Source organism: Nannobrachium achirus (genome assembly GCF_963921795.1).
Source record: "Nannobrachium achirus genome assembly, chromosome: 1".
NCBI lineage: Eukaryota > Metazoa > Chordata > Actinopteri > Myctophiformes > Myctophidae > Nannobrachium > Nannobrachium achirus.
Window position 1 is genome coordinate 10,374,485 of NC_137810.1, and position 72,089 is coordinate 10,446,573.

The following is a 72,089-nucleotide window of genomic DNA, read 5'->3' on the forward strand; positions in this document are numbered from 1 at the left end:
ATTGCATATTGCTACGTCCTATACTTTGTCATTCTAGTATCTCATACAAAAGAAGCAAAAATAGCAGATCTACAAGCTCAAAACGCATCGCGCTGCAGATCGGCTATTTTGGCTTCTTTTGAATTGAAATTCTGATTTCTTTTTTTGTTCTTTTTTAATTGGAATCCTGAAATGTAACATTTTGATTGAATTTCAAACACATTTAGTTACATACTCATGTTAACTTTATGAACCTAAATACAAAAACATTGGACATAAACAAAATTACATTTTAATACTACTATACTAGTCATTAAGCTACTAATATAGACTGACGGAATTAAAGCGCGTCATGTTGGGAATTATAACAGCTGAAATCAATAATGCGGGCCGCATTAAGTGAAGGTGGGGGCCGCATGTGGCCCCCGAGCCGCCAGTTGCCCATGTATGCTGTAGGACGATAAAGATTATTTACCAAGAAGTAGTTTGTGTCATTTGCCTTCTATTGATTTGATCATTATTCATGTTACATCATTACAAGCAGACTTTTGAAATGATCTCAATTGTATATTGCATTTCTGGACTCTGGAATTGCTTGTTACAATGACATTATGTGACTTTTGTATTTAATGAGTGAGTGAATAAACCTGCCTCAGTTACATTCTTGACTGAGTTCCAGCTAGAGCTGATGTTTCCCTGTGAATACTTTATTCTGTTATTCCTCTGTCAGTTTTATATTATTTCACTTTAGTATTTCTAGTCTATGCATGTTAGACAATAGTAGGCCTACTCTACATGTGCCATATAATATTCATGCCTTACAGATTTTTTTTTACAATATATTGTTGTATGTAAATTATAAAAGGTTAAAACCAGTATGTATTACATTGCTCTATATTTCATTATTGCTATAGAATTTTGCTCAGTAGGGTATGCTTGTCTCCAGCTCTTTAGTAAACAGAAAATGCATTTTCAGGTCTTGAGATCAATTTCATCCAATCAGGACAGAGAACTCATAAAGGATAAACTAGTGAACATGGAAGTGATGAAATAAATGAGCAGACAAATTGGAACAGTGTAATTTACATGTCATGTATTAAAGGAGTAGTGCATCCCCAAAATGACCTCTATCGATTACTCGCCCCATGGAGACTTGTCACTTGAGTTCAATAATATAGACCTATATATTTTTTGTTGCATTCTTAAGGCAATAATTTGAGCAGACTATTTGTAGGCCCACTGATTCCGGATAGAGATCCGGACTCAATAGGGGTACATTTATTATAATCAATTGATTGGCTTAGCCTAGGAATGCAACAAAAACAAAATGATTGAACCCAAGTCAAGTCCCCATGTGGTGACGACGAGTAAATGATAGAAAAAAGTCATTTTAGGGGTGAACTAATTGTATGGCACAGCAGTTGCTTCATTTTGCCAGGAGATGGCGCAAATCACCATCACGTCACCGAGGGGCGCACATCATCTTGTCAAATTGGACCTGGAGGTATATTCATCACAGATTCTTATGGTTTTCACATATTTCCTAAGTAACCTCGAGCTTATTTATTTTATTATATTTTCTTTGTATTTCTTAATTTTATTGTAATGTGACTGCTTTTTGTCCTGTTGTATGTATGTATTGTAATATTTTGTCAAAAAAAAAAAAAAAAAAAATTTGGACCTGGAGGTTTGATTCTTGTTTACTTAACCTAGACTTTCCACTGTTGCTGAGTTGACTAGAAGAGCAGCAGACTGACTTTTTTCCACCATTGGGTGGGGGCGGGGCCGTCGTTCTTGAATCTTGTCACATGACATGTCCAGCTGAGCTGTCGGCAAACAGGAAGTCGGGATCCAGTCATTTGTCAACATTTGGAAGCATTAAGGTAATGATAAACAATGTCTGTGTTGGTGCCTTTTCTTTTCTAGTAAGAGAGGAATGACAGACATATAGGACATTTGGTTTTCGTATAGTAGCATCATCAAGTAGGCCTACGTAACTATTTGTGTTTCGTTGACAGTCGCAATCCATGCTAAAGCTAAATAAACTTAACAGCTGAACCAAACCAACGTTAGCCATCTAGCTAGTAGCAGCTAACGCCACAGGGACATCAGTCAGTAGTATTCATTATTGTGGTTGGCTATGGGGCCTATTGTTCTTTTGCAGATTTCTAGAGTAACACTTTATAGATAGCATTGGTTCTCAAAGTGGGGTCCTGTGACCCCCAGAGGTCCTTGAGGGAGTTCCAGGGGGTCCCCAGCTAAATGATCATTTGGAACCAAATGGACCTTTATGGGCATCTAACTCAGAGAGGGTACATTTTGTACATTACATTATATAAAAAGGGGTTCTCCGACACAGAAATGCCATTGCATGCCATTACAAATCAGCTCGTATGGGGGTCCCTGGCATATCTTTTCAAATCGGGGTCCGCAGGTTAATAAAGTGTCAATTTGGGGGTCCTTAACACGAACAAGTTTGAGAACCACTGTTATAGAGTAAACCACAAAACGCAAAGTCCACTGAGTTCAATGGAGGAGCAAGCTTCACATGACATTATGGTTATCCAGACTATAAATAGGCAACTTTCTATGTTTGTTTTGATTGATTGACTGAAGATTGTATTAGAAGGTTGCATAGGAAAAAGTACTTTCAAGTACTTACAGTACAGTTCACTGGTACACGGTCAACAAGCTTTACGATTTATTTAAACAGTAACACATTGTCTTTCAACACATTGTAAGACAGACAGATACATTACTATGCATAGGATATCAATAACAAAAAAAACAAAGAAGCAGTTATGAAGAAGAGAAAAAAGGATAGAAAGATAACACAATATTTATTTACTGTGGAAAAGGGGAGATAAGGATAAGGATGGGCTTTGTCAATTATAGGTTTCGAGTAGCAGCCGTCTGTAGGTGACTTTTCGGGCCGATTTTGAAGGAAGCTCGGGATTTGTACTCCTTTAGGGCCTGCGGTTGGGCGTTCCGCATGTTAGTGGTATAGCAGGAGAATGAATTTGAGCCTTTTTTTTAGAGTCAAATCTGGGTTAATTGTGGACATCCTTGACTTTTAGGAAGTATTTTGTCAGATACATGGGTGTCTTGGTGGTGTAAGTGTATCTTGTACTGTACACCAGGCCCATTGCAAGATGCTGTACTCTGTCAGCTACCGTGAGCCACCACATGCCTATATAGTGATAAGCGGTAAGGTGGGCCCGAGAAGGAAGGCCAAGCAGGACCCTAATCAGTTTGTTTTGGGCTGTTTGGAGCTCTGACTTTGAGGCAATTGGGGCATCACGAATCACGATACCATTATGAGGACTCCATAGTCAAGGAGGGGCAGAAAAAAGTGCTCCTCCGAGAGTCTTCCATGTTTTGCTATTGATTGAGCGACGCTCTGCAAGAAACACATTCATTGGTTGAACTTGACACCTTGACTGTCTGTTATCATGCTAGGAAAAAACACCTAGTCTAGGTCACTGTTAGTTTCTCAAACACACACATTTGTACGTAGCTGTGTGTGTGTGTGTGTGTGTGTGTGTGTGTGTGTGTGTGTGTGTGTGTGTGTGTGTGTGTGTGTGTGTGTGTGTGTGTGTGTGTGTGTGTGTGTGTGTGTGTGTGCGTGCGCGTGCAGGAATTCATTGTCATATAAAGACTAAAAAATCTGTGTTCTAATTGTCAGACGGTGTGTCTGGGCCTCCTCCTGTCACAGCATCCACCATGACAGCCATCAAGCATGCCCTCCAGAGGGACATCTTCACCCCCAACGATGAGCGCCTTCTCAGCATCGTTAACGTCTGCAAGGCAGGCAAGAAGAAGAAGAACTGCTTCTTGTGCGCTACAGGTAAGTGTCTGATACACAGCATTCTCTCGAGACAGAGTCTGTAGCTGGCTACTGAGAGGGACAACCCCAGTGGTCGTTCCCTCTTCTTTGACGATGACTAGCCAGATTGAATATACAGTGGTTCTCAACCAGTGGTCCTTGAGGGGGGTTCCAGGTGGTCCCCAGCTAACTGATGGAGAGCTGGTAACCAAATAATGAACCCTTAATCTTTAACTCTTGACTTGAGAGTGTAAAATGAAACCAAATGGATTTGGTTTTGGATTTGGTTTCATTTTACGCTCTCAAGAATTATTGTAGTCCACACAATTAGAGAACGTGGAAGAATCTTTATTTTGATCAACGTTTGCCTGTCATCTCTCTTATGGTACCAAATGAATACAGCATGGATGGAATTGTGGACAATATATTATCCAAAGACAACAAAATATTCAAAGTTTTGGGTCTGAGAGGCTAAATCTCACTAAATGGTGGTCCGTGGCTCAAATGCCAAATAAATAATGGACCTTGATTTGAAAAAAAGGTTGAAAACCACTGGTCTAATAAACAGAAAGGCTCTCATGTGTCAGACCTTCTGGTTATGAACAAGGATGAGGATCAAGCCACAGGAGAATGACTCCTATTGCTTAGTGCTTAGTCAGAACTGTGGGAAACCATTTAGATATTTGGCTTCTTAAAACCTTATTAAAAAAAAAAAAAAAGTAAAACATAGTTTGTTGAAAAATAACAAATCTGCATGCTTTTTTTATTTCAAGTTACAACAGAGAGGCCTGTACAGGCCAAGGTGGTTAAGGTGAAGAAATCGGACAAAGGGGATTTCTACAAGCGACAGATGGCCTGGGAGCTTCGAGACCTGACAGAAGTGGATGCCAAAGATGCGAGCAAGGTCAGAGCCATGTCTCGCTCACTCTTCTAAACCACAGGGTTCCCACGGTCATGAAATTCCTGGAAATATTTTGAAATTAGAAAAATATTTTTCCAGTACTGGAAAAAGTTTTGGAATTGATCAAGGGTCCTGGAAGGTCCTGGAAAAAATAGCTATGCATTGTCTTTGGTTATTGATTTTGTTAATACCTCTGAAATGACAAATTAAACATTGGCCAAATTGTCAAATATTAGAGGCAGAAATTGTGAAAATAGCAGATCTACATGCTCACAACGCCTCGCGTTGCGAGGCGTTGTGAGCATGTAGATCATACATGGGCAACTGGCGGCCCGGGGGCCACATGCGGACCGACCTTCGCTTAATGCGGCCCGCAGGTTGATACCGGATTACTATTATTGATTTCAGCTGTGTCAATTCCAAACATGACCTGCTTTAATTCCTTCAGTAGTAGCTTAATGACTAGTATAGTAGTATGAAAATGTCTTTTTTTTATGTCCAATGTATTTGTATTTAGGTACATACAGTTAACATGACTATATAACTAAATGCGTTTGAAATTAAATAAAAATGTTACATTTCAGGATTCCAATAAAAAAAATAACAAAAGAATTATTCAGGATTCCAATTCAAAAGAAGCAAAAATAGCAGATCTACAAGCTCAAAACGCATCGCGCTGCGATGCGTTTTGAGCTTGTAGATCTGCTATTTTTGCTTCTAGCAGATCTACAAGCAGATCTACAAGCAGATCTACAAGCTGCTTCTAGCAAGCTGCTTCTAGCTTCTAGCAGATCTACAAGCAGATCTACAAGCAGATCTACAAGCTCCGCGATGCGTTTTGAGCTTGTAGATCTGCTATTTTTGCTTCTTTTGTATGAGATACTAGAATGACAAAGTAGGACGTAGCAATATGCAATGTGGCCCTCTGGAGAGAAGGTGGAAATATAGTGGCCCTTGCCATCATCAAAGTTGCCCACCCCTGATGTAGATATTCTGTGCTTGTTCTTTTTCCCCCCATGGTGCAGGAGAACCCAGATTTCGACCTCCATTTTGAGAAGGTCTACCGCTGGGTGGCCAGCAGCACAGCTGAGAAGAACGCCTTCATCTCCTGCATCTGGAAGCTCAACCAGCGCTACCTGAGGAAGAAGGTGGAGTTTGTGAACGTCAGTTCTCAGCTGCTGGAAGGTAAGAGTCCTTTGCCAACCCATCGGGTGGAACCAACCAGAAAAGCTCAGGATTTCATTAGGCCAGGGTTCTTCAACAGGGTGTCCGGGACCCCTATGGGGTCCTCAGAGTTAAATCTCCTTTTTAGATTCTGAGAACTTTAGCCAAAAATAGCAGATCTACAAGCTCACAACGCCTCGCGCTGCGAGGCGTTGTGAGCTTGTAGATTGGCTATTTTTGGAGAAGTATTGACGGTTCAAGTGGTTAAATATCTGAAAACACAAATTGACATGAATCCACAATGATGATTGTGCTGTCAAGCAATATGGAATCTATGACAAGGTTTTGGGGGTCCATGCTTCATCTCTCTCTCAACTAAGGGGTCCTTGGCCTGAAAACATTGAAGACCCCTGCATTAGTCAGTATGTTTCTACAGCTGAAGCTATCAGTTATTTTATTAGCGATTATTCCATTGATTACCTTTTTAAGTAATCGAGAAGCGTGTTTTGAAATTAAATTTGATTTATCAACAAATCGATTAACCACTTGAGCTTAATGTTATACATCGCCAACAGTAGTGAAAATAGAACATCTACAAGCTGTGAGCCTGTAGATTTGTATTACATCTTTTGGCTATAATGACCTTCCCAAAATTGGGATCGTCGATTATTCTCCTGAACCTAGGGCTGTCACGATCATGACATTTTACATGACGATTATTTGTCACTCAAATAATTGCGATTAACGATTTAATTGTGTCTTTGTCGTTGACAATGACATTTATGTTTGGCTTTTAGGCTTTGAAGTTGCACATGGTAGATATGACACATAACCTAAATATACAAAGAAATTACTGACATATTTGACAACTTTAGACTTGAAAAAGAACATTGATAGTATAGTGGAAATAGCCGATCATCAAGCTCACAACGCGTCGCGATGCAAGCTTGTAGATCGGCTATTTCCACTATTTTTTACATTCAAAAAATATATATGAACATTTTTCAACATGGAAACGGTTATGACGATTATGAAATAATTGTGACAGCCCTACCTGAACAACAATTTAGACGACCGGCATTGTTCTCGCAGGTGAAGGATTGATTAAAACTTAAAATATTGATGCCAAAAGACAAACTAGTAAAGAGCATAACAGTACTGTCTGTTATTTACCACCAACTGTGAGCCTCTTTTTCTCTTGGTTTTTCTTTTAAATGGCATGTTCAGGGATAATTGTGCCGTGTCTTCTCCTGCCCTGATTGTGTGCTGCTGTGTTGGTTTTTTCTCGTGGCTTAACTCTTTCTTTATTCTCACTCTTCTCTCTTTAAAACTTTCTCCGGCCAGAACTTCCTAAAGCGGAAGGTTGGTAGGACTTGACTTTCTCTGCTCATTTCACCACATTTCGTTGCTGTCGGCCAGAAACCTTGAATCTCCACATTACAACTTAGTCGTAGGAGAGTCACACACATTTTGGGGAAAAATAGCCGATCTACAAGCTCACAACCCGTTGCGAGATCGTCTATTTTTGAATCCCTTTGAAAGTGGTTAAGTGTGTCAGTTTATAAATATTTACACAGGTTTACAGGTGTAAATCATTAGTTTTTGTGTAAGCTCCATCATGTTGGGGCAGAGAGAGGGAGAGCACGGAGAAAAACAGAAAAAGAAATGTGTAAAATAAACACAAGCTAATTAAATCACGTAACTAGTGAACAGTATCAACAAGAGCTTGTGATTAATAACTAGGGATGTCACCGAATAATCGATTTTCGAATATTCGTTCCATTAATCAATATTCGATTTTAATATTTCATAATCGAAAATCGAAAAAATATTAATATTTTTTTTTTTTTCGTTTTTTTTTTTTTTTTTTTTTTTTTTAATACTATTTTTTGGCTTAGTTAGTTTAAACCAAAATATAGAATATAGGCTAACAATAGTATTAATGATAATAGTAAATGGCCATTGATTTATTATTCACACCAGCACCAACTGTAAACTGTGTAGAGTGAAGGAGCACAGCAGAGTGGCAGCTGCCTGCTACACACTCTCCTCCCCCCTGTCTCAGACACAGGTGTGATTGATTCAGGCTTGATTGTTTGGTACTTGGTGGCCATCATCAAAGAAAAGGGAAAACAGCGCCCTCTGTATTGTAAAGCATCACAAAATCTGTTCTTGAGAGATTAGGTGAACAGTACACTGGCACACTAAAAAGAAAGATGAAGAGTAGTAGTTAGGCTACCAATTACCTGAAGAGCCATGTTGTACATATGTAAATGTGCATTGAAATCCAGTAAAAAAAAAAAACGAAAAACAGAAGAAAAAAAGTTTTTTTTTTTTTTTTTTTTTTTTTTAATAAAAAAATAATAATAATAATTAATTATCGATTTTCGAATAATATTCGAATATTGCTATAGAATAATCGATTTTGATAAAGGTCCATTTTTGACATCCCTATTAATAACTACATTCATTCCATTAAACACAGGCAATTCTTTCCCATATCCTTAAAATCAGACATTTTTGTCATGCAACGTTTCCAAACGACTGCAACGATATGCATTCTCACAGCATCAACCTCCCATCCCCATGATAGACTGACCATCCCTAAAGTCCTGTCGCTCTTTGGAGTTTGGCTCCAGAGTGCGTGGATGAGTGTTTGTCATTAGAGCAGGGATGTCTAGAGGGACATTGTGTTAGTAGTCTGGGAACAGATTGGTAACCAGGTTGATACCTGAACACATTATGACGCAATATTTTATGCTTTAAATAAAAAAAAATAGCAGATATAAGCTCACAGCGCGGCACCGAGTGCCGTGCTGCGAGCTTGTAGATCTGCTATTTTTGAAAAAGTCGTGAAAATGTGTGCAAATCTTTGAATATAATGTATTTTCAAAGCGAACGTTTGTAACTAAAATTTTGCTTCTGGGTGGTCCCTGGAACTAGATATTTTGAAATGGGGGTCTGTGGCCAAATAAATATAATTTTGGGGGTCCTTCACATGAAAAGGTTCTGACATAGTAGTGTCTCAAGAACAGACTAACTGAGCTCCAGTCAAGTGAAAAGGACCTTTTCTTTGACGATGGCTGGCCAGATTGCTGACATAGAAACATAGGTTTTTTTCCAAAAATCTTAGAATGATTCAAAAGACACTTATATAATCGGGTAAAAATTCAAATTTTCACGATTTTTTAAAAATAGCAGATCTACAAGCTCGCAGCGCGGCACTCGGTGCCGCGCTGTGAGCTTGTATATCTGCTATTTTTTTATATTTAAAGCATAAAATATTGCGTCATAATGTGTTCAGGCCTAAATGGGTTAAAGTCATTCAAATGATCAGTCTGTGAAAATGATTGGCATTGCACATCCCTGACTGTTCATTGGTGGGAACGTGTTAGCTACTGTACATACAGTATGAGCTACTGTACATACAGTATGAGCTACTGTACATACAGTATGAGCTACTGTACATACAGTATGAGCTACTGTACATACAGTATGAGCTACCGTACATACAGTATGAGCTACCGTACATACAGTATGAGCTACTGTACATACAGTATGAGCTACTGTACATACAGTATGAGCTACTGTACATACAGTGTTAGCTACTGTACATACAGTATGAGCTACCGTACATACAGTATGAGCTACTGTACATACAGTATGAGCTACTGTACATACAGTATGAGCTACTGTACATACAGTATGAGCGAAAGGAGCAATGAGAGAGTGTACTGTACACTGTGGCCATGTAGGGCTGAAACTATCCATTATTATTTGAATGATTTTCGAATTATTGAAAAGCCTGTTGTTATAACTTTATACGTTGTCACACATGTTGTCTCCAAAAATTGTGAAAAAGCTGAAAATTTAGATAAGCTATTTTCACTATTATTATTATTGTTATATTTTTAAACGTTTCACATTTGCCAAATTAGGGTTTTTAATCGATTATTCCATCAAATCAACTCTTTTCCGACTAGCAGATTAAATTGATTCGTTCAATTAACTCTTGCACCCCTACTCCGTTCCCTGTCCTCCCCGGCCCCGGGATAGAATCTGTGCCGAGTGGCGAGAGCCAGAGCGTTGCCGGGGGCGACGAGGATGCCCTGGACGACTATCAGGAGCTGAACGCACGCGAGGAGCAGGACATCGAGGGCATGATGGAGGTGTGTGAGTGTGCCATCTCCAACGCTGAGGCCTTCGCCGAGAAGCTCACCAGCGAGCTGCAGGTGCTAGATGGGGTAAGTGGAATGATCCTTAAGATTTCTTTATGTTTTTAATAGAGCTGGGATGCGATTAAAAATGTAATCTAATTAATTACAGGCTCTGTGATTAATTAATCGCAATTAATCACATTTTAATCGCTATTTGACCTGAGAAGCATTTTCTTTTTTAAAGTAAAACACATTTTGTTGTACGAGTGAATCAACGAGTGAGTTTTTTTAATCTAAATTTCGCATCCACTGGGCCAAGCAAAGCGCTCTGATCGGCTACTTCTCCCTTTGCGTTTGTTGTCTCTTCTTGGTTGGTGCATCGCTATGATCCGTATGCCCGAAACTGAAGGTTCTGTGGTGCAAAAACTAAGTGCGATTAAAATGCGTTAATTTTTTTAATCGCATTAATTTTCTGTAATTAATTAATCGCAATTAATCAGTTAAAGTCCCAGCCCTAGTTTTTAACCCATTTTGTAGACCGGGTACGCATATCTGTGTCACCACTTCAACCATTATTTCATGCTTTAAGAGCTTGTAGATCTGCTATTTTTCAAAAATCTTGAAAATTAGTGTGCAAATCTTTGGGTGTATATATTTTTTTAAAGCAGACATTTGTAACGCAAATCCTTCTTTCTCTTGGTCCCTGGAACTAAATGCTTTCAGATGGGGTCCGTGGTCAAATACATAAAGTATACCTCTAGGGGGTCCTTGACATGAAAAAGTTTGAGAACCACAAACATAGATTTTGCAGGATTACTTTTTTCAGGTCTAAATGGGTTAAAAGAGTACTAGTAAATACCTACCAATTTAACTCATTTACTGCTATTAAAAAACATTGACTTTCGGGGTTGACTGCCACGCTATCCTTACCTTTTAACGTGGGCGCGTGTGTGCACATCGTGCACGATCTGTGCACGGATCATGCACCAGGCGTGTGTACACCGATCACAGCTTTCACACCGATCACAACAAAAAAAGACGCTTCCATCGCGGAGCTCCGTCTAGCGCGGTTTACATGATAGCTAGCGTTAGCTGCGCTCTGGTCCCGCCCCCGACTGGATGCGAGTTTCTCAATTCTAGGAGAGCTAAGGCAAAACCACGCCCCGGACTCATTTTTGAAGCTTGTGATTGGCTGAACCGGAGATAAGGAGCGCTCCATTGTAGTCACTTGGACTGCGGCAGAGGTGCACCAAAACCTGAACCTATCCTTAAAGCTGTACTGTGGAAGCTGCTCAACTAGTGGTCAGTAGCGGTATTGCTTTTTTCGGACGTTTTTCGCCGCGGACCACCGGAACGGCGCTGTGATTGGCCGGTAGTGTATCATGTGGGAGATGACATCATTTTGCCGGGAAATTCTCCCCCCCTCACAACTCATAGAAAACATATAAAGAGAAGGCTTCAGAAGCTGAAAATAACAGAGTGGGGGTTCTAAAACTTTAACGATTTAACAGTTAGGACAATTTTAAGATTTGTTTTATAAATAAAGTTACATAGTATAACTTTAACCATTCCTAACCCTAACACCAACTCTAACCCTAACTCTAACCCTAACCCTAACCGTAACCGTAGCCTTAACCTCAGTAAAACTGACGCTGGTGAATTCTAACCTGGTGAAATGCCTAACCTGCCGACGCTGGTGAGTAGCTAACCTGCTAACCTCCTTGCCTTAGCCATCCTAGAATTTAGAAACTCGCCGACTGGATACGGAAACCTGATCAGACCGGAAGCCGGAAATCAGACCGAAAGCACTTTTTCGCGGGTGATTAGAGACCGCTTGGCGATAAACAGCAATAGTAATTTTAAATGTTTTATAGCGATTAAAGCAAATTACATTCTCTGGTTTATCGGGCCTGACGGAGAGAAACACAGGCTTTTTCTCTGGATTATCGGGATGAGGCAGTAAATGAGTTAACGGAGTCAACAACAAAATAAACATGCCTCTCTCTCTCTCCTCCCTCCCTCCAGGCCAACATCCAGTCCATCATGGCGTCAGAGAAGCAGGTGAACATCCTGATGCAGCTCCTGGATGAGGCGCTGGCCGAGGTGGACACCATCGAGGGCAAGCTGAGCAGCTACGAGGAGATGCTGCAGAGCGTCAAGGAGCAGGTAAACTGTACCTCCATGTACTGTACTTAGAGCACCTACGAGGAGATGCTGCAGAGCGTCAAGGAGCAGGTACTGTACCTCCATGTACTGTACTTAGAGCACCTACGAGGAGATGCTGCAGAGCGTCAAGGAGCAGGTAAACTGTACCTCCATGTACTGTACTTAGAGCACCTACGAGGAGATGCTGCAGAGCGTCAAGGAGCAGGTACTGTACCTCCATGTACTGTACTTAGAGCACCTACGAGGAGATGCTGCAGAGCGTCAAGGAGCAGGTACTGTACCTCCATGTACTGTACTTAGAGCAGCTACGAGGAGATGCTGCAGAGCGTCAAGGAGCAGGTACTGTACCTCCATGTACTGTACTTAGAGCAGCTACGAGGAGATGCTGCAGAGCGTCAAGGAGCAGGTACTGTACCTCCATGTACTGTACTTAGAGCAGCTACGAGGAGATGCTGCAGAGCGTCAAGGAGCAGGTACTGTACCTCCATGTACTGTACTTAGAGCAGCTACGAGGAGATGCTGCAGAGCGTCAAGGAGCAGGTACTGTACCTCCATGTACTGTACTTAGAGCAGCTACGAGGAGATGCTGCAGAGCGTCAAGGAGCAGGTACTGTACCTCCATGTACTGTACTTAGAGCAGCTACGAGGAGATGCTGCAGAGCGTCAAGGAGCAGGTACTGTACCTCCATGTACTGTACTTAGAGCAGCTACGAGGAGATGCTGCAGAGCGTCAAGGAGCAGGTACTGTACCTCCATGTACTGTACTTAGAGCAGCTACGAGGAGATGCTGCAGAGTGTCAAGGAGCAGGTACTGTACCTCCATGTACTGTACTTAGAGCAGCTACGAGGAGATGCTGCAGAGCGTCAAGGAGCAGGTACTGTACCTCCATGTACTGTACTTAGAGCAGCTACGAGGAGATGCTGCAGAGCGTCAAGGAGCAGGTACTGTACCTCCATGTACTGTACTTAGAGCAGCTACGAGGAGATGCTGCAGAGTGTCAAGGAGCAGGTACTGTACCTCCATGTACTGTACTTAGAGCAGCTACGAGGAGATGCTGCAGAGCGTCAAGGAGCAGGTACTGTACCTCCATGTACTGTACTTAGAGCAGCTACGAGGAGATGCTGCAGAGCGTCAAGGAGCAGGTACTGTACCTCCATGTACTGTACTTAGAGCAGCTACGAGGAGATGCTGCAGAGCGTCAAGGAGCAGGTACTGTACCTCCATGTACTGTACTTAGAGCAGCTACGAGGAGATGCTGCAGAGCGTCAAGGAGCAGGTACTGTACCTCCATGTACTGTACTTAGAGCAGCTACGAGGAGATGCTGCAGAGCGTCAAGGAGCAGGTACTGTACCTCCATGTACTGTACTTAGAGCAGCTACGAGGAGATGCTGCAGAGCGTCAAGGAGCAGGTACTGTACCTCCATGTACTGTACTTAGAGCAGCTACGAGGAGATGCTGCAGAGCGTCAAGGAGCAGGTACTGTACCTCCATGTACTGTACTTAGAGCAGCTACGAGGAGATGCTGCAGAGCGTCAAGGAGCAGGTACTGTACCTCCATGTACTGTACTTAGAGCAGCTACGAGGAGATGCTGCAGAGCGTCAAGGAGCAGGTACTGTACCTCCATGTACTGTACTTAGAGCAGCTACGAGGAGATGCTGCAGAGCGTCAAGGAGCAGGTACTGTACCTCCATGTACTGTACTTAGAGCAGCTACGAGGAGATGCTGCAGAGCGTCAAGGAGCAGGTACTGTACCTCCATGTACTGTACTTAGAGCAGCTACGAGGAGATGCTGCAGAGCGTCAAGGAGCAGGTACTGTACCTCCATGTACTGTACTTAGAGCAGCTACGAGGAGATGCTGCAGAGCGTCAAGGAGCAGGTACTGTACCTCCATGTACTGTACTTAGAGCAGCTACGAGGAGATGCTGCAGAGCGTCAAGGAGCAGGTACTGTACCTCCATGTACTGTACTTAGAGCAGCTACGAGGAGATGCTGCAGAGCGTCAAGGAGCAGGTACTGTACCTCCATGTACTGTACTTAGAGCAGCTACGAGGAGATGCTGCAGAGCGTCAAGGAGCAGGTACTGTACCTCCATGTACTGTACTTAGAGCAGCTACGAGGAGATGCTGCAGAGCGTCAAGGAGCAGGTACTGTACCTCCATGTACTGTACTTAGAGCAGCTACGAGGAGATGCTGCAGAGCGTCAAGGAGCAGGTACTGTACCTCCATGTACTGTACTTAGAGCAGCTACGAGGAGATGCTGCAGAGCGTCAAGGAGCAGGTACTGTACCTCCATGTACTGTACTTAGAGCAGCTACGAGGAGATGCTGCAGAGCGTCAAGGAGCAGGTACTGTACCTCCATGTACTGTACTTAGAGCAGCTACGAGGAGATGCTGCAGAGCGTCAAGGAGCAGGTACTGTACCTCCATGTACTGTACTTAGAGCAGCTACGAGGAGATGCTGCAGAGCGTCAAGGAGCAGGTACTGTACCTCCATGTACTGTACTTAGAGCAGCTACGAGGAGATGCTGCAGAGCGTCAAGGAGCAGGTACTGTACCTCCATGTACTGTACTTAGAGCAGCTACGAGGAGATGCTGCAGAGCGTCAAGGAGCAGGTACTGTACCTCCATGTACTGTACTTAGAGCAGCTACGAGGAGATGCTGCAGAGCGTCAAGGAGCAGGTACTGTACCTCCATGTACTGTACTTAGAGCAGCTACGAGGAGATGCTGCAGAGCGTCAAGGAGCAGGTACTGTACCTCCATGTACTGTACTTAGAGCAGCTACGAGGAGATGCTGCAGAGCGTCAAGGAGCAGGTACTGTACCTCCATGTACTGTACTTAGAGCAGCTACGAGGAGATGCTGCAGAGCGTCAAGGAGCAGGTACTGTACCTCCATGTACTGTACTTAGAGCAGCTACGAGGAGATGCTGCAGAGCGTCAAGGAGCAGGTACTGTACCTCCATGTACTGTACTTAGAGCAGCTACGAGGAGATGCTGCAGAGCGTCAAGGAGCAGGTACTGTACCTCCATGTACTGTACTTAGAGCAGCTACGAGGAGATGCTGCAGAGCGTCAAGGAGCAGGTACTGTACCTCCATGTACTGTACTTAGAGCAGCTACGAGGAGATGCTGCAGAGCGTCAAGGAGCAGGTACTGTACCTCCATGTACTGTACTTAGAGCAGCTACGAGGAGATGCTGCAGAGCGTCAAGGAGCAGGTACTGTACCTCCATGTACTGTACTTAGAGCAGCTACGAGGAGATGCTGCAGAGCGTCAAGGAGCAGGTACTGTACCTCCATGTACTGTACTTAGAGCAGCTACGAGGAGATGCTGCAGAGCGTCAAGGAGCAGGTACTGTACCTCCATGTACTGTACTTAGAGCAGCTACGAGGAGATGCTGCAGAGCGTCAAGGAGCAGGTACTGTACCTCCATGTACTGTACTTAGAGCAGCTACGAGGAGATGCTGCAGAGCGTCAAGGAGCAGGTACTGTACCTCCATGTACTGTACTTAGAGCAGCTACGAGGAGATGCTGCAGAGCGTCAAGGAGCAGGTACTGTACCTCCATGTACTGTACTTAGAGCAGCTACGAGGAGATGCTGCAGAGCGTCAAGGAGCAGGTACTGTACCTCCATGTACTGTACTTAGAGCAGCTACGAGGAGATGCTGCAGAGCGTCAAGGAGCAGGTACTGTACCTCCATGTACTGTACTTAGAGCAGCTACGAGGAGATGCTGCAGAGCGTCAAGGAGCAGGTACTGTACCTCCATGTACTGTACTTAGAGCAGCTACGAGGAGATGCTGCAGAGCGTCAAGGAGCAGGTACTGTACCTCCATGTACTGTACTTAGAGCAGCTACGAGGAGATGCTGCAGAGCGTCAAGGAGCAGGTACTGTACCTCCATGTACTGTACTTAGAGCAGCTACGAGGAGATGCTGCAGAGCGTCAAGGAGCAGGTACTGTACCTCCATGTACTGTACTTAGAGCAGCTACGAGGAGATGCTGCAGAGCGTCAAGGAGCAGGTACTGTACCTCCATGTACTGTACTTAGAGCAGCTACGAGGAGATGCTGCAGAGCGTCAAGGAGCAGGTACTGTACCTCCATGTACTGTACTTAGAGCAGCTACGAGGAGATGCTGCAGAGCGTCAAGGAGCAGGTACTGTACCTCCATGTACTGTACTTAGAGCAGCTACGAGGAGATGCTGCAGAGCGTCAAGGAGCAGGTACTGTACCTCCATGTACTGTACTTAGAGCAGCTACGAGGAGATGCTGCAGAGCGTCAAGGAGCAGGTACTGTACCTCCATGTACTGTACTTAGAGCAGCTACGAGGAGATGCTGCAGAGCGTCAAGGAGCAGGTACTGTACCTCCATGTACTGTACTTAGAGCAGCTACGAGGAGATGCTGCAGAGCGTCAAGGAGCAGGTACTGTACCTCCATGTACTGTACTTAGAGCAGCTACGAGGAGATGCTGCAGAGCGTCAAGGAGCAGGTACTGTACCTCCATGTACTGTACTTAGAGCAGCTACGAGGAGATGCTGCAGAGCGTCAAGGAGCAGGTACTGTACCTCCATGTACTGTACTTAGAGCAGCTACGAGGAGATGCTGCAGAGCGTCAAGGAGCAGGTACTGTACCTCCATGTACTGTACTTAGAGCAGCTACGAGGAGATGCTGCAGAGCGTCAAGGAGCAGGTACTGTACCTCCATGTACTGTACTTAGAGCAGCTACGAGGAGATGCTGCAGAGCGTCAAGGAGCAGGTACTGTACCTCCATGTACTGTACTTAGAGCAGCTACGAGGAGATGCTGCAGAGCGTCAAGGAGCAGGTACTGTACCTCCATGTACTGTACTTAGAGCAGCTACGAGGAGATGCTGCAGAGCGTCAAGGAGCAGGTACTGTACCTCCATGTACTGTACTTAGAGCAGCTACGAGGAGATGCTGCAGAGCGTCAAGGAGCAGGTACTGTACCTCCATGTACTGTACTTAGAGCAGCTACGAGGAGATGCTGCAGAGCGTCAAGGAGCAGGTACTGTACCTCCATGTACTGTACTTAGAGCAGCTACGAGGAGATGCTGCAGAGCGTCAAGGAGCAGGTACTGTACCTCCATGTACTGTACTTAGAGCAGCTACGAGGAGATGCTGCAGAGCGTCAAGGAGCAGGTACTGTACCTCCATGTACTGTACTTAGAGCAGCTACGAGGAGATGCTGCAGAGCGTCAAGGAGCAGGTATACTGTACCTCCATGTACTGTACTTAGAGCAGCTACGAGGAGATGCTGCAGAGCGTCAAGGAGCAGGTACTGTACCTCCATGTACTGTACTTAGAGCAGCTACGAGGAGATGCTGCAGAGCGTCAAGGAGCAGGTATACTGTACCTCCATGTACTGTACTTAGAGCAGCTACGAGGAGATGCTGCAGAGCGTCAAGGAGCAGGTGTACTGTACCTCCATGTACTGTACTTAGGGGTGGGCGATATGGAAAAAAAAATACAATATCACGATATTTTCCCAAGCTGTATCACGATACACGATTTTATCACGATTCTTTTTTCAAGTTGGTTTTTAATGGATATTTTTCAAGTTACTTGACACAAACTAGACTCTCTGGGTTCCCTTTGGTAGGTCTAAATTGAACTTTACAAGTATGTATCTCTGACAGTATCCAAATGGACCCGTTTCATTTGTATACTGTCAGAGTTAAGTGGAGACCTTGACATTTTAAATGTTGAGAACTACTGATTTAGCCCAAAATGCAGGTTTAAATTGAATTCTGCAATGAATCTCTGTATTAACGATTAAACAGGATTAAAAAGGCTCCCTCAATTGTATCACGATATATACGATACCTCTGAAAAGGCATATCGTGGAGACATTGTATCGTCTCAACGATAATTATCACCATATCGCCCACCCCTAACTGTACTTCACCTGCTGCTGTCCTTTTGCACTGTGTGTCTGGGGCTTGTCACGATTAGGACATTTTACATGACGATTAATTGTCACTCAAATAATTGCAATTAACGATTTAATTGTGTTTTTGTCGTTGACAATTACATTTCTGTTTGGCTTTGAAGTTGCTCATGGCAGATATGACACATAACCTAAATATACAAAGAAATGACTGACACATTTGACAACTTTATACTTAGGATTATGTCAAATAATTGCGATTAGACGATTATGTAGTAATTGTTACAGGCCTACGTGTGTATAACCTTTGCTACTTTTGCAGCTCATGTCTAACATTATTTTATGCTATATATAAAAATGTACTTTCCTGTTTCATTCCTATGTTTTTTTCTCCTTGCATAAACCATGGAGTTTGTACATAACAGAATTTCACCCACTTCATTGCACGTGTAAACCTGTGACGTGACATACAATCTCATTGTGATCCTGATGCAGATGGACCAGATCTCGCAGAGCAACCGCCTCATCCAGATCTCCAACACCAACAACGGCAAGCTGCTGGATGAGATCCAGTTCCTGGTGGTAAGGAACTAGTGCTGCCACTGTTGAATATCTTCTGATTTTATTTTATTTTATTTTATATAGCAACGACAAATTGATTAACCACACAAGTATTGTTTTATTATACTTCATCGCACAACAGTGTCATGCAATAATAGTAAACATGTAAGAACTACAATCTCAAAATGTTCCACATACATGTGGAAGTAGCTTGTAGATCTGCTATTTTCACTGTCTTTGAAAGGTTGGAACTTTTAAATGTCGCAACACGATTCTGTCTGGCCTGACTGCGTGAATGGCCCTTTCTCACTGAACGCCACCACCAATCAACTGCTGATTGACGTATATAGGCTACAGAACAATAGACGAAGACTACCCGCTTTGCATAGAGACCACTTGCATAGAGACCACTTGGCACGGCCGGCCATTGCTGGGCTGGAACCCCAGAGTTGTAGTTTCCTCCTTGCTGTCGCAGAGCTCCATTTCCTGTCTTGCGAACGGCCACCACTCTAGCCACGGGCTAGCTCTGGTCCATCGCGTCACCTCCCGCATCGCTCCCGGTGACGCTCTGACAGACCCGTCGGGAAACGGCTGGACTCGAGATTGTCGGCCCCTCCGAGCGCTCAATACCAGTCAAAATAAACAAAACCGTTTCACTACTCACCAAACCAAAGGTCGTTTTGCGCTGTTGAAAGTCTATTCTCCGCGGTGGTGAACCCCTCAGCACCCCACCTACTCTGTAAAATACATTATTTTTGTCAAGAAAAAAAAACGCACCCACCTCGAGCCACCACAGATACAATGGTTCACAACCCGGAAATAAGCGGCGGTCGAGTTGGATGCACTTTATTTCATGACAAAAATAATGTATTTTACAGAGTAGGTGGGGTGCTGAGGGGTTCACCACCGCGGAGAATAGACTTTCAACAGCGCAAAACGACCTTTGGTTTGGTGAGTAGTGAAACGGTTTTGTTTATTTTGACTGGTATTGAGCGCTCGGAGGGGCCGACAATCTCGAGTCCAGACGTTTCCCGACGGGTCTGTCAGAGCGTCACCGGGAGCGATGCGGGAGGTGACGCGATGGACCAGAGCTAGCCACGGGCCTGGTTATGTGCGGGCTTCCAACCATTTTTTTTACACTTGCTTAAAAAGGTAGCCGCGCTCAACATACTGTAGTGTTGGGTTGTTTTTTGGTGTGCCACTAACCAATTTCAAATGCATTTATTTGTGGTTGGATCTTTAGTTTAGTTTTGTCTACAGTACACATAGTACTCTATAGAAAAACATTTTTTTTACAGAGAATCTCCACACTAGAAGACTTTTTATCTGACACATTGTCAACATTTGAACACAATTGCACTCTGGCTGGGATTCACCTTGCCTTAATATGCCACCTAGTGGACAAAACGAGCGAGAAAGTGTTCACTTGGAGATGCACTTGAATTGAATTGTGTTGTGTGTGTGTGTTCTTCCTTTCCTCATGCAGAACTACATGGACCTCTCCAAAGGACACATCCGGGCGTTGCAGGAGGGAGACCTGTCCTCTCCCAAAGGCATCGAGGCCTGCATCAACGCCTCCGAAGCGCTGCTGCAGTGCATGAACGTGGCTCTGCGGCCAGGTGGGTTCACGCGCCGCAAGCTCTAATAAGCGCCATCTTTCCTTTTGTTGTGTTGTATTAGATAAATAAATCAGTTGTTCCTTCTCAACCTGGAGGGCAGTAATACATAAATAAGATGATTGAAATGGATCTTTCATAATCAACTAAATCCATTAGTCTTGATCAGGGGTGCCCACACTTTTTTGACTTGAGGACTACTTTTAAAATGACCAGCTCGACATGATCTACCCACCCCAATAAAGATGTACCTGAGGTGGCTTTGGAATAGCGGCACTGGCGTTACATATAAGACAAACGCACTTGAAATGGGAAATAGTGGGGGAAAAGGTCTTCATCCCATTCTGTATGGAAGTGGTATGTTTTTGGGGTTATTTGTAATGCTACTGACACTGGAAAACTTAGCATTGCATTGGGTGGTTTGCTTACTTTAGAAGCCATGAAGGGAGCTGACAGGCCCCTTTTTATGTCAATCAATCAGTCACCTTTCTTTACATTTTAATTATATATTTTTAGAGGCATGTCATCTGATCTACCTGCACAGCCTTTGTGATCTACTGGTAGATCACAATCTACCTGTTGGGCACCCCTGGTCTTGATTAACCACTTAAGCCTTGTATTATACTGTGTCATACAATGGAGGCATGCAAAAATAACGATATAAAGACATTTTGAAAATGTCCGTTAGCTTGTAGATGTTGCTTTTCAACAGTGTTTTCCTTTTTAAACCATCGTTCATTGATTGTAATCAAGGCAAAAGTTTGAAATAAATGCTGATATTGTTTTGAAGACACTGCTTTCTCCTCCCCCAAGGCCATGACAAGCTGATGGCTGTGAAGCAACAGCAGCATCTGTTCAGCGAGCTCAGAGACACCTTCGCCAGACGACTCACCAACCACCTCAACAATGTGTTTGTTCACCAGGTGAAACGTGCACACACACACACACACACACACACACACACACACACACACACACACACATACAACACGCACGCATACGCACACACACATACACATAGGGCTGTCACGATATGACATTTTACATGACGATTAATTGTCACTCAAATAATTGGCGATTAACGATTTAATTGTGTTTTTGTCGTTGATAATTACATTTCTGTTTGGCTTTTAGGCTTTGAAGTTGCACATGGTAGATATGACACATAACCTAAATATACAAAGAAATTACTGACATATTTGACAACTTACTACTTAAAAAATCACACCCGTGTGAACTGAGCGGTGGTCGTGGAGGCTGTGCAACAGCACTACTGGATGGGTGCAGCGGGGTTAGTGTGCTTTACAATGCTGTAGTTTCTTCACACACTCTAATTTATTTGACCCTAAAACATTCACTTTGTTAATAATAATAATAATACTTGACCACACATGCTGACCCACCCTTCCCCCCTGTGTGTGTGTGTGTGTGTGTGTGTGTGTGTGTGTGTGTGTGTGTGTGTGTGTGTGTGTGTGTGTGTGTGTGTGTGTGTGTGTGTGTGTGTGTGAGAGAACAACAGCGCCCCTCCCTTAACATGTGTGGTCAGAAAAGGTACTGCAGCCTTGAGGCTACATACAGACACGGACGGACGGCCGGACGGCCGGACACACACACGGCCACGTATAGGAGACGGTGTGACCACCGCTCAAAAATAACTTTGATAGTGGAAATAGCCGATCTACAAGCTCACAACGCGTCGCGACGCGTTGTGAGCTTGTAGATCTGCTATTTCCACTATGCGACGCGTTGTGAGCTTGTAGATCTGCTATTTCCACTATTTCGGACATTTTTCAACATTCACGATTATGACGATTATGACAAAATAATTGCGATAATGTCAAATAATCACGATTAGACGATTATGTAATAATTGTGACAGCCCTACATACACACAACACGCATGCATACGCGCGCGCGCACACACACACACACACACACACACACCACTACCACTTTAACCCATTATAGACCAGAGGCCAATTCTACAAATGCCTTCTAAATCAGTAGCTCTCACACTTTCAAGATTTTTCAAAAATGTTCAAATGTTCTATTTTTGAATAGTCAATGCTAAAATGACAGCTGCGTTCCCGGTTTTCAGCAGCTCATTTTATTATGTTCCTGTAGCACTTGTTCCCCGGCTTGACTCTAATTGTAATGTCGCCGTCTGTTGGAAACATTCCATGTCCAGAACGGTTACTGGGAAATGGAAAAAATAAACAGTTTTCCGATAGATTTTTTTTTTTTTTTTACTTTTCATTGGTTCAATACCCACAGACACACTTAACAGGACAGGTTACATTTTCAACGTTCTAACGTTTTCTAGTCGAACTCGTGAGGTTGTGAGGACACGGTTTGCAGATCAGTCTGCCTGACCACGGGAGTTGCCCCAGTGTTTCCTGTTTTTGCAAGCCCCTCTCTCTCCTCCTCTCTCCCTCTCTCCCTCTCTCTCTCTCTCTCTCCGCGCTGACTTGCTGTTTCGCTGTGAACCGTCTTGCTGTGCTTTTCCTGTAGTAAGGGGATTTTATAAGATATTTGACCAATCTGCGAAGTAAATCGTTACCAAGAAATTTCTTCACCAATGTGTTTCTAAAGGTGTGTAATAATATGTACTAAAAGATTGAAATTCAACTCCTGGGGGAAACCTCATAAAAAACAGATTTGTGTTTGTGTCCCATTAATTTACTATACAGGAAAAAGATACAAAAAATAAATATGCTTTACGTAGCATGTGAGGGGTCAAACTAGGGGTTTGTCATGATGCTGAATCCATTGCAAGCATTTGTTTTGCATGAAAAACATTCCGTGGGCTAAAAACGGACCCACAAAACGATGGTTTAGTGATGAAGCATCACTTTTCACCGTTTTGTAGGGGCTATTTGTAGCCCATGGAATGTTTTTCGTGCAAAACAGATGCTTGCAATGGATTCGTCATCATGAAAAACCCCTAGTTTGACCCCTCACATGCTACTTAAAGCAGATTTATTTTTTGTATTTTTTCCTGTATAGTAAAGTTAATGGGACACAAACACGAATCATTCTTTTTAATGAGGTTTCCCCGGGAGTTGAATTTCAACCTTTTAGTAAATATTATTACACACCTTTAGAAACACATTGCTGAAGAAATTTCTTGGTAACGATTTACTTTGCAGATTTTCTTATGTTCCCCTTACTACTGTGCTGTACAACTTCCTGTGTGTGGCTCACTCTGAATCCCCCCACTCTGTCTCTCTGTCTCTGTGTCAGTTCAACCACTTCAGTCACTTCAAAATGACCATCCCTCAGTTCTATAGGTCCTCCTGTCTGTCACTTCCCGTGAGTACCCTCACAGCAATGCCACCCCACCCCACCCTACCCCAACTATTCTAATGTTTGGCCTCTCACACGCTCATCCTGCCCCCGCCTCTCCCCCTGAAACTGACATGCCATTAACTCAAGCACTCCCAGCCGTATGCCATCCTACTAATAAAGGAGCAAACTCACGCTCTAACGCTCACGCTCTAACGCTCTAACGCTCACGCTTATCTACGTTTATCTATTCACTCGCTTCAGCAACTGATCCCAAAGTTCACATGGTATTGGCCATTAGCATTATACCAACACTGACGGAGCCCGAATTTCATTTCTCCCAAATTAAAGCAGTTTAAATTAGCGTTTTCTTAACCACTTCTGTTGAACTCTGCTGTCTGTTGCCAGGGTTACGGTCCGTTCCTCCAGGCCATGGGATCTGTAGCCCCACACACACACCCCTTTCTCTCACAGTTAGGAATGTTTCTCTCTCTCTCTCTCTCTCTCTCTCTCTCTCTCTCACACACTTTCACCGGGTGCGTTTGACATATTTTGGAGCACATATCTTCGAACGGGTAAGGTCTAGTTGATTATGTGCATGGGATACGCTCATAACATCTTCCTCTCATCCGATCCCAAAGCCAAGGAGATATGGACGTCTGTCTCTCCTCCATCCAAGGCCCTGGCGTTGTGGCGTGCAGTGTTGTTTTTGACAGCAAAATGTTGATTTAGTTTTAGTCATAGTCTTTTGAATAAAATGTCATTTAGTTTTAGTCATAATTTAGTCACCTGAAAAGTTTTTTAGTCTAATTTTAGTCGACTAAATATCAAAAGATTTTTCGGCGACTAAATCTACAGTTGATTTAGTCAACTGAAATGTATTTTGGCAGGCCTTGATGACATCGTAATGGCTGATTTTACACTTAGTTGTGTGCTGAAAATAGCCGATCTACAAGCTGCTGCGACGCGTTGTGAGCTTGTAGATCTGCTATTTTCAGCACGCAACGCCAGAGACCAACCAAGCATAAAATGACTCTCTTCTCCACTAGTCCCTCCCTAACGTTTTAGTCTAGTTTTTTATTTTGTTGACGAAATTGACAATATATTTAGTCTTAGTATTAGTCATCACAGCTTATTTATTTTTTTTAGTTTTTATTTAGTTTTCGTCAGTGAAAAAAACACAGTCGACAAACATTTTTCGTCATAGTTTTAGTCGACGAAATCAACACTGCTGGCGTGTCGCTCTCTGCTTTCTGCACTGGGGTGTTAACATGTCTTTGCTGTGCACAAAGGGGTGCATACTTGTCATGAAATCTTCTGCCTGTCTGCTCTGCTTGCATGCCTGGGCCTAGGCGCCACCGGCAGAGAGTGATTGCAGTGTCACAAAAAAAGGAAACGGAGAGCAAATCAACATGGTATTCGTCAGAATTTAAGCTGTTTAAAATGATCACCATGACCCGGATCCTTACTAACTTATGGCTTGTTGTTGTTATTTGTAATTGTTAATTAATCTTTATATAATGCCTGTCCACCTTCGACTGCCATAGGAAACTAGACAAGGCCTCTTGCTATGTTTGTATGTGTATGTAGTATGTACAGTATTCATCCAAGGATTGGGTGTTTGTGTTTGCGTGTGTGTGTGTGTGTGTGCACATTTTTGTTTAGGAGAGTTAACTGAGTATTGACTGTATTGTGTCTAGCCTCTAGGCAACCGATGGCAGATTTTTGGATCCGACCCCGATTTTGGAGAGACATCTTGACCCGTATTTTGTCAAATACTGGAAAATCTATTCTAAGCAATTTAAAAAGAAAAAAAAGAAGAAAAAAAAAAACCCTAGGGGTCCTCAGAGTTACTACTGGGTGTCCTCCAAATCTTTGAGTTTCTTCTTTTTTATTTTAACCACTTGAACCCTAGTGTCCATATTCTAAGAACTTTAGAATACTTTAGGCAAAGAGCTTTGGTTTAGAGGGGAAAAAGAGCAGACTAAGTACAGAGTGAAAGGTCAAGTTTATTAAGTATTGACGGTTCAAGTGGTTAAACATCGGAAAACACTAATTGACAGGAATCCAAAATACACTGACGATTGTGCTGTCAAACAATGAAACTATATGGAATCTATGATTAGGTAGTGGGGGTCCCTGCTTCATCTCTCTCTCTCTCAACTAAGGGGTTCTTGGCCTGAAATCGTTTAAGAGCCCTGCATTAGATGTGCTTGGCTCTAACTGTGTCCATTGTTGTGTGCAGGGCCATGACCAGAGCTCCACTCTGTCCCAGCACACCACTGAGCTCACCCTGCCCAAACACAGCCCCCTGCACAGAGACCTGCTGCGCTACGCCAAGCTGATGGAATGGCTGAAGAACACCCACCGGGAGAAGTACGAAGGCCTGTCCAGGGTATGCTTCACTTCTTACATCAGGGGTCTTCAACAGGGGGTCCTCAGAGATACTACAGGGGGGCCACCAAATCCTTGTGTGATAGGATACATCTTTTAAATGAACAACTTGAACCCTCGCATCCCTATCCTGAGGAGATAGCACATCTCAAAAATAGCAGATCCCAAAAATAGCTGATCAGCTCTCAATGCCTTGTATCGACGATTTAAAGTAGTTAAATATCTGAAAATGAATCCAACATAGACTGATGCTGTCAAAAGTCGATGAAAATCTTCAACACAAGTTTATCCAATATGTGGGGGTCCCTGCTTTATCTCCCTCTCAGCTAAGGGGTCCTTGGCCTGAAAACGTCGAAGACCCCTGTCTTACATAATCACATTTATTTTGCATAATTGTCAGAATCGTTTCCAGTCATCCGTATCAATTCATCTGTGTTTTTTTGTTGGTCTATAGTACATAATTTATTTTGATTATCAGTACTGGCCATTGTCAGTCATTTGTTTGTATATTAAATGTTTGTGTCATATCTGCCATATGCAATATGCAGTTGTTTACAAAGCCTAAAAGTAGGTTTATTTATATGTAAATTCAATCCCAAAACCATAATTAATCGTCAATTTTCATGATTGTGACAACCCTCGTCCTTGGTCAGTCTGGTTCTCCTCTATGTTTACTGATAAAAAGGACAACGCACCACTGTCAATTTGTGACCTTAATCAACTGACACAAAAAGGTGTTGATAACATGCAATACCACCGCGTCAGCTGTGCTATTCAATTGCTGCTTTGACTGATTCTAGCACCATGTATTAATCTTTACTCAACACACAAGGGAATCACTTTAAAATGAGTTCATAGACATGCTCTGTGGTATCAATCTCACTACTCTGTCCAAGCTAACTCTGTGTCTTGTGTCTTAGACCTATGTTGACTACATGACAAGATTGTATGAACGGGAAATCAAAGATTTCTTTGAGGTCGCCAAGATAAAGATGGCGGGTACAACCAAGGAGGCGAAGGGCAAGTTTGGTAAGAAGAAGGTGTCATAGAAAGATGTATGCATGTTGTGAAATTATGATATTGTTGCATTTTATTGTTTTTGTTTATTTGAATTCTTCTTTTTTATATACTATCATGCCTTTTATTGTTGCATAGTTGCTCATGGTTTGTCCATGAACAAATATAACTACCTCTTATCAATATGTCGGGGGAAAAAGGTTTGATCGTTCTGAACATAAAAGTATCACAGGTTGAACACTTTTAAAGGACAACTCCGCACTAAATGACATCTAGGCTCATAAGTCATTTTCCTACTTTGAAAGTCCCAAATGACTGTCCATGGGGTCTATTAGTTTTGTATTTGTTGCATTCCTAAGACAAAAATGTGATTATAGTAAATTTACACCCATTGATTCCGGATGGGGACCCGGATGCATGGCCCTGGTTGGGGACCCAAATGAATGGCAGTGGATGGGGAAACCGTCAGGGTAATTGTTTATCATTATTATATTTTTGTCTTAGGAATGTGACAAAAAACTAAAAATATTATTGAACTCGAGTGTCCATGGCATGAGTAATCAATAGAAAACATGTCATTTTGAGGGTGAACTACTCCTTTAATATCTGTTTGTCAGAGTGTGGCGGCTCATGTGGGACAATGATGGCATGAATGTGTGTACAATGACAACTAGTAGTAACACAGTAACACAGCCTTGAATGATGAAGCAGGGCTTTAATTTGCGAAGAAACAAACAAATTTGAAACTTGGAGATACAACGTTTTCCCGACAGTGACGATATTTACACCCCCGTATTATGTTGGTGTGCCCATGGATTCTTGGGACATGAAAAGTGTGCCCATGCAGAAAAAAGGTTGAGAAACACTGCTCTAAGCTACTCTAAATTTCTTTTTGGGGTCGGATGGGGGGGGGGGTAGCTTTGGATGTAGGGCACAAAAAAGAGCTTTGCTTTCTTGCATTCATTGTTATTATCTTGTTGTTCTTCTGAAGTTAAAAAAAGTGATTGTTTCCCAAAGGACTGACCGAGCCACAATGCCACCTAAGCTGCTGTGCTGTGCATGCCTTATGTCTGCGTTTATGACTTGTTCCAGCTAACATCTAGCGTCACCCCAGCACCACCACAAACATGCTGCATGTCCTAAGCCTAACCTCTCTCTGTCTTTGCCGCATTCCCTTTTTTTTCTAACCGGCCACCAGCCACGCTTCCGCGGAAAGAGAGTGCGCTCAAACAAGAAACGGAAAGTAAGTATTCACTGCTCCTCAGTACTCAGACAGATTTCCTTCCACTCAGGAAACCCCAAACCCCTCGCTTCTTCCTACACAGCAGTGTTTCTTAATGGCATTCCCAGCTTAAATTATTGATAGTTATGAACCAAATGGCCCCTTACAGGTCTGTAACTCAGAGACACATAGCCAGGCAATCGGATATCCCCACCTATCTCGAATCTCTATCCACCAGTCGCCTGGATACATTTAAATTCATTGTGTGGGCTTGGACGCCCGGTGAAGAAAACCGGTGACAGAACCAGTGAAAAATACGACCACTGTTATTTTTATTTTTATTTTTTTTATTTTTTAGGACACACCTTTACACAGGGTTCCCACGGTCATGAAATTCCTGGAAATATTTTGAAATTAGAAAAATATTTTTCCAGTACTGGAAAAGTTTTGGAATTTATCAAGGGTCCTGAAAGGTCCTGGGAAAAAAATAGCTATGCATTGTCTGTGGTTATTGATTTTGTTAATATCTCTGAAATTACAAATTAAACATGGGCCAAATTGTCAAATATATAGAGGCTGAAATTGTGAAAATAGCCAACATGCTCACAACGCCTCGCAACGCGAGGCGTTGTGAGCATGTAGACCTGCTACTCTTAGTGCTCGTCAGGGTGCTGGGTCCCCAGTTAAAATATGATTATTTCGGCGGTCACGGCCTGAAAAGGTTGAGAACCACTGGCATACACTACCTGTCTTTGGGCATTGCGCATAGGAGTAAGCAACCTGTTATTGAGATGAATTATTGTTATATAGTCCTGGAAATTTGGTTAAATATTCTGGTTAAAAGTTTTGACAAAAAGTTTTGGAAATTAACTGGTAAAAATGTGTGGGAACCCTGTTTACAGCCTTTACCACATCGACTGAATGCCTCTGCTCAGATTAGGAAGGATAGTCCTCCGTTCTTCGTATTGGTTCTGCAGCGCTTGTTTTTTTTGTTTTCCTTTTTCCTGAATTGTTAACCACCCACCAACAGCCCACACATAATTAGGATGTAGTAGGTGGAGATTGTAGTAGGTGGAGATTTCTGAAGGTCTTGGAACCAAAATGTACCAAATGTAAGGGTATGTACACTTTCAAAGTTAGATTGGCCTAAATGCATATCAAACTGGGGGTCCTTAAAAATAAAAAGAATGTTGAGAATCACTGCTATAAAGTACAAACTGTATCTTTCACCCTTGTACTCTGCCATGTGCCAGTGCAGCTGAATGCATTATAAAATGCATATTTTCTAACACTCTTAATCTCAGCTTTACCTTTGAGAATGTGGTGTCTTGTGTTTTGAATGTACAGTACTCAACCACTTAAACCCTATATACAGTATACTTGACTGAGGTCCTCCAGAGGTCTTGGTCCCCTCCTCTTTTCCTCTCTACACCAAAACTTGCCATATCTTCGCCCAATATGATGACCAGGGTAGGGGTCCTTGGGGTTAACACTCTCTCTCTCACTGAGCCTACAGTGTGGTTTGACTGAAATCCCCAAAACAGTTTCCACAACGACACTGTTTCTCAATGTCGCGTCCAGGGACCACCACAGGTCCAATTGGACTCTCACAGGTCTGTAACTCTGAGAGTGCACGAATGGAACCAATTTGCTTCTGTTTGTTCACTCTCACAGTGAAATAAACACTGGGGATTTTACTATGAGCTTGTAGATCTGCTATCTTTTTTTTAAATCGTGAAAATGTGTGCAAATCTTTGAATATATCATTTTCAAAGCAAACCTTTGTAACTCAAATATTTGCTTCTGGGGGGTCCCTGGAACAACATATTTTGAGATGGGGGTCCGCGGCCAAATACATTTTGGGGGTCCTTGACATGAAAAAGTTTGGGAACCACTGATTTGGAAGAAGGATTTATAAGACATTTATAGAATGTGTTATAGAAACACATTCAAAAGGCACACATGTTCACGATTTTTCAAAAATAGCAGATCTACAAGCTCGCAGCGCGGCACTCGGTGCACGGCACTCAGTGCCGCGCTGTGAGCTTGTATATCTGCTATTTTGCAATGGTTAAAGCATAAAATAATGATTACAGTGGTTCAAATCTAAAAATTGACACAGATTTGTGTGACCCGGTCTAAATGAATTATCCATGGTCTAGTGAAAAATAGAACTGGGGGTCGGTATAATGGAAAAAGGTTTACAATCATTAAGACACTTCTAATGGCAGTGTTTAATCCTTGCTGTGGCCCAGGCCTACATCACGGCGGCCTACACGGCAGCTCTGGGAAGCTGACGGGTTCCACGTCCAGCCTGAACAAGCTGGCGGTGCAGGGCTCCAGCAGCAGACGCTCCCAGTCCTCCTCACTGCTCGACATGGGCAACATGTCGGCGTCCGACCTGGACGTCGCCGACCGCACCAAGTTTGACAAGGTGAGCTCAGTCCGAGCAGAGGGACCTGTTCAGGGTTCCCACGGTCATGAAATTCCTGGAAATATTTTGAAATTAGAAAGATATTATTTCCAGTATCGTTTTTTACAGTTTGGGAATTAATCAAGGGTCCTGGAAGGTCCTGGAAAAAATAGCTATGCATTGATTTTGGTTGTTGATTTTATTATTTCATATCATTTTTATTTCATTTCACTCATTTACTGCAACCATAAATCGAATTTGAGGGTTCACTGCCTCGATTTTTGTACCTTTTGACATGGGCACGTGCGTGTCCATCGTGCACGCCACGTCGCCACGGTCTGTTCGCAGCGTGCACGCTTTATTTTTGCTACACTGCCTGTCTTTGGGCATTGCACATAGCAGTAAGTGACTCGTTACTGCGCTGAATTGTTATATAATCCTGGAAATTGGGTTAAATATTCTGGAAAGGTTTTTGAAAAGTTTTGGAAATTCATTGATAAAAATATGTGGGAACCCTGTGTTTTACATGGCTTCTGCAGGGGTGGGTAGGTGTGTGTGTGTGTGTGTGTGTGTGTGTGTGTGTGTGTGTGTGTGTGTGTGTGTGTGTGTGTGTGTATGTGTGTACACGGTGATTTAAAAAAAGCCTATTGCAAACCGCTGAACTGATGAGCACCAAATTTGTTGTCACTGCCGATAGGCCTCATAAATATTTGACTCCTGACCTTTATACTACTTTTCTACACTGGATCGGGAAATACCGATTGCTCAGATAGAGCCGGGACAGTTATTTCATAATCGTGCAAGTGACAGTCATACTCATGGACACACAACATGCCCAAAAATCTGTCTTAATCACCATTGGTTTGTGTGTTAACTGCTTCTCTGAGTGTAATATAGTTAAGCAAGCTTGTTGAAGACCTGTCTAATCCCTATCAAATATCAACACATTAAGGCCATGGCTACACAGAGCTGGATTTTTCATATATCCCGGTTTTTCAGATATCCACAAAGAAAAATATCTAGGTCCACACGGAGCTGGATATTTCATATATCCCGGTTTTTCAGATATCCACATAGAAAAATATCTAGGTCCACACGACAAAGATATCTAGGTCTAACAAGCACACACACAGTAAAGTCTTCCTAGATATCCGGGTTCCCTGTCTACACGGATCCAGTGAATCGGATATTTTTCAATCTCTCCACTTATTTATCCGGAAATATCCAGTTTCACAGCCGAATTATCCAGCTTCGTGTGGCTGCAAGCCGCAACAGCACAAAAGCTTCAGAAATATCCAGCTCCATGTAGCCGGCACCTAAGGATGCTGGTCAGTTAAATGAAACCTGGTGTACTCTGTGCTTCTCTGTGCAGATATTCGAGCAGGTGCTCAGTGAGCTGGAACCTCTGTGTCTGGCAGAACAGGACTTTATCAGCAAGTTCTTCAAGCTCCAGCAGCACCCCATCATTACACCTCCCCTCGCTCAGGTACATATCTTCTTCACCCACCATTACACCACCCCTCACTCAGGTAGGCGACCAGGCTTACGCCCCTTCTGTGACGCAGGTGGAACTGCTTCGCCCCCGAGTCATGCTTCACATGCCTGGAGCAGGGTACCCACGGTCATGAAATTCCTGGAAATATTTTGAAATTAGAAAAATATTTTTTCCAGTACTGGAAAAGTTTTGGAATTGATCAAGGGTCCCGGAAGGTCCTGGAGAAAAATAGCTATGCATTGTCTTTGGTTATTGATTTTGTTAATACCTCTGAAATGACAAATTAAACATTGCCCAAATTGTCAAATATTAGAGGCAGAAATTGTGAAAATAGCCAATCTACATGCTCACAACGCCTCGCAACGCGAGGCGTTGTGAGCATGTAGATCTGCTATTTTCACAATAAAACCGTGTTATACAAAATTCCTCTACTCTTAGTGCTCGTCAGGGTGCCCAGTTAAAACATGATTATTTCGGGGGTCACGGCCTGAAAAGGTTGAGAACCACTGGCATACACTACCTATTGTTATAAAGTCCTGGAAATTGGGGTCAATATTCTGGAAAGGTTTTGGAAATTAATTGGTAAAAATGTGTGGGAACTCTGCAGGAGGACAACCTTGGTGAAAAACAGCGCTTGATTCTGTCCCTATCGGTACATGACTCGGAACGGTGCCGAGTCGGCTCTGACGGCCTTCCCAACGTTCGTCACGGCGACTTGCTAACGGCTTGCTCGGTGCTGCCTCTCTTTGGTCAAGCCCGCCAAAGGTGCACCTCAGACGTTGTGGCTGTTTAACTACTGCTATAGTCTGTTCCCAAACGGGCCAATAAATAAGAAGTGCTACGTGTGGGATTTGATCCCGATGCCCTGGGACTGTTGAGCTAATAGCCAGTTTAAGCATTGCAACGGCAACGGCAGATGACAACGGTAACCGGAAATGATCCGCGCTCGATAGATAAACCTGCCGTCGCCCCAGCCGTCTCTACTACAGCTGAAGGTCCCTTCCCACGTAGCGCCTACTCCGTCTGCTGCGTGTACGCGTCGCCATGGGAACCAAAGCGTTCAGTGAAAGGGGTGGGAACCCGTCGCCGCAGAGGCTTTGCTTAACCATTTTGATCGCTACGGCGATTACGTCATAGCAGCCGTAGTCCGCCTGGCGTTGCTGTCCTGAAAATCAGCAAGCATAAAGGGATATTCCACTTTAAAAAAAACTTTTGGTCATTTTATTGTCTAATCAGGTTTTTATGAACACCCTGAACAGTTTTTAATTTGCTTGGTTCAATATTTAGATATTTGATGTAAATGTTATCTGGCCCTCCTCCTCCAGGGCCACTCCACATACACACCCATTGTAACTTCAAACTCCATTTTAACCATGATAGATTCATTAAAAACACCCATAATTTTTTCTGGTGACTCATACTACCCTCCTAATACGTGAGCAGAGCACTAACCTTTTTCTTTTATTTTTAATAATTCTTTGGGAAAATGGAAAAAATTCAATACAATAATATTTTATTCAAAATAAATGAAAAAAGTTATTGAAAAAACACGGCCTGCTCACGAATTAGGCGAGTATTATGAGTCACCAGAAAAAATAATGTGTGTTTTTAATGAATCTATAATGGTTAAAATGGAGTTTGAAGTTACAATGGGTGTGTATGTGGAGTGGCCCTGGAGGAGGAGGGCCAGATAACATTTACATCAAATATCTAAATATTGAATGAAGCAAATTAAAAACTGTTCAGGGTGTTCATAAAAGCCTGATTAGACGATAAAATGACCAAAAGTTTTTTTGAAAGTGGAATATCCCTTTAAACTCACTAATGTTTAACGTTGACGCCATGGTAGCATTTGCAATCAGAGGGGTTTGGGGAGATATTTAAATCTGTAAATTGGTTCCTTTTTCCCCTGGCCCCTCAGAAAGCAATATTGGACACGTAAGGGGCATAATGTCAGTGTCATTGATTGATGTGTCATATTAGCTTCTGATGTTTGCGTGTCATATTAGCTGCTGATGTTTGCATGGCTCTCTGTCTCCTGACAGCCTGAGATGGAGGAACCGGATGGAGTGGTGCAGTCCAGAATTATTCCTCAGTCAGAACACAGGCACTCTGTGTCCTCAGAGTGAGTATAGTCCCTGTTCTCACAGCACTACCAATACCATTCACACTACTACTACTGCTACTACACACACACTACTGCTACTACACACACACACTACTGCTACTACACACACACACTACTGCTACTACACACACACTGGGGCATTCACCAAATATTCTAATATCAAAGTCACTATTCGACGTTGTTCACCGAAGTCGAATATTCGCTTTTTTATTTTTTAATTGTTTTCTCTTTAAAAAAGATAGAGTTTATAAAGCTTGGCTAGATAGGAAGTCATAAGAATGAGTCGTCAATGCCCCTGGTGGATGAATTTGTTAATGCTCTATGCCAGGGGTTCTCAAACCTTTTTAGGCCGTGACCCCCAAAATAAACATATTTGAACTGGGGACTCCCACCCAATTCCAAGCAATTGGAATTGTAGGTATTACATTTAGTGAGACTCGGTTCCGCAGATAAATATAAGTCCGCAGATAAATATAAATCACAATGTTCGCCTCTTGCTTACTTAATATTTGACAGTTTGGCCAGTCCTGTTGAATATTCGACTATTCGAATACTTTGAGGTCGAATAATTTGAATACTAAACATCACTATTCGTGAATGCCCTAACACACACACACACACAATCAGGCATAGCACTCCTCATACTCAATACACAATCCTCAACACACTACCACGCACACTGGCACAGCACAACTTGTCAATATGCCACTGCGCTATCCGTCATGGCTCTCACACCTCCCCCCACCTCCTCCTCTGTGGTCGGTGTCTTCTAGGAAGGACATGGTGCGTCTGATGATGAACAAGATCTTCCAGAGCATCGAGACGGAGCTCAACAGCCTCATCGCGCTGGGCGACAAGATCGACAGCTTCCACTCGCTGTACATGCTGGTGAAGATGAGTCACCACGTGTGGACGGCGGAGAACGTGGACCCCGCCTCCTACCTCAGCACCACGCTGGGGAACGTCCTGGTCACCGTCAAGAGGAACTTCGACAAGTGCATTGTGAGTGGGAGAAGTGCTCAGATGTTTTGGAGCGGCGCTAAACCGCTCCATAGAGTGGCTGGGTGTGTGTCTGTAGCCTTTTTCCTCAGCGTTTTGCCATAGCAAAACGTGTGTGTGTAGCATAGCCTGTATACATCCTAGACTCAAATCCTAGTCTGAAGACGTTATGCAAGCACGACCACCGCTCACTTCACATTGGGTGTGACTTTTATTTTAAGCAGGCCTTTTACTTGTAACAAAGTAAAATACATCATCTTTTTTCATTTTTTATCCATGATGAGGGTCGAAGCAAAATGGGTTAATATAGCATCAAATTCAGTTTAACCCTCATTAACTCATTCGCTGCATTTTAAAAATCTCTTTGAAGTTCCAGGATGCCACAAGTCTCCATAGACTTCCATGTAATTCATAGTGCACGGAGCATGCACGCCCGCCCATGCCTAGATCATGCACCATGTGTGTGCACGCTGTACACAGCTTTCAAACAAAAAATTCCGCTTGGAGTTAATAACAATTTCTCCGATTCATGTAGCGCTTTTGTAAGTACTATTTTGGCTATTTGAACATCTTTTCAGATGGGGCAGATCAGGCAAATGGAGGAGGTGAAGATTTCTAAGAAGAGCAAGGTGGGAATCCTGCCGTTTGTCACGGGGTTCGAGGAGTTCGCTGAGCTGGCCGAAACCATCTTCCGGAACGCAGAGCGCCGGGGAGATCTGGACAAGGCCTACGTCAAGCTCATCAAGGCTGTCTTTGTCAATGGTGATTTTACTCTCCTTTCCAGTTGGGCCCAAAGTGGCCCCCACTTTGAAACACTGCAGATTTAATTTAACCCAGTCATTTAAATGTGCAGTTATTGATATTTTTTGTTAAAATGAGTTTTGAGTATTTCTATATTCTGATAATAATCTCCAAGTCTCTCCAGCTCATTTGTAAACAGAAAATACATTTTGCAGGTTGGGAATTTGGGATACAGATTGTATCCAATGAGAGAGATCTCAATACTATAACATTTAACTCATTCAGTGCCAATCCCGAACTAGTTCGGCTTTATTAGCGGGTACCAGAGTGCCGATTTTTTTCAAAAAAAAAAAGAAAATTCGTTATCTGTTTACAGGCGCCGCCGCCGATCGGCGCCGCCGATATTTACCACCCACTCCAATGCAATCCAGGATCTTTAGAGCTCATTTTCTCTGTTCCATATTCCATGCATTAGGTGTGCAAGGTTTAATCATGGCTAAGTTGACAAAATAGGTCTTCTAAAATGCTTGGTAGCCAATAGCTAACTTCAAGCTAACTTCATCCTCTTCCTGTACATGCACAAAGGAAAGTGTACAGACAATTCATGACTGCAGGGCTTCAGCATATACCAGCATGGGAAATGGGATTTTCTATGGCCACTGGGCGCCCTCTAGTGGTGAAAGGGTGGCATTAAATGAGTTAAGTTGACAAATATGTGCTCTCTCCTGATTAGCTGAAATTGGCAACCAACATTTATTTTCTGTTTATTAAAAAGCTGGATAGACAGTCACTCTATAGCAATGACTTCTATCAGAATATAAAGCTTTGACAAAAAACCTTTGGTAAAAAACAAAAAACAAAAAAACACTTATACCACATTTTGAACATTTTAAGACCAGCACTCTAAATGGGGTCTGCTTTGTTGTCTCCAGTGGAGAAGGTGGCCAATGAAAGCCAGAAGACGCCGCGGGACGTGGTCATGATGGAGAACTTCCACCACATCTTCTCCACTCTGTCCCGTCTGAAGATCTCTTGCCTGGAAAGCGAGAAGCGTGAGGCCAAGCACAAGTACACAGACCATCTCCAGTCCTACGTCATCAACTCCCTGGGCCAGCCTCTGGAAAAACTCAATGTAAGAAAAACACAACATTATCCTTTTAATTCCTCTATATACTTAATAATAAACTAATTCTTAGTTGACTAGGGCGGCTCTGTACTTGGTCAGCTATTTTTTACCAAATGTCTTTGCCTGGCTGCAGCCCAAAATAGCCTATCTGCAAGCTCACAATACGTTGCAACTCGTGAATGACTGCGAGCTTGTAAATGTAAAAGTTTGAGTACCACTCCGGGAGCTGAGGGGGTGAACGTGGTTTCGTCGGTAAAGGTTTTTTCTCAATTGATTCTTGTAGCTTAGGGTCCTCTTAAGGATTCAAGAGGGAGCCCAGTGATATCCCTTGGGCATTTTTGAAGCGGTGAAAGCCACTTCCAAGGTGTGGCTTTGTCTGTCCCGTACATGTCCCGTGCATGCAGAATTGAGACAAAATCATTCATTAATTCAGAATTCATAAAAAATATAGAAGTAAAGCACATAGAAAGTATAGATCTAGAACACAGAATGTATAGATAGATCTAGAACACAGATTTCATAGCTCAAATTAGCAAAAATTCACCGCTTCACTTCGAACCGAGGTTTGATTTTTAGCCTCTGTCCCGTACCACACATTCCAGGGACTGGGAAGGGTGTCCTAAGTGGACCCGATGAGGAAGCTAAGCCTCGCTTGGGGCATCCTCCACATGGGTCTTCCCACGTAATTACCCTGATGACTACGGTCTCCACCACCTCTGAAATAAGCATGTCTTTCTTTTCCTTCCTTGAGACTTTGGACCACACCATGGCGGCCCCCGGTTAAATTGTGTGAAGATAGGGGGACCACTGGCCTAGTGGTCCACCCACCTAGGCTCTAACGTAACCTGACCGGGTTTGAGTCCCATCGAGTCCCGAGTTCAGATTGCTGTCCCATAGATATAAATGGTATTAACACTTAAGTTGCAATCAATTAAATCTCTTTGAAGGTCCAAGATGCCATGGTCTCCATAGACTTCCATGTAATTCATAGTGCACGGATCGATCACGCCCATGCCTAGGTCATGCACCACGTGTGTGCACGCTGTTCACAGCTTTCAAACAAAAAAATCCGCTTGGAAATCCGTTCAGGCATTCATGATATAGTAGCCATTATGTTTTCTTCAGATGTAAACAAACATGGCTGCCATGTTTGAAAGAATGAGTTGGTATGGGGGTTAAACATGCAATTTCGGGGCGCCCGCTGGCCTGGTGGTCAGGGTGCGTGCCGCATGCTGGGCTGTGATGCCTGCTGGCGTCGCCGGTTCGGTTCCCGATCCGGACGACCTTTGCCGCATGTCGTTCCCCATCTCTCTCCCCGTTTCCTGTCAGTCTACTGTCCTATCAAATCAAGGCATAAAAAGCCCAAAAACAAATCTTAAAAAAATAAACAAAAACATGCAATTTCCCGATTGCGATCATGCCTATTACATTTCCGGAGGTCCAAAAAAACTTTTTTCAAAAATGGCCCAAACTCTGGGAAACTCGGGGTTGGGGTCCGTGGCCTAATGAGTATCAAACTGGGGTTCCTTGAATTCTTTTAAAAAAAAGTTAAGAACCACTGCCCACTGCGCTAAGACCAAAAACCCTCTCATCACACCGTCACTTTCTTACTCCTCCGATAAATGAACACGCCTGCAAAGCCAAGCCCGGCTGACCCGCCGATGGTAGAAAGAACGATAGCTATTATCGCTCCAACATCAGGGCCTGCAGGCTTGTCAGCTTCCGGGTCCGAGCGTGTTGTGGTTGCTGGCGGTCTGCGAGTTGAGGTGGGGGCAGATGTGGCGATTGGAGATGACGTAGCGAGCGTTGTCGTCATTGGAGATGACGTCATTGACGCCGTCGTCATTGCCGTTGTTCTTGGAGGGGCAGATGTCGTCATTGGAGATGACGTCATTGACGGCGTCGTCATTGCCGTTGTCGTTGGAGATGTCGTCATTGCCGATGTCGTCATTGCCGATGTCGTCATTGCCGATGTCGTCGTCATGGGTGGAGGGGCTGGCGTGGGTGGTGGAGCGACGATGATGTCCCACGTTGTGTTCGAGAAAATGGTTCCGTGTTGATCCTTAAGCGAGCACCGATATGTTCCCTGTTGCTCCATGCTGACATTTTGCATTATAAGCGATGAGTTACTGCTGATCTGCAAAGTTTTAAAGTCATCAGGGTCGGGCAAGTTGGCATAGGAGAAATGGTACTGTAGCAGTGTCTCGCTAAACACCAGGTGATGCCACGGGAGGAGGCATCTCAGTTCGAAGCTGCCCCCATGCTCAGCCTCCCGGGAGAAGTGGCCGCAGTGTAACTCACTAGCAGAGGGGCAATTGTATAGACTTTCTTTACTACACTCAACTTGATATTGCCTACATGTCACCACTTTTTGCCTGAGGAATCCACACGTGTGGACACAGACAGATTCATCTTTGCGCGCCATCAGGGTCTCGTAACAGTAGTCCATTAACATTTGAAACTCTTTAACTACTTCATCATCTCCAGAGTGCTGTGAATCAGTGAAATTAGCCCATTTCGTCTGGAAGACGGAGGCGATGCTGGTCAGGGTGCTTGGCGCAATCTGGGATTGTTGAAATTTCCTCCTGAAAAGGAGTTCTGTAACAGTAAATATGTTTGATATTCTATTATACAGACAATTCATATTATTCAAATCCGGGCAATCATCTAGAGAATTCATAAATGTCCAGATTGGTGTTCTGAACCACGTCGCAAACTCCTCACAATGTACGCAGCCGCGGACTGCCTGGAGGCAGCAGAGCAGCGCCATCAACCTAAGCAAGGTCAAACGCATCCCTCAAAATATATTTAAAGATATCTTTACCTGTTCTCTGTCGCTCCGTCTCTGGAACATAATCGAATCGGATATTTATCTTAATCGGTGATGTCACGGTGATGACATCATTACATTGTACATTGGTTCTCAAAGTGGGGTCCAGGGAACCCAAGTGGTCCTTGGGAATGTTTCAGGGGTCCCCGCAGCAGAATTGTGACTTTGAATGTCACTTTGTGTCATGCTGCGAGCTTGTACATCTATTTGTGTTAGTAGTATGGTATGGAGATCTGTGCTCATCTATCTATAAATGCGAGAAGTCTCTGCGTGTCTGTCTGCGTGTATGTAATCCGCGTATCTCGAGAACCGTTCGTCCCACCGGCTTCAGATTCGGCACGCGCGTTCCCCGCCGCGGCACGGAGTGCAGTGCCGGGTCTCGACCCGACCCGACGCGCGGTTTTCCCGAACCGGCGCGAAACGTTCGGAATCTCCTTATGCGTGGTTGATTGTTGACATCAGGCTGTTCCGGAGGAAATCGGCGAAAGCTCTGACTCATTGTGACATCACTTCATAAAAGGCACTGACATCACGTACGCCACATGAGTCAACAAAAAATCTCTGTGAGTGTGTATGTATGTATGTAATCCGCGTATCTCGAGAACCGTTCGTCCCAGATACAGATATCTCCATATATGGACATAAATGGACAGAGGCAAACAGATGGTCAAAGATCTCCATATATGGGCATAAAATGGACGCAGACAGACAGATACAGATATCTCCATATATGGGCATAAATGGACACAGGCAAACAGATGTTCAAAACGGGTCCTATGACAACAGGTATAATGAGGTTTGCATTAAAGGGGGAACCGGCACTGTGTCTGCAACACAGTTGGAGGCACACGGAGGAAATCGGCGAAAGCTCTGACTCATTGTGACATCACTTCATAAAAGGCTCTGACATCACGTACGCCACATGAGTCAACAAAAAATCTCTGTGAGTGTGTATGTATGTATGTAATCCGCGTATCTCGAGAACCGTTCGTCCCACGGGCACGCGCGTTCTCCATATATGGGCATAAAATGAATGCCCCCATATATGGGCATAAAATGGATTGCAGACAGACAGATACAGATATCTCCATATATGGACATAAATGGACAGAGGCAAACAGATGGTCAAAGATCTCCATATATGGGCATAAAATGGACGCAGACAGACAGATACAGATATCTCCATATATGGGCATAAATGGACACAGGCAAACAGATGTTCAAAACGGGTCCTATGACAACAGGTATAATGAGGTTTGCATTAAAGGGGGAACCGGCACTGTGTCTGCAACACAGTTGGAGGCACAGACAGATACTCCATATATGGGCATAAAATGGACGCAGATAGACAGATATCTCCATATATGGGCATAAAATGTACCCAGAACTATAACTGCAGTGATCTCCATATATGGACATAAAATGGACGCCGACAGACAGACAGACAGACAGACAGATACAGATATCTCCATATATGGGCATAAATGGACACAGGCAGACAGATGGTCAAAACGGGTCCTATGAAAACAGGTATAATGGGGTTTGCATTAAAGGGCGGGGCATTCATTCCCTATTTACATTGTTCCGAGTTGGCCAGGTCGCCGACTAGACGCTGGGCCGCCCGAAGCTTCTAGTACTCATAAAGTAGCTGACGTCACGGACAGAAGGGCCCATACAAGGAGATATGCACGTGTGTCGTGTTTGCACAACTCACTTTGCACTGGTGGGATTTCTTCTTTAAATCTCAGAAAAGGTTGACTTTTTTTGCACAAATCTTCTCTTCTGGGGGTCCCTGGCACAAAAAGAAGGTTCAGGCGGGGGTCTGCTGCCAAATACATGTTCATTTGGGGGTCCTTGACATGAAAACGTTTGACAACCACAGACAATGGGGAAGTGTCATATCTTGCCTTCCATGCCTTCTTTTAATTGGTGTCCAAGCCACTCATTGGTATTGTAGTTTTTCTTATTATTCTTCTGACACTTTTTCTGTCCTGGCTTGACCATGCAGTCGCCCGAAACTCAACAATATGGTAGAGGGCTTTGCCAGACGTAGAAAACACGAAGCTCGCACCAATTGGCCAAAGGGTGGCGCTGTAGAAAGCCTTTGAAAGTGCAAACTTTGAACAGGTATAGCTCATGCTCTGTTTGACATACAGCCATGAAACCCATATACACATATGCATCTCCTCATGCCGAACAACTTTGCCACTCTGACTTGTGACCTTTCACCTTTAGATCTCCCACCATTTAGAATTATATGAAAAATAGTTAAAATCCCACTACTCCTGGGATCTTCGCGCCACGTGCACACATTTTTACATGAACTTTGGTATCATTGGACCGATTGGATCATCGGTATTGTTGGTATCATTGGACCTTAACGGGATATGCTGTACATGACCACTTCCACATTAGCGATAAAGGGCTCTTCAAACAAGCAGCGTTTGCCGTAGGTGCTCCCGCTAGGATCAGCGGCGGCCGCGCCGCGGTGAGACACAAACACACTCGCTCCACGAGTAAACACTGCGTGATATTTCACAAAGATGAACACAATCCAGCTCTTACCGCCCGCGTACGCATGCACAAACGAGCACGCTCGCGGGGATTTCACGGGACCGTGCCCGCTCGCCTCGCCACCTCTAAACTTCTCTGCGCGGCCAAAATTGCCGCCCGCCTTCTCATTTAAAATTAATTACTAGGAGGCGGTGACCGCGTACCATCTGGAACCCACTTAACACTTTCTTAGGAAGCTAATTTGAAGCATCCGAATTGGTGTTTCAGGTGTGAAGGAGTTAATATCTCAAATGTTCTAATGTGAAATCAAAAACATTTTACACACCCATTTTCATGGATAAACACTGTAGAAAACTAATTGATTAGGTTTCTGTGCATGTACAATTTCACAATATTTCAGTTTAAATATTTTGTTGTTCTGGGCATGAAGAGGTTAATATTTAAAAAATGCATAAATAATAAATCTACTGCATTGTACATATTCACTTTCATGGATCAACACTGTAGAAAGCAAACGTTATGCATTTAGATCAAGTATTTAGCATGAAATAAAACTAAATTTTTCTGTGGATTTTTAGTGGTTTAGGCGTTAAGGGCAGTGCTGTGTTCTACCTGTCACGCGGGCATACGCAGTATTCTGTGAAGACATAAAAAAAAATAAAAAAAAGAGTATGCCCTCATGAACCTTTCAAAGTAGTGTATCTGATAGACATTATGCACTGGCATATGCCCTGGCCACAGGAATAGCCGCGGATCATAGGTTATAGTATGCCCTCAAGAAAAGTCTAGAACACACCACTGGCTAAGGGGTAAATAACAAAAAATGCCCAAGGGATATCACTGGGCACTTAGGGTCCCCAGTTTAGGTATGATTATTTTGGGGGGTTGCAGCTTGAAACGGTTGAGAACCACTGATTTAGAGAGCATGAAAGTTAGGAACGCTGTATTCATTGCTACTTGATTGCTGCCTGTTCACAGCACTTCTTTGAAGGGGTGGAGGCGCGCGTGGCACAGGGGATCCGTGAGGAGGAGGTGAGCTACCAGTTGGCCTTCAGCAAACAGGAGCTGCGGAAGGTCATCAAGGAGTACCCCGGCAAGGAGGTGAAGAAGGGCCTGGACAACCTCTACAAGAAGGTGGACAAACATCTGTGCGAGGAGGAGAGTCTTCTGCAGGTAAAACCCATTCAGTGTTTTGCATATCATACTCACTGACCCATGCAGAGCTTCTTCATCTTGTATCTAATGGTTAATATAACGGTTATAAACTAATTGAGAATGTGTCTTTGTTTTTCTGCACCAGGTGGTGTGGCATTCCATGCAGGACGAGTTCATTCGCCAGTACAAGCACTTTGAAGACTTGATTGGCCGTTGTTATCCTGGATTTGAAATCACTATGGACTTCACCATTCAAGACATGCTGGAGTATTTCTCCAGCATAGCCCAGTCTCATTAGGCTGGCTGCTTGAAACATAGCACGTTGTTACTGCTCGCCTCTACTTGAAGATACACTACTCACAAACATGTCTGCATTGCTTTCAGCTTACTTACGTGTGTGTGTGTGTGTGTGTGTGTGTGTGTGCGCGTGTGCGTGTGCGTGTGCGCGCGCGCGTGTGTGTGTGTGTGTATGCGTGCGTGTGTGACTAATGTATGTATAATAAAGATGTAATACTGTGGCAACAATGTTAACTTCTGCAGCTGTACCATAGACTGTAAAACAATAAGGACGAAGGGAACGATGATGTCATTGGTTTCTACAGATAAGTTTTGAAGCCACTTTTTCTGCAAATTCTGGAATCTCCTGTCTCGAAAAGCGAATTCTATTGGCTGGAAGGGCAGGGATGGCAGGTCTTCACTCAGTAGCCCTAGAAGCATACCCTACTTCAGTGTTTCTCAACCACTGTGCCTGGGGACCTTTGGTGTGCCCCTGAGAAGGGTCAAGTGTGCCCCTTGAAACTGCTTGAAAGCCAGTATTGTTTATCTTGCGGTGCGAGGCGTTGTGTGCTTGTAGATCTGCTGTTTTCTCTACTGTTGTGCGACAGCCTTGTATGATGAAGCAGGGCTTTACTTTGCAAAGAAACTTAGAAATTTGAAACTTGGAGATACAAGGTTTTATTCCCGACAGTGACGATATTTACACCCCCTTATGTTAGTGTGCCCATGGATTCTTGGGACATGAAAAGTGTGCCTATGCAGAAAAAAGGTTGAGAAACACTGCCCTACTTCATCATGAATTCTAAAATGAATGGGACCATCATTTACAATTACAAAAACGCATATCATGGTAATTGAAAGAAGACTTTAAAATAGCGACTGAAAGCATGAAGTAGACTATTTATGACAAGATTTACTAAGGTAATTAAATCAAGTGTAGAGTCTGGTCAAATCCCCATCGTAATCAATGGCGTGGTGATTATTCTGAAGCCAGCAGGGTGGAAATAGCACACCCACCAGGCCATTAATAAGAATTATTATGCTGAAAATCAGCTCAGCTTCCATGATCTATGCTGCCTGATCTAATTCTGTACATCATTTAAGCCTACTTATATGTGTTTTTTTCCTCCAATGATTCAGCACTTGTTCAATTGTCCATTTCTCCTCATATTATTATTTTATGTTTATGCCAAATGTAAATATTAAATGTGTTAAGTTGTCAACCCATTTAGTAGTGTTCCCTTTTTTTATTTCATTCTTGAACTGGATTATTGCCTACACGGGGACGCCGGCTCACAAAACACGCTACCCTCAAGCTCCAGGATGTTTGACATTTCCATGGTGATGGAAGTGAAAGACAGTGTTACAGTGGAATTAGTGGCCTAAAGAATTAAGTGAATCCAGGGGTCGCTGTCAATCTGTGCTTCGCGGGTAGAATGATATTTCATTATGTCACTATAAATTTACTTTTCACTTTACAGTTGACTAATCAGTACATAGCTACAGCTTACAGCCTAATGACTTTCCATTGAAACTGATAGTTTCGTCTACTCCAGTCACTGAATTCGACAGGAAACAAGGATGAGTGTAACATGGGCGTCGGCGCTCTTTTCAAACCACTTTTTCGCGACGACGTGACATGATGTTCTCCATAATATGAGTTAATTTAGTAATTTAAATGTCGGGGCGAGAACACGGCAACATACAACATCTGTTAATGAATCCCACTGTTAGTTGGTGTGGTCAGCGGTGATGTAGTAAGTAGCGTATTTAGCGTCCATTGCTCGTAAAAAACTGCAGTGAAATCAGGACGCCTCGTAAAGAAAGGTAACTAAAGGAGGAGGAGATCATTCTGCTTCATGGACCTGCGTGATGGTTATTGTTTAACCTCAGTTGCTACGTTACCTCTGAACTAACGCTTAGTTTGTCATGTCAACTAACCCTACTGTCACTTAATGTTACTTACTGTGTTGCTAGCCCTAGCTAATGCCCTGTAGGCTAACAGCCAAACAAACAAGCAACAAGTAACGTCACGGGTTAGTTAGCTTTCTACGTGCATGGATAACGTTGGTGTGTAACAGTGTAAGTGATATTTAGTAATCAGCAAGTTTATGTTATGCTTCATTCCCCAAATTGAGAACATACAGTGAACAATTACCAAATAAAACAACAAAGGAGTCATAGTTCATATCTCATTACTTCTTGAAGCAGGACAAGTTTGTCCCGTCTTTGTCTTCAACTGTACTGCACGTACAAATCCTTTCTTGTCCGGGTAAGTCTTTGCTACCTTTCCCAAGATCTATGATCCATGTTTATGTAAAGTGAAGTGATTGATTTTCGAGTGGCTCTGGCGTGACATGCACGCAGCCACCCGCAGCCTGTGCTTCTGTGTGTGTGTGCACGCGCGCGTGTGATTACAAAGTAGTCCTGATAGGGGAAGGCATCCAGAAGGCATCTCCACATGTTTTCTAAGGCGGCTTCTGTCCAAGAGAGTTCGTCTTCTCCCTAGACGTGTCCAGCTTAAGCAGGATGTGGCAGTCCTCTGTCAGTGTGGTGCCGTTGTGCTTTATCTTGAAAGCGTGCACTGTAGGCTCCCACTTCCCATCGGCCCATGAAGGCAGGAAGCCCTCGAACGGTCCTCCGCAGCCCGAGAAGACATCCAGCGTGCACTTGTGTGCGTCCTTGGCATCTGCTGACTCCTGTACAGCAAAAGTATTTCCTTCACAAACATCTGAGCGGGCATGTTGTGACATTGCATTGAGCACTTTATCAGGATTGCTCTTAGTCCGATACAATTTCACGTCCAAGTCTGCCTTGCTGCATCCTTGCATCCTTCTGGGAGCAGTAGGGGACTTTCTGGTACCTGCTTCCTCCTGTTTGGACTTAATCCTTTTACGACGCGGAGAGCGCCGTTTGACCATGCACATGTTTGGCACGGTGTTGTCCTCCACTTTAAGAGGTAAGTCCATACAATGATGATCTTCCAATGTGCAAGCTGACTTATCCACGACTTCCACGAAACGCAGGTCTTCTCTTGACATTTCTTGCTTCTCCTCCAGAGCCGTCTCGTTAAAACCTTTGTTATACTGGGACACAAACAACTCATCCGACTTGGTGATATTAGCATATATGGTCGAACAGCTTCTCTTGCCCATCACAGGACCATTGATGACCCACCCCAGTAGGGTCCTCATGGCATAAGGTCCATCACCTTGGCTATTGATTATTTCCCATGGTTCCATGAGTTTGGGCGCATTGGACCCAATCAACATTTCAACCTTGGCATTCAGTACTGGAATTTTGATATTCCTCAAATATTCCCATTTGTTGATCTCCTGCTGTGTAGGAATGTTGCTTCTTGACACTGGAATTGTGTCATGCGTGAACATTTCTGGGAGATCTAAGAATTCATTACTGCCCAATCTGGACACCTCCAGTCCTGTGAGGATTTGACTATTGACAACATTTTCTTGGCCCATTGTGCGCAGCAGAATGTTGGTGCTTGTACCCTGTACCTTCAGCTTCCTCATGAGGCGATTTGTACAAAATGATGCTGTGCTTCCAGGGTCCAAGAAAGCGTAAGTACGCAGAATCTTATCTCCCTTCTTGGATTTGAGCTCCACTGGCACGATAGCAAGGGTGCAGTTCTGGTCTCCGGCCCCAGTACGACCATGTGCCTGAAGTGAGACACATGCACTACTGATTAGTGTTTCTGCTGGTTGGTTTTGATTATGAGCATGTAGGATTGTGGGATGGTTTAGATGGCATTCATCACAGATCAGACGGCTTCTACATTCTTTACTCATATGGCCAGCCTTTAAACATCCAAAACAGATTTGATTTTATTTTATTTGAAAAGCAGTAAATACAATACAGCAATACAGCAAATCGAGGATTGCGCAGAAAAGTCGCAAGACTTATTTCCGCTGAGGTCCTCATACAATTAACAGTTAATAAGTCTACAGATATACGTATACAGTACAAACAAATAATAAAAACATAAACCCATACTCCCTTGTCTTCCTTAGACTATAGTGGTACCCTTTCTAAAAGACCTGCTTTTATCATCTGTTTAAAAACCCTTACATTGGTTGTCAATTTAACATTTGCTTCTAGTTTGTTCCACTGTGTGGCTCCTAGATAGGTAAAAGAACCCTTACCTGCTTTCCCTTTAAAAGTTGGGTGGCTCATGTCTGCTATGCTAGCTCTGGTAAAGTGCGTGTGCACATCACTTACTCGCGTAAAACATCTCTTTAGATATTCAGGGACCTCTCCATATTTAATTTTATGAATCATGGTCAGTCTTGACATGGTAACCCTGGATTCTACAGGTAGCCAGTTGATTTCCCTAAATTGATTTCTCCCTATATGGGATCTGGGCTCTAGCCCTAGTATGATCCTGATCAGTCTATTTTGTGCTGACTGTAGCTTTATCTTTTGGGACTTTAATATCGAACCAGGATGTACATGCATAGTCAAAATGGCACAAAATCAATGAGTTTGCCACCGTCAAACTAGTTTCCCTATCTAAATATCTTGCTGTCCTTGCTAAGAATCTAGTTAGGCCAGAGACCTTGCTCAAGGCCTTGTTTGCCATATTTTGGCCATCTAAGTTACCTTCCAAGATACAACCCAGATATTTCACTGATGTTTTAGCTGCTATAAAATCAGAGTTAAGTTTGACCTTGAAATCGGTGCTTCTTCCTAATTTGATTTTTGTTCCAAACAGAATTGATTCTGTCTTCCCCGAGTGTAAAGATAACTTGTTGTCAATAAGCCAGGAGTTGACATTAGCCAATTCCTTACTCAGGGAGCTCTCCAGGATTGATTGGTCCTTATGGGACATTAGCAGGGCCGAATCATCTGCATACAGGAATAAGTCACAGTTACAGGCATCTATCATATCATTTATGTAAATTAAGAACAGGGATGGGCCTAGAATGCTTCCCTGAGGGACTCCACATTCCATGGTGTTTGGGTCTGACAACACACCACTTACCTCAACCCTTTGCTCTCGCCCCGTCAGGTAGGATTTAAACCACCTGCAGGTTGCCATGTCTGCCCCCAGTGCCTCAAGCTTGTTCACTAACCTGTTGTGGTTCACCGTGTCGAAAGCTCGTCGCAGGTCGAGCATCACCATACCACAGAGCTTCCCATCGTCAACCTCCTTCCTAATTTTCTCTGTTAAATATAATAAACAAGTATCGGTTGAGTAAGATTTCCTAAAACCTGATTGGAGCTTGTACATTAGATTGTTCCTATCCATGTACTCATTTAATTGCACGTTAATGATTTTCTCAAAAATCTTTGACATGGAACCCAAAATTGACACTGGACGATAGTTACCAGGCCACTTTTGGTTCCTTTTTTGTACAGGGGGAGAATCTTTGCCTTTTTCAGGTCATGGGGAAAAACTCCCTGCTCAATGGATAGGTTGAAGATGTGCGTGATACTGGGAGCTATCTGCATTGCTGCATCCCTTAAAAAGAGAGGAGATATACCGTCCAGGCCTGTGGCCTTAGTGCAATTTATCTCCAAGAGCATCTTAGAGACCGCTCCCACCTCAACCTTCTGCAGTGAGAATGAATCTGAACTCACTCCTTGCTTCTCATAAAAATCCCTGACCCTGTTAATGTCAAATATCCCAGGTGTGGCCGGCAATTTGGAGACCAGATCTGCTGCTACATTTGTGAAGTAATTATTAAATTGATTTGCCACCAATTTGTTATCATACTCCATCTCTTCATTTATCTTAAGGCCAATCTTGCTGCCTTTGGTTTTTATTTTATCTCCTGCGCCAAGTTCTTTTAGGGTCTTCCACAACTTCTGCGTATTACCTTTATTTTCCATGATCTGATCTTTATAATGGGACTGTTTAGTTTTATTAATGAGCCTCTGTGTCTTGTTCCTCAGTTCCTTAAAACAAGCAAAATCTTCTAAAGAATTTGTTTTTCTGTATTTTTTAAGGGCTGTCTCTCTGGCCCTGATAGATTCTAATATTTCATTGTTAAACCAGCTGCTCGACCTTTGTTTTATTCTTACTTGTCTGAGGGGTGCGATTTTGTCAATTTCATCATGGAAATCTTTCCCAAAAGCTTCCCATGCTTTGTTGACACATCCTCCTGTTTGATCTGAAGACCAGTACCTCATGCTTAGCTGTTCCCTGAATTTGTCTGCAGTATAATTTTTATAAGTCCTCGCTAGGACAGTTTTGTGATCCCAACATTTCTCTTTCATTACTTTCCTTGTGCAGTACGTTATATAATGGTCACTTATACCGTACACAATTGTACCACTCTGCAATATTTTTGAGACATCTGAAGCTAAAATTAAATCAATTATAGTTTTAGATGTTTTGCCTTTTCTGGTGCAAGAATTACAAACTTGTTCAAGCGCTTTCAAAGAAGGATGGGCGGAGTTTGAAACATCGGTGTTCATATCTCCCAAAATCAGAGTTTCCATTGATACAGTCACGTTGGATAAGACTGAGTCCAAGGTGTCATAAAACCCTGTCTGATCTGGAGGTCTGTAACAAGCCCCAAATAATATCGGCTTTGTTTTGGCTAAACAAATGTCCAACCATATGATTTCCAGATCGCTCATGAGATCCTCTCTGACATTAAAAGGAATGTCCGATCGTATGTAAACACACACCCCCCCTCCCTGCCGGTTTCTATCTTTCCTAATTACGTTATAATTTGGGATAGCAAGTCATTTATACTAGAATCAAGCCAAGTTTCCGTAAAACACATTATTCCAAGTTTTGCATCTTTTACCAAATCCCCAATTTCACCTATTTTGTAAAACAGGCTACAGATATTAAGGTGTAGAAAATGCAAACCTTTCCTACAGAACACTGACTTGAAGACCCCCTTTGTTTGTGCCAGTCGTTCCGCCGCGGATGACGATCCATTTATAGTCGTGTTGCTCTTGGCCTTGACCGTGGCCGCAGTCCTGCTGGATGCTTCCCTTTCGTCTGGCGGAGTCTCCCCGCTGTTAACCCGGTTTGCTGCCGTCTGGAACATAGCCAGCGGCCGCTTTGTCGTCGGGTTCATGCCGTCGTTCTGGAGCGCCTCACTACCCGCCGGGATTGACGCTGTCTGGAACGCTGCCGGAGGCTGTGTAGACTCCGTATTGCTGCCATCAGACTGCGTGGTGGCGAGGATGTTTTTGTTCTGGAACGTCTCGTAGCCCGCTGTGTTTGACGCTGTCTGGAACGCTGCCGGAGGCTGTGTAGTCTCCGTATTGCTGCCATCAGACAGTGTTGCTGCGAGGATAACGTCGCTCTGGAACGTCTCACTGTACGTGTTGGTCGTGGTCTGGAACGCAGCCGGTGCCTGTGCAAACACCGGATTCCTGCCATCAGCCAGTATCCCAGCGAGAATGATGAGCCATTTGAACAACGGCGGGGGAAGATGGAACCAAGCCAGTAGAATGTTCGCAGCTTCGGGTGTTAGCGGAGGCCATATCAGCTGCTGCTGGATGCAGTTGTTCTGTGGCCTGATAGCCTCATTCGTCTGTGTTATGGGCACCTGAGTTGTTTCGCGTGGACCCGGATTTTGTTCCACATCGCCCGCTAACAGGAGAATCACCGCTATCTGTACCAGGCCTCTGGAGGAGCGAGATGTTCCCCTTTCTTCACTTTTGGAAGGAGACCTGGCGTGACCGTTGTCCAACAGCCCAGAGAACAGTAAGAGTTGGCTTCTCACCGCTGGTGTGTAGTTGCAGGAGTTTTCTCCCATGTTGTTTAGCATGAGATTCCTCGACTGGATTAGACATACACACGATATTATAAATCCGATCGCCACCCACGGGGGAACACTTTTAGTTACCCGTGGCTTTTCTACCAATTTCGTTTTAATCGCATAGAAGCGCTTTAAATCCTTAAATGTTTGCCGCGATGCACTGCGAGTCATGCCGGTTGCGGCCATCTTGCTTCCCTTCTTAAGTATGATTCTATTCTATCAGATTCCTTTTGCTTTCAGGAATTCAATTTTCTCCTTTTGAGAAATCCTATTCCGCTCTGAACACCTGAGTAATGGGTGCGATTCTCCACAATAAAGACAGCCCAACTCCCTTGGTGTCATGAATTGGTTTGTTGTGGGCTCAGAAGTTACAATATGGTTAACAGCTTCAATGGTTGTTGCAAAATTGCTTTCCCTGATGCTCCTAGTTGCTGGCTGTAGTGAGGTGGTTGGTGGTCTTGCATCTTAAATATCACCAAAGAGGGGGTGAGACAGGATTTTGACCTGTTTTTCCAGAAAGCTCACCATATCTGCAAACATAGCCCTGTAGCCTCGTTGTTCCTGTATTTCTCAAGCTGTAGACCTCCATTTTTCTTGTAGCTTATATGGCCATTTCAACATAATTTGTCTCATATGTGATGGGGTGTCCATCTCCTCCATGTAATGTATTTCCATCATGGCATTACAGCACCCTCTTAGAAACAAAGCAAATTCCTGTAATGCTTTGACATCATCAGTTTTAATAGGGGCCCATCCAAATGCCTTGTCCATGTAAGCTGTAGCTATAGTATATTCGTTACCGAAGTGCTCTTTCAGAAGCGCCTTTGCCTTTTCGTACCCCTGTTGTGGTGTCATATGCAGGCAGCTTCTCACCAATTCTCTAGGCGGTCCTCTGGTGTATTGTTCTAGATAATACAAACAGTCTTGATAGGTACTTGCTTTGGTTTCAACGCAGTGTTCAAAAGTTCTGATAAAGGAAATACACTGCACTGGGTCACCATCGAATATTGGCATCTCTCTTTGTGGTAAGGTGGTTGACATTTGCTGTTGTATAAGCATTGAAGTGATTTTATTCTGTTTTTGCATGATTCCACAAATAGTGTCCTGATCAATTGAATTCTGCATTGAAGCATGAGATGATGTGTTCTGTGCAGAATGGTCTCTGTTTGTGTTTTGTTCTTGTGCACTATGTGCAACTGTTCGCAACGTTCCAGTGTTTGGCTGTCGATATGGTCTGGTGGTGGCATCCTTGGTATATGGGTTTCCAAGCTGTGGTACTGGGACCCGAGTATGCTGTTCACTTTTGGCCTTGCCACAGGAGTGGATACTGTAGGTGGTGCTATTGAGCCTCGATTTAAACAGATGGTGTCTGCCTTTGGAATGAATCCCTGTGCTTTGGGGTCAAGTGAAAGACCTTTGATGACATAGGAGTTCATTGCAATTGAAGGGGTCTTTCTTCCAATATCACTGCCTTCCAACACAGAAAGTTTTGCAGCAGCAGCCGATATTTGTGCCTCAAGCTCCACTTGCTCCTTTAATTTTCTCAATTTCACTCCTTCCAACCTGAGGCTCTCTTCTTGTGCCTCCAACTCATGCCTCCTTTGTAGAGCAGCAGCCTTTTCCATTAGGGCAGCTTTCTCTGCCTTTGCCTCCATACAGGCAGCTGACACTCCAGAAAACGCCTTTGACCGGTTGGACCCTTTAGACACCTGAGACACACTGTCTTCAGTACATTTTGAATTTCACCACCATCATCAACAATTCCATTTTCCTGTAACCATTTTGATATGTCCTCAATGAACATCTCACTGCTTGTTACCTTTGATTGAAACCATGTGTTTTGCTTATTTTGCTCATCCTCAGGCATTGGGAATTCAGTGAGCAGCGTATTGTGGAGTTCAGTGGCCCTTTGACATAACAGTTTAAACATTTTCAACCTTTGTTGCACACCAGAACCATTTTCCTTTGAATCCATGAGATTAGTGATTTGTTTGCCTGTGGGAAATTTCCATTCCTTTCCACCTGAAGCCGTTCCATTGCCAGCCTGATTCCTTTAAAGGTTGGAGTTCTGACTCTTTTTTCCATATTAGAGACATTTTGCATTTCTGCAACTCCAGTTTGCTTGGTACCACTCATTGTCAGTTTCAAAAATGTCCACCAAGAGAACCAACAATAAAACGTATATAAACTTATTCGTTTTTACGCAAAAATAAAATTCATTTGCAACCAAAAATAGGACCTTAAACAGTGTATTGATTTCAACCAACAATAAGACCTTAGACAGTGTATTCATTCCCAACCAACAATAAGATCATAACAGTGGATTCATTTGCGACCAACAATAAAGGCATTAGACAGTATTCATTTCCAACCAAAAATAAGACCTTATATGCAACATTTAATTAATTTCAACTCTTGTGTAGGTCTATTCGTGACCAGATGCGTTGCGCAATGTGTGATTTGGATGTGTTGTCGGAACGCAGGTTTGCGCGATAATGAGAACGCATGAATGAATTCCGGCACCGCTCTCCGAGACGAATGGGGGATGTTGCGCTGCTGCGAGACTGCACAGTGCACACACGATGAAAGCCGAAAAAAAGTTCTCCACTCCAGAGTCCAGGCAGGTACGCGATCCAAGCTCTGCCTGCAGGCTCCACTCCACTCCAAAAAGCAGGACCAGGCGAAAACAAAAACAAAAAACGAATCCGAGGTGCGGTACACTGTCTTCTTTAGTTCTTTGTCCGAAAGAGATAAGGTTTTTACTTGTGTTGTGGCGATCCAAGCCAAACATTTCGCCACTGTGTGGGCACTAGGAAACTGTCTTTGACGCGTCCCATAGAAAAACAATGTCCAAACTTAAACTGCTTTTGGGTGAGGTTCCCGTTTATTACAGTTATTTAGTAATCAGCAAGTTTATGTTATGCTTCATAGAGAACGGTAAAAACCGTAACATCTCCCCAGTGTGCCCATACCATTTCCTCCATCAATCAACCTGCCTGCTTCACCTGTGTGAGCCTTAACACTACCTGCTCACACCGTGGCACCCCTCCCCCCAGGCTAAACCCATCCTTCAAGGTATACTCAGGCAGAATGGCTCCTTCACTAACAATAGTCATAATAATAGTAATAATAATATCTGGAATTTACATAATACTTTTACAGTTCACTAAAGTAAGGCACAGAACAGTACCATAAAGTACAGTACACTACCATACAGTACAGTACAGAAGATACAGTACACTACAGTACAGTAAGGTACAGCACAATACAGTACAGTAAGGTACAGTACACTACAGCACAGTAAGGTACAGCACAATACAGTACAGTAAGGTACAGTACACTACAGCACAGTAAGGTACAGTACAGAACAGTACTAAGCTTTTACATCTTCGATTTTCTTATTTCATTATTATTGCCCATTTAATTCATCATAAGTATTACACAGAATACGATACTTCAACTCCATTACTTCAACTTTATAAAAAATATGTGTAACAGAAATGGCAATTGTGCAAACTGCAAACTTCAAATAGGCCTACGGCTACAATAGCCTATAAACTAAACCAAACAAACGAAATAACAAAGATGGTAAAAAGGTATATATAATAAAGAAATTAACGTAATGAACAAAATAACAGAAACCGAGTTTCTCTGAATTCTTACATTCTTATTAACATTATAGCCTAGCTGCAAAAAATAAAGTGACTGAAATAAAATAAGGAAACCGAGTTTCTCTGTATTCTTACATTCTTATTAACATTATAGCCTATCTGCAAAAAATAAAGTGACTGAAATAAAATTAGGAAACCGAGTTTCTCTGAATTCTTAAATTCTTATTATTAACCTTATAGCAGCAAAAAAAATAAAGTGACTGAAAGAAAATAACAGAACCCGAGTTTCTGCATCAACATATAAATCAACATATAAAGGTATACAACATGTTACAACCAGTATAACATGTAAAGCTATAAATGTCACTTCTAACTAAAATAAAAAAATGAAATGTAGCCTATGATGTATGCAATAAGACAATTATACAAGCACACTCAAGAGTCTAGACTACATTTTAAACATGCCCATTGCACACACAAATTTCACACCGATCTTTTTGACTACTGAGTGACCAGAATTGGCTACTTGTCACAGTGGATGAACAACAGTGCGTCTACGGTGTCTGGATCAAGACAACCCGTCTTGATCCTCCTTTCTTCAATAGTACGGCCTGCCGCACTGAAAACCCTCTCGCTGCTACTGCTGCTGGCCGGGATACACAGAACCTGCCGTGCAAACTGAGCGAGCCTGGGAAAAACCCCGCTGTTTGCATTCCACCAGCCCAACAGATCCTTGTCGTCAGTCTGCTTTGACAAACTTGTTGGCCTTTGACGCAAATAGCTCTCCACCTCATCCTCCTCGGTTTCCTCTCCTCCAAAACTGTTCTCCCACTCGTCAAACTCAGTTGGATCTGCAGCAGCAGCAGCACCCAACGCATCATCGCTCCCCTCCTCTTCTCCCATTTCTGCCGCCTCCTCTGGTGGTGGGGCTGCGGCAGCAGCCGCTGCCAGACGGGACTTCACGTACTGGTGAACCCTTTCCTTGAATTTGGGGTGGAGAAATGTTGCAGCCTTGTGGAGATCGTGAATGTACAGCTTCTTGTCCAGCCACTGCGCATGGCGCTGGCGCACAAAGGCTTGCTCTGGTGCGTCTTGAACCTTTGGCTCACAGTGATGCTTCAGCCTTTCTGCCCACAGGATGACAAGATGCAGCGTGGCATATTTTTCCCCCTCCATTTCTCGCTGCGCATCCCAAAAGGACTTGAGGAAGGCCACTAGAAAGGCGAGCGTGTCAGGGGCCACTTTATCCACCCTCTCCCCCTCTCCACGAGACTCCAGCTTCTGGTGTAGCTCTGTGTATATATCCTGAATTGACTTCAGGGACATATATACAGAACTGAACCTCGTCTCAGCCACCTGCAGCAGGGTCTTAGATAGCTGCGCTGCCAATCCAGACTGCTTGACATGCCTAGACAGTGTAATGAAAAAATAACTAATTAAAAACTGTAGCAAATGACGCACATGTTAAGTTGCTTTGTAATTGTGTTACACACAGCCTACAAGGCTACAAATATAATAACCTCAGAAAACGACATGACAAAGTACAATAGACAAATGTAGTATCATTTTGGTATATACATTGTAACAGTATAAACAAAGCCTACCTCACTAGGGCTTTTGCTGCAGCCAGTGTTTCGGCGATGTCAGGGGCATTCTCAGCAAGTGCGTCATCGTTGTCAAGGCCATGCTTGAGCACTGTATTGAGGACATGATCCTGGCAGTCAAGCCTGGTGTAGGACTGAAGGGCTTTGATCATATTCGATCCCTGGTCAGTCACCCAAACAATTTGGCTCAAAGACATTGGGTCCACTCCAAACGTTGTCACCAGGAGCTTGACTATCTCCCCTTTGATGTTGTCCCCCGTCTTTTTCTCATCCACTGGGAACATGGCCGTGGTCAGATTTTTTGCAATCAATGCGAACTCTCCAGTCACAAAATGGCATGTAATGGCTAGATAACTAACTTTCCGGAAATCATCTGTCCACATGTCAGATGACATGCCGACCGTGCCTCCGTTTTTCAGATGAGTTTTCAACTTGTCTAACAGGGCTCCTCTATTCTCCTCAGCAATGGCCTTGCAGTATGTGGATATGGTGTTTGCGCACGGAAGAACGGACGCGGCAGGTACTTTACCGTGCGTGGCCCCGACATTAATTAGCTCCTGGGTTAATTCCTCGAAGCCTGTTCCTTCCACAAAATAAAATGGCCTGATGTCCTTTGCACAGAATGAGACGCATCTTTTTGTCACAGCCTGCTTGGTCTTGAGTGGGACAGTATCAGCCCTCTTTTCAACAAATGCTTCCATTGACGGCTGCCCTGATGTGGAGGGTTTATGGCCTTGTGTTGCGGGACACGAATGCTCCATGTGACGATTCATGGACAACGTGCCTGTCGTCTTGCTGTTGTAGCTAAGCACCGTTTTGCATTTTAAACACTGGACAAAGTCCAACGCCTTGCCTTGAGAGAGTCTACAACCACTTTGAAACTCTGCCATGCTTTAGCCTTCCCTCCCTCCTTCGTAGACAGACTAAATTCGCCTTTCACAAGTTTTTGAGCGGTGGTCACAACGCTCCTATACGTGGCCGTGTGTGTGGGTCTGTCTGTCTGTCTGTCTGTCTGTCTGTCTGTCTGTCTGTCTGTATGTCTGTCTCCGTGTCCGTAGCCTGCAGTAACCTTTTCTGACCACACATGTTAAGGGAGGGGCGCTGTTGCACACACACACACACCACCGCTCAGTTCACACGAGTGTGATTTTTTCTTTATTGTCTCCGCATCCATCTTCTCTCCGTCTCCGACTCCTTTCACACTTTGACTAAACCTGTTGTTCACCACGCCCACACCTCGCGCATCATCTCTCTCATTCCTCTCCGCCACTGTGTAAGTGTGTATGTCCCTCTCTGCTGCAGCGCTGCGCGCTAGTCTCTCTCTCCATTATAAAAACCCAATCAATTGTTAGAATCCGAGCCTGACAGGGCAGCACCACACAACACAGACAGCACGGTCTGCTGTTCATAATTAATACATTAATACACACAGACAGATTGACAGAAAATAATTATTATTATTTAAAAAAATATATAAAAAAAAAATTAAAATAAATTATCCCCAAGCAGCGTGCTACATTTTCTCTCTTTTTAATAATTCTGTGAAATTAGCATATTCCACAAAAACACCAAAACAAATGAATGTACTTTGTCTGCTATTTGTCTGGGTTGAGCTGGATAACATTAAAGATAGCTGAGCACATCTCTCTTTCAATTGCTTCACAATGCTATTTATGACTTTGCCACATTCAACACAAATGGCTTTTTACAGAAAATAAACTTGTGAAAATTGATAGTTAAGGAAAATAAAATAAAATCAAACAATCTACTTAAAATAGATTATCCAGACTGTTTAGCTACCAAGTGGCTAATGATGCAGTTGAGCTACAGTCTCTTCATTTGCATTAGGCCTACTATAACATTTTGGGTATGCTAATAAGTTGGGCAGAGGCAGAGCCACTGGTAAAAAAAGAGAGAAAAAAAAAGCGATTTCTATGGCCGTTTTCAAGATGTTTTGGCCATTATCTCTGGAACGCAAGGTCCAATCTGCTCAGTTTAAAGCTTGTTGGATGCGGGCCGGAGTTTGAGTATCACTGCAATACACTGCAGTAAGGTACAGCACAGTAAGGTACAGTAAGGTACAGTACAGTACAGTGCAGTAAGGTACAGCACAGTACAGCACAGTACAATACAATAAGGTACAGTACAGTACAGTAAGGTACAGTACAGCACAGTAAGGTACAGTACAGTACAGTACACTACAGTAAAGAAAGCAAGTGGTGTCATTGGCTGCGGGGTCGTCATTGGCGATGGCGTCGTCATTGCCGTTGTCGTTGGAGGGGCAGATGTCGCGATTGGAGATGACGTAGTGAGCGCTGTCGTCATTGGAGATGACGTAGTGAGCGCTGTCGTCATTGAAGATGACGTCATTGTCGGCGTCGTCATGGGTGGAGGGGCTGGCGTGGGAGGTGGAGCGACGATGATGTCCCACGTTGTGTTCGAGAAAATGGTTCCAGGTTGATCCTTAAGCGAGCACCGATATGTTCCCTGTTGCTCCATGCTGACATTTTGCATTATAAACGATGAGTTACTGCTGATCTGCAAAGTTTTATAGTCATCAGGGTCGGACAAGTTGGCATAGGAGAAATGGTACTGTAGCAGTGTCTCGCTAAACACCAGGTGATGCCACGGGAGGAGGCATCTCAGTTCGAAGCTGGCCCCATGCTCAGCCTCCCGGGAGAAGTGGCCGCAGTGTAACTCACCAGCAGAGACGCAGCTGTGTGCTTTTGTAGTACATGTAAATATCCTACACAACACCACTTTTTGCCTGAGGAATCCACACGTGTGAACACAGACTGATTCACTTTTGCGGTCCTGCAGGGTCTTGACGCTGTAGTCCATTATAATTTGAAACTCATTAACTACTTCTTCATCTCCAGAGTGCTGTGAATCAGTGAAATTAGCCCATTTCGTCTGGAAGTCGGAGGCGATGCTGGTCAGGGTTGTTGGAGAAATCTTGGTGTTTTTAAATCTCGTCCTGAAAATTATCTCTGTATCATAATGTATCCTTGATATTCTACTATACAGACAGTTGTTATCCTCATTATTTCTGCAAAGGGGCAGAGTCTCCATAAAGTCTAAAATTGGTTCTCTGAACCAGTCCTGACATTGGAAGCAGCCGCTGATGGCCCCTAGGCAGCAGAGGAGCACCACCACCCTAACATGATTGGTCAAACTCATCACAAATGATATATTCCAAATGTTGTCTGGAACTTAATCGAATCAATTATTTATCTTAACTGCTGATGTCACAGTGAAGACATCATTACATAGTACATTGTTTACCAAAGTGGGGTCCAGGGACCCCCAGCGTAGCCTGGCGCTGGTCAGACTAATTCACACTGCGTGTATCCTCAGACAAAGGGGGATGATGCGTCGGTCTGGCCACGAAAGGTTACCCCCAGGGGTCCTTGGGGATGTTTCAGGGGGTCCCCGCAGCAGAAATGTGTTGATATAGAATGGCAATCATTTTAACTACTGTATCCATCTTTTATACTTTGGCTATTAAAAATAATAATAACAGATATACAAGGTTCAAACGCATCAGTTTGTGCAACGCTGCAAGCTTGTACATTTATATTTGAGCGGTGCAAACCACTCCTACTTAATATGATTAAAATGAATCCTGAAGCGTATTGTCGGAAAGTGTGCATCATTAGGCCATTTGTGAAGACTCTGTTATTCTGTTGAGGATTAAACAAACAAATTCAAATCCACCAAAAAAAAACAGTGAGAGAGAGAGAGAGAGAGAGAGAGAGAGAGAGAGAGAGAGAGAGAGAGATTCTAGACTACCGGTACACAGAGTCTAAAACAGACCTGGAGTACTGTGAGGTTGAGTTAACTACAATTCTCAACCTTTGTCGCTGGAGGAGAAGTTAAGAGAGGCAGGCAGAGATGCAGACAGAGAGATGGTTCAGAGTTTCCAGCTCGGTTGTTTATTGCAGTAGAGTACAAGTTATGAAGCCTAGAGGCCTAAGCCTCCAGACCGTCCGACAAGCCTCACGGCTCTCGGTAAACGGACACACAAATACATCATTCTAGTCACAATTTATAGTCACAAAGTGAAGGAACAGGGGTGGACCCTGCTTCTGTCAATCAAACCCTTGAGAAGCTGTCTTTCTATTCGTTCAAAGACTGCCAGGGATTTCATACCCTGGCATTCCATTTCCAGTCAAAATCCACACATGGTCTATTGAAACACCAACTCTAAGCTCATCCTGCTACAGTTAGTACAGTATAGGCAGTGGTGTAAATTAACTAAGTACATTTACTAAGTACTGTAAGCAGTAAGACTCCCTAATCAAACGTTAGAAGGCAATCGTAGCCAATCAGGAGAAAATATGGGAAATGAGACCGTTCCATGTTGATTACATGACTTTAGAGATACTGTGAATGCAAGAGATGGGCAAAAATACATTGAAAAGTATTTTGATACAAAATATAAATACAGGCCAGAGAAATGTATTTCCGATTCGAATACATATTTTGTATTTTGAAAATACATGAAAATACATTTTATAAAAAATGTATGTAGGCCTAATTAGTAACTTTATAGATCGATTGCCAAGTATTACATTAATTGCCTGTCAGAATTTCTAAGAATAAATTGACCATACTATGGTGTTTGTCTTTGGCGCAAGCAGCCTGATATTTACCACTGTGTGTCTTACCACTGTGTGTCAGTGTGTGAGTGCGCAGGCCAGAGTTACCATTATCTTCGAAAGCTAGACAGGGACTATGGTATGAGACTCGATGTACAGTTGCCATGCCAGCTGCATGGATGGAAACTGCTCTGCCAAACTTATAATAATAATAACTAAAACTGCACTCTGTCGAGGTGCCAGCTTGCGCCTTGTGCACTTGTGCCTTGTACACCAGCAGTGCACGCCATGAGGTGCGATAACCACTGGCATCACCACTTGCGATGTTACATCTCCACTGACATCACCAGGAATGCTGGTCCCTCATTGGCTGTTAATGATGACGTTGCCAGAAATGCTGGTCCCTGATTGGGCTACGGGCTTAAACTCACACAGCTACGTACATATCTCTATCTACAATTTGAAACTGACAGAACAGTGCATTCGACATACCGACGACCCAAAACGAAACGAATGCGCATGCGCGACCGAGAGCGACAGAGAGAGAGGTGGGAGAGACACAGTGAGAGTGAGAGAGAGAGAGAGAACTGCCTAGCTTCCACCGCAGATACAGAAATGCCCAAAACGAAACGAATGCGCATGCGCGACAGAGAGAGAGAGAGAGAGAGAGAGAGAGAGAGCAAGACAGTGAGTGAGAGAGAGAGAGAGAGAGAGAGAGAGAGAGGGGGGGGAGGGAGAGAGAGACACAGTGAGAGAGAGAGAGAGAACTGCCTAGCTTCCACCGCAGATACAGAAATGCGTCTCCGTAAATGCCAAAACGAAACGAATGCGCATGCGCGACAGAGAGAGAGAGAGACACAGTGAGAGAGAGAAAGAGAGAGAGAGAGAGAGAGAGAGAGAGAGAGAGAGAACTGCCTAGCTTCCACCGCAGATACAGAAATGCGTCTCCGTAAATGGCACAGAGGGCGAGAGAGAGAGAGAGAGCGCTCCAACACTCAGATGTTTTCCTACCTTGTGTGCTGCTGTTGACAGATCATATTCCATTGGCCATATAATAATATGGAACAAAATAATCCTTTAGGGGTCCATTTGGTTCCAGCCCAGCTGAATTATGTTTATCCAGCCCAGCTGAATAAACATAATGTCAACATTACAGTTTCATTTTCAGTGAAATGAAAACTACACTTTTCTTCTTCAGGGTTTCCTGCAGGAAAGAGTCTTGACCAGGGGGGGTCTCATTTAACGATGTTTTTTGATAATTAATTAATTAATTTGAGTAATTAATTCACTTAATTTTTAATTAATTATTATTTTTGCCCTATAATAAAACACATGAATGTGCCCATGATGACGGAAAACACTACTACATGCTATCATCCACATTTATTCAACATTGAATAAATACGTTTTTCACAGGACAGTGTAACTTGTTTTTTTCCCCCAGGTTAATCAACCAGCACTCGTGCCATATAAATAGAAGTCTACAGCACAGTAAAAAAAAAAAAACATTGGTGTAAAGTAACTAAGTATATTTACTTAAGTACTGTACTTATACTGTACAAAGGAGATTTTTAGATATTTGTACTTTACTTGAGTATTTCCTGTTTTCAGTACTTATTTACTCCACTACATCTGGGATCCAAATATTTTACTTTTACTCTTACAAAGTTAACTTTAGTTACTTGTTACTTTGGAGATATAAAGGTTTATACTATAAAACATACATTAATACATTAACATAAATAAAAAAAATAAGTTGTCCTTTAAAGTTGTACCATGTAACTTTTTTTATAAAACAAATCTTAAAATGGTCCTAGCTGTTAAATCGCTAAAGTTTTAGAACCCCCACTCCGTTATTTTCAGCTTCTAAAGCCTTCTCTTTATATGTTTTCTATGATCCCTGCCCGGGACCGGTTTTCGTGAAAAAATTGCGTCATCACACTACCGGCCAATCACAGCGAGGGTTATACACTGCCGGCCAATCACAGCGCAGAACATACACTGCCGGGCTCTCTGGTGGGTTTAGGAAACACGCCTTCAGGAAGTACACTGCAGTGTTTACACTGGAGGAGTCTAGCATGTAACTCTCCAACCGCTGCTCGTAGAAGGACACGGGAGACCTCATTGAAAGCGTCTCGGCGAGGCGGACGCGGTGGTCTGACGGCCCGGTCCGCGAGCGAAAAACTGACGAAAAAAGCAAACGCGACCGCGGTTTGCTATACTGCTACAGACCACCAGTTGAGCAACTTACACAGTATAGCTTTAACTTCTTCGGTGCCATATGTAAAGTGGGACCTCTTATATTGCCGGTTTGCCACCAAAGGGTTAAAAAAATAGTGTGCACGCTGGTGTACGAATTCGTGCACAGATGATGCACTATGCATGTACACGCTTTTCACAGCTTTCAAACAAAAAAATCCGCTTGGAAACCCGTTCATAATTTACTTTTACTCAATTCATTTGATAGTCTAATACAATATTTATTTCAAAGAATAATATTTGTGTATTAGTTTTTTTAATGGCCCTTATTATACAAATATACATATAGGCCTACTCTATATACTTTTGCCTACTCTATATAAAAAAAAATGTTTAACCCTGTAAGGCCCGAATTAATTTCTACTTGCCAAAACAAACAAAAAACAAAAAAAACAAAAAAACATTGTAAGGTTTTATAGACATAAAATATAAATCATAACTCATGCTCTAATTTACATGTATGTACATCCCAAAGAAAACATTACAGCCACGTAATGTTAGTCCTTTTAATTTGCGCTGTTTCTAGATACATAGATGGATACATAGATAAAGATAAAGATTGGAATCTCGGAATCTCCATATCAGTTGCATCACTAACAATAATTAAAAACTAACTGTAGTGGCGATCCAAGCCAAACATTTCGCCACTGTGTGGGCACTAGGAAACTGTCTTTGACGCGTTCCATAGAAAACCAATGTCCAAACTTAAACTGCTTTTGGTGGTTCCCATTTATTACAGTTATTTAGTAATCAGCAAGTTTATGTTATGATTCATAGAGAACGGTAAAAACCGTAACATCTCCCCAGTGTGCCCATACCATTTCCTCCATCAATCAACCTGCCTGCTTCACCTGTGAGCCTTAACACTACCTGCTCACACCGCGGCACCCCTCCCCCCAGGGTAAACCCATCCTTCAAGGTATACTCAGGCAGAATGGCTCCTTCACTAACAATAGTCATCTATCAATAAATGTGACAAATCTCTGTCTGTGTGCGTGTCTGTATGTAATCCGCGTATCTCGAGAACCGTTCGTCCCACCGGCTTCAGATTCGGAACGCGCGTTCCCCGCCGCGGCGCGGAGTGCAGTGCCGGGCCTCGACCCGACCCGATGCGCGGTTTTCCGAAACCGGCGCGAAACGTTTGGAATCACCATATGCAGAGCTGATTGTTGACATCAGGCTGTTCCGGAGGAAATCGGCGCAAGCGCTGACTCATTGTGACATCACTTCATAAAAGGCTCTGACATCACGTACGCCACATGAGTCAACAAAAGATCTCTGTGAGTGTGTGTGTATGTATTGTGGCGTCTCAGTCTCTAACCGCTCTTTTTATCAGTTGTGTTGCACAGAGGAGAGGTGGAGAGGAGGCAGAGGCACCCAGAGGAAGCCGCACCGGGCCTGAAGCTGTGTCACTGGAGGGCGGTGCTTGCCAATGAGCTCGGCTCATCAGTCTAATCAGAGGGCACCTGTGAGTGCCCTACCCCAAACACATAAGTAGGCTCTCTGGGGTGCTTGGCTTCAGTTCTCCTCTCCTCTCCTCCTCCTGTGCAGCGGGAACACAACTCTGCGGTAAGAGCCTTTCGGCCACACAATTCCTTCCATCATTGTTAATTGTTGAAAGGCTTGAATAGTAATCGTAGTTTCTCTAATTCTCAGGCCGCAGGGCTGTCCCGCTCCAACCCTCGAGCCTGGCCTGGCATGCTTGCTTGATGATAATAATGATGATGTTGATGGCATGAGAATGGACACTTGAAATACCCTGAAAAGGAAGAACTTATGTTGAGTATAAATACTCCCCCCTACCTTTGAGCTGAAGAGGCAACGGCCTGCCTGGGCTCCCATACCTGAACTGAGTAAAAGTACTTACCTGGCCTTATCTGCTAAAGTATTCGATTGGCTACCTGTCTGAGTACTCACCTGACCTTATCTGCTAAAGTAATCGATTACCTACCTGTTTGAGCACTATCTGGCACCACCTGCTAAAGTACCTGATTACTTACCTGTTGGAGTACTTACCTGGCCTTATCTGCTAAAGTAACCGATTACCTGCCTATTTGAGCACTGTCTGGCCCTACCTGCTAAAGTATCTGATTACTTACCTGTTGGAATACTTACCTGGCCCTACCTGCTAAAGTACTCGATTACTCACCTTGCCAAAGTACTCACCGGCCCTACCTGCTAAAGTACCTGATTACTCACCTTGCTAAAGTACTCACCGGCCCTACCTGCTCACGTGCCGATACTTACCTTGTGCAGCTCCTACCGCCCCGCCTGAAGGCCGGGCGCCCTACCTGAGTATCCGAGTAGCCCCAAGGTATCCGAGTAGCCGGCCCCAAGTGCTCCTCCCCTTTGTGTGCCACCTGGCACCGCCCAGCCCAGAGACTGTTGCCTACCCTGTGAACTGTGTGTTTTTGACGCAAATTTAAGTTGATTTATGCGTTTCTCCTTCTTTGCCAGACCCATGAAATGGGTAGGCCTACATAAGCAAATGTCGGTCTGTCCCTTTTCTATATAAAGGGTATATATGATGATGACATGATGATGACATGCCTACAAAAGGCATGATGTCATAAATGATGATGACAGACAGGGGGGTCACAATGATGTCACAAATGATGATGACATAAGGGAGGGACAGACAGCCTATAAAGGGACAGACAGCCTATAAATGTACCATTAAATTTATAGGCCCAGAGGGTTGGCAGAACCGGGGTCTGGCACAACCAGGTTGACCTGGTCTAGTTTCTAAATAAATGCCGTATAAAACGGTTTAAACTTTGAACTTTGACTGGTCTCACTCTCTTGCCTCCCGTACGCCACAGTATGTATGTAATCCGCGTATCTCGAGAACCGTTCGTCCCACCGGCACGCGTGTTCTCCATATATGGGAATAAAATGAATGCCTGTATGCGGAGCTGATGTCTGTCATCAGAGTTTTCCGCAACCGGTACTGTGTGTGCAGAGATCTTCATATATGGGCATAAGTGAACAAAGACAAACAGATGATCAAAACGGGTCCTATGACAACAGGTATATTGGGGTTTGCATTAAAGGGTGGGGCATTCATTCCCTATTTCAAATTCGGCACGCACGTTCCCCACCGCAGCAGGTAGTGCAGTGCTCTGCCTCGACCCGACCGGATACACGATTTTCTGGAACTAGCACGAAAGGTTCGGATTCTGATGTCTGACATCAGGATTTTCCGGAACTGGCACTGTGTCTGCATAGATCCCCATATACGGGCATAAAATGGATGCAGACAGACAGATACAGATATCTCCATATATGGGCATAAATGGACACAGGCAAACAGATGGTCAAAGATATCCATATATGGGCATAAAGTGGACGCAGACAGACAGATACAGATATCTCCATATATGGGCATAAATGGACACAGGCAAACAGATGGTCAAAACGGGTCCTATGACAACAGGTATAATGGGGTTTTATGTTTGTCTCCTCCTCCATCTGTTTGTCTGTGTCCCTTTATTCCCATTATGGAGATCCCTGTATCTGTCTGTGCCTCCGACTGTGTTGCAGACACAGTGCCGGTTCCCCCTTTAATGCAAACCCCATTATACCTGTTGTCATAGGACCCGTTTTGACCATATGTTTGAAAAAGCGACAGAGATCTCATATATGGGCATAAAATGGACGCAGATAAACAGATAACTCCATATATGGCATATATGGGCATACAATGGACGCAGAATCACAAACATCTCCATATACGGGCATAAAAGGGACACAGACAGACAGATACAGAGATCTCCATATATGGGCATAAAATGGACGCAGATAGACAGCTATCTCCATATATGGGCATAAAATGGACCCAGAACTATAACTGCAGTGATCTCCATATATGGACATAAAATGGATGCCGACAGACAGACAGATACAGATATCTCCATATATGGGCATAAATGGACACAGGCAGACAGATGGTCAAAACGGGTCCTATGAAAACAGGTATAATGGGGTTTGCATTAAAGGGCGGGGCATTCATTCCCTATTTACATTGTTCTGAGTTGGCCAGGTCGCCGACTAGACGCTGCAGCTTCTAGTAATAATAATAATACCTGGAATTTACAGTACAGTAAGGTACAGCACAATACAATACAGTAAGGTACAGTACACTACAGCACAGTAAGGTACAGCACAATACAGTACAGTAAGGTACAGTACACTACAGCACAGTAAGGTACAGTACAGAACAGTAGAGTTCTCAACGGGCCTGAAAATTAAGGCCCGGCCCTAACTGGGCCCTAACTGGGCCTACCCGACGCTCTAAGCCAATTGTATAAGTAGATAGTGTGTCCTTCAATGGTTGCGTGACATCAGCAGCAGCACAGAGCCACAGACCCAGTGCAAAGTAACAAGTTAAAAACGCATCTTACTTCGCTAATCGCTATTGATCGATGCACGACCGAGGAGGCACCAAGCAGAAACCTGCTGCAGCTGCTGCTAGTGCTTATAGCTGCCTGTCTGTCTGCTATATGTGCTTGGTGCTCTGAGCACCGCGGCTGTATAAGCTGCATGCTTTAATAGGCTATTGTAATGCAGACAGGCTATTCATTCTTTGAATCTTTCTTCTAACAATGATATATAACACCTCGGCAGACGGCACTTACCTCTAATCATTCTTGCTCGTGACTCGTCGTCGGCTCTTCTTCACTCGTTAATCATGGACATATACTTTATATATAGTATTAGACAACTATGCTAATAAGCTTTTAAATCTTCGATGTTCTTCTTATTTCATTATTATTGCCCATTTAATTCATCATAAGTATTACACAGAATACGATACTTCAACTCCATTACTTCAACTTTATTAAAGATATGTGTAACAGAAATGGCAATTGTGCAAACTGCAAACTTCAAATAGGCCTACGGCTACAATAGCCTATAAACTAAACCAAACAAACGAAATAACAAAGATGGTAAAAAGGTATATATATATATATATATATATATATATATATATATATATTAGGGCTGGGATGCGATTAAACATTTTAATCTAATTAATTACAGGCTCTGTGATTAATTAATCGCAATTAATCGCACATCGATATTTGACCTGAGAAGCATTTTTTTTCCAAGTAAAACACATTTTGTTGTACGAGTGAATCAACAAGTGAGTTTTTTAAATCTAAATTTCTCATCCACTAGGCCAAGCAAAGCGCTCTGATCGGCTACTTCTCCCTTTGCATTTGTTGTCTCTTCTTGGTTGGTGCATCGCTATGATCCGTATGCCCGAAACTGAAGGTTCTGTGGTGCAAAAACTAAGTGTGATTAAAATGTGTAAATTGTTTTAATCGTGTTAATTTTCTGTAATTAATTAATCGCAATTAATCAGTTAAAGTCCCAGCCCTAATATATATATATATATATATATATATATATATATATAATAAAGAAATTAACGTAATGAACAAAATAACAGAAACCAAGTTTCTCTGAATTCTTACATTCTTATTAACATTATAGCCTAGCTGCAAAAAATAAAGTGACTGAAATAAAATAAGGAAACCGAGTTTCTCTGTATTCTTACATTCTTTTTAACATTATAGCCTAGCTGCAAAAAATAAAGTGGCTGAAATAAAATAAGGAAACCGAGTTTCTCTGTATTCTTACATTCTTATTAACATTATAGCCTAGCTGCAAAAAATAAAGTGACTGAAATAAAATAAGGAAACCGAGTTTCTCTGAATTTTTAAATTCTTATTATTAACCTTATAGCAGCAAAAAAAATAAAGTGACTGAAAGAAAATAACAGAACCCGAGTTTCTGCATCAACATATAAATCAACATATAAACGAATACAACATGTTACAACCAGTATAACATGTAAAGCTATAAATGTCACTTCTAACAAAAACAAAAAAAAATGAAATGTAGCCTATGATGTATGCAATAAGAAAATTATACAAGGAGACATCCAGACCAAAACACATATAGGGTTAAATCTGCCTTTTATCATAGCCCTTCATACCTGCTTTAGTCGATTTTTTTCATTGCTGCCCCTGTTGCTAGATTTCGGCTGCCCCTGTTGCGAGATTTCGCGGGCTCTCTCATAACTAACACAGTGGATTGTCCTTAGGCTAGTGCGGTTATTTCTTTAGCTTCAAAGTTTGTATTTTTTGATTGGATTGTGTTTACACAACGTCCTGAGACAAACCAAACCACTGTTTTGATCTCACAGGCACCCTTACTTGTCAAACGGCTTCTGCTCTGCACCAGAGCAGGGAGAGGAGAGGCTAGAAAGGGAGGGGAGGGGGGGTCTGTTCGGTTCTCAAACCTTTTAAATTTCAAGGACCCCCATAACTCTCTATAAGTTACAGAACTGTAAGCGTCCATTTGGAACCCCCCCCCCCCAAGGAACCCTGAGGTCTCCCTGGGCTCCACTAGTTATGTATTTTTATTGCCATTTTTGTATCATTGCTGTCATTACAGTACATTTGCTGTAAAGCTACCTTATTATGGCAAACGTGATTATGTCAAAACCATAATTATATAGGCCAATTTAGTCACAGACTCCCTTCTCAAAATATTGTGTGCCAGCCAGGGACCCACATATTATTCCAGATTTCTATTTCTTATATTTATTTCACAATTTGGCTAATGTTTGAACTTAAAACTAGGATTTCTAAATACACTAGGCTACAGACACCCATTTAATTATATTTATATCACTGGGACCCCAATTTATATTAAATGTTAAAATACTAGAGTACAAATGGAACAGGTCCATTTGGTTCCATTTATTCACTGAGTTACAGACCCATTAAGTTTCCAAAAGATTCCATTTTACTTTGTTTATTAGCAATATAAAACGTTTTTATATTCAGCAAAATGTCAGTAATGGTATTGTCTGCCTCTCATTATTGTCAAGGAAGAAAGTACTGTATGTCGCTGCCTTGCTTAAGTTTCATCAAGGCAAAAAAAGCACCCGTTTTCACTGAGTCAAACTTCTGGAAGTTTTTTCCAAAATGACGGCAATTTTGAAATTCACGCCATGTGAAAACGGCCACTTATTTTGTCTTCCGTGAGTTTTGTAGTCCAAAATTTGACGGGAAAATACCTAGTCATTTTTGCCTAAAGTACTGGGAGAATAGAAATTTCCCCACAGTGAAAACGGCATACCGTGATTTTTGAGCGGTGGTTACACCGTCTCCTATACGTGGCCGTGTGTGTATGCGTGTGTGTGCGTGTCTGTATGTAGCCTGCAGGCCTGCAGTACCTTTTATGACCACACATGTTAAGGGAGGGGCGCTGTTGTTCAGGCCAGGCCAGACCAGGCACACACACACACACACACACACACACACACACACACACAGGGGGGAAGGGGGGGGGGGGGTAAACCACCGCTCAGTTCACACGGGTGTGATTTTACTTTTTTTCGGACAAGCAGGTGCATGCAAGGAGCCAATATTAACAGTTAAAGCATTGTAATTGCGATTGAAAGCTTCAGAATCCATATTGCGTTCGAATGTTATGTAAGCCTGCCAAACACAGAAGACAGACAGACGTCTATTTCTTTCTACAATCTCCAGCCGCGGTGCTGAGAAATGCAAGCTTGCTCAATTCATGGTTCAAACTTGTTTGTAGGCTATATAGCCTATTTGTAATTAAGCTGTGGGTTTTGATACAAGTCCGGTCTGGAGAACGGGAGACGGGATGCGCTCGTAATGTGATGAAAGCTGGAATCTTTACCAACTCTTTTTACGGTGCTATAGCCTATTTTTTGTCTGATTGGGACGCAATGCGCTCATGTGATGTGATGGAAGTTGGAAGCTACCTACTCAAAGAGCTGAATCTGCATCAAATAGTTTCTCGTCGTAAAGTGTTTTACTGAGCAGCGAGCGACGAGGAATACAGTCTGGTCATCCATCGGTGACGCGTAAAAAGAAAAAAAGAAAAAACAACACGTTGCATAAGCGATCCTTTCTGAACCTTATTCTGAACCTTATGTGACACATAAGGTTCACATGTGTTGTTTCATGAAGAATATTTCTTGTAACTTGTTAAATCCATTGGTGAGAGAGAAAAAGAGAGACGAACAGAAGTGAGTCGCTGCTGCTTTAGCAAGCGTCCAGACAGTGTGGTGCGCGCTGCAGGTTCCGTTGGCATGTCTGCTAATTATAAGTGACTATGGTCTTGATTTCCGTAAAGTTGCTTGTATATATTGATCGTTTCTGGCTGCATTTTATTTGTTGTGATCTTTTAGATCGGCAATTGTCAAGTAGCTGATGTGGATATAGTTTTAAATTGCTTGTGTGGCCTAGATAATATCACTTTTTGGGGCTTATTTTCGTACACCTGGTTGCTTATTTCTCTCGCAAAGTCTGGCAACACGGACTTTCATACCGCCACGGTTT

At 43.2% G+C, this 72,089-nt stretch overlaps 2 protein-coding genes across 2 annotated transcripts in view; both read left to right on the forward strand.

Moving 5' to 3' along the window:
- Positions 1–1,818: 1,818 nt before the first annotated feature.
- LOC308292211 (exocyst complex component 1-like) lies at positions 1,819–45,035 on the forward strand. Its single transcript, XM_080734504.1, has 20 exons — positions 1,819–1,862; positions 3,665–3,826; positions 4,579–4,709; positions 5,732–5,891; positions 9,927–10,114; positions 12,053–12,193; positions 18,600–18,686; positions 20,152–20,284; positions 21,095–21,204; positions 25,812–25,961; positions 26,881–26,989; positions 28,176–28,220; positions 30,455–30,633; positions 31,985–32,098; positions 34,153–34,232; positions 35,009–35,237; positions 35,813–35,996; positions 36,908–37,107; positions 43,424–43,618; positions 43,746–45,035. Exons 2-20 carry the CDS (start codon positions 3,703–3,705, stop codon positions 43,896–43,898), a joined length of 2,712 nt encoding a protein of 903 aa, XP_080590630.1. The 5' UTR covers positions 1,819–1,862; positions 3,665–3,702; the 3' UTR covers positions 43,899–45,035.
- A 16,690-nt stretch (positions 45,036–61,725) lies between these two features.
- Positions 61,726–72,089, forward strand: part of LOC308286011 (exocyst complex component 1-like) — a gene marked incomplete at its 5' end in the record, with an annotated part of 14,808 nt that continues 4,444 nt past the window's right edge. The window contains 3 exons of the mRNA XM_080726971.1: positions 61,726–61,730; positions 65,046–65,118; positions 65,248–65,265. Of these exons, the coding sequence (XP_080583097.1) occupies positions 61,726–61,730; positions 65,046–65,118; positions 65,248–65,265 (96 nt within the window). The remainder of the gene's footprint in view (positions 61,731–65,045; positions 65,119–65,247; positions 65,266–72,089) is intronic.

What these genes read in the sequence shown, in the direction of transcription:
- LOC308292211 (XM_080734504.1), top strand. Translation starts at nt 3,703, where the DNA reads ATGACAGCCATCAAGCATGCCCTCCAGAGGGACATCTTCACCCCCAAC. An exon ending in GGAGGCGAAGGGCAAGTTTG is followed by an intron (nt 26,990 to 28,175) that starts GTAAGAAGAAGG and finishes ACCGGCCACCAG; the next exon opens with CCACGCTTCCGCGGAAAGAG. An exon ending in GGAACTTCGACAAGTGCATT is followed by an intron (nt 35,238 to 35,812) that starts GTGAGTGGGAGA and finishes ACATCTTTTCAG; the next exon opens with ATGGGGCAGATCAGGCAAAT.